The sequence below is a fragment of the Pyrus communis genome, chromosome 11, assembly GCF_963583255.1.
Source record: "Pyrus communis chromosome 11, drPyrComm1.1, whole genome shotgun sequence".
Taxonomy (NCBI): Eukaryota; Viridiplantae; Streptophyta; class Magnoliopsida; order Rosales; family Rosaceae; genus Pyrus; species Pyrus communis.
Genome location: NC_084813.1, coordinates 69255 through 128991, shown reverse-complemented (window position 1 = coordinate 128991; position 59737 = coordinate 69255). Strand labels below are relative to the sequence as shown.

The 59737-nt window shown below is 38.3% G+C and overlaps 6 protein-coding genes across 7 annotated transcripts; 5 read left to right on the top strand and 1 right to left on the bottom strand.

Moving 5' to 3' along the window:
• The first annotated feature begins 4044 nt into the window (after positions 1-4044).
• On the top strand, positions 4045-9647 carry LOC137708362 (uncharacterized). 2 transcript variants are annotated; one of them, XM_068447419.1, is made up of 7 exons: positions 4045-4474; positions 4550-4625; positions 4723-4853; positions 4943-5013; positions 5477-5558; positions 9086-9178; positions 9316-9647. In XM_068447419.1, the coding sequence occupies exons 1-6, from the start codon at positions 4049-4051 to the stop codon at positions 9104-9106; spliced, it is 807 nt and encodes a 268-aa protein (XP_068303520.1). In that variant the 5' UTR covers positions 4045-4048; the 3' UTR covers positions 9107-9178; positions 9316-9647. The 2 variants fall into 2 exon arrangements, with proteins under 2 accessions (XP_068303520.1, XP_068303519.1); XM_068447418.1 differs by having other exon boundaries at positions 9300-9647.
• A 1369-nt stretch (positions 9648-11016) lies between these two features.
• LOC137707845 (cathepsin B-like protease 2) lies at positions 11017-15429 on the top strand. Its single transcript, XM_068446773.1, has 11 exons — positions 11017-11244; positions 11480-11533; positions 11667-11747; positions 11886-12042; positions 12169-12173; positions 12264-12338; positions 12438-12563; positions 13298-13516; positions 14803-14916; positions 14998-15033; positions 15153-15429. The coding sequence occupies exons 1-11, from the start codon at positions 11158-11160 to the stop codon at positions 15288-15290; spliced, it is 1092 nt and encodes a 363-aa protein (XP_068302874.1). The 5' UTR covers positions 11017-11157; the 3' UTR covers positions 15291-15429.
• Positions 15430-16534: 1105 nt separating this feature from the next.
• On the top strand, positions 16535-32306 carry LOC137707843 (uncharacterized). The gene is made up of 20 exons (XM_068446770.1): positions 16535-16844; positions 17064-17393; positions 17854-17988; positions 19983-20054; positions 20483-20553; positions 20680-20779; positions 20882-20980; positions 21297-21423; positions 22510-22643; positions 22732-22791; positions 22968-23203; positions 23431-23860; positions 25492-25815; positions 25931-26533; positions 26666-26839; positions 29210-29440; positions 29533-29816; positions 30213-30497; positions 30931-31053; positions 31890-32306. The coding sequence occupies exons 2-20, from the start codon at positions 17244-17246 to the stop codon at positions 32020-32022; spliced, it is 3771 nt and encodes a 1256-aa protein (XP_068302871.1). The 5' UTR covers positions 16535-16844; positions 17064-17243; the 3' UTR covers positions 32023-32306.
• A 580-nt stretch (positions 32307-32886) lies between these two features.
• LOC137707844 (protein COP1 SUPPRESSOR 2) lies at positions 32887-35119 on the bottom strand. The gene is made up of 6 exons (XM_068446771.1): positions 34855-35119; positions 34426-34725; positions 34075-34198; positions 33890-33963; positions 33531-33688; positions 32887-33299 (listed from the first exon to the last, which is right to left on the bottom strand). Exons 1-6 carry the CDS (start codon positions 34959-34961, stop codon positions 33136-33138), a joined length of 927 nt encoding a protein of 308 aa, XP_068302872.1. The 5' UTR covers positions 34962-35119; the 3' UTR covers positions 32887-33135.
• A 4206-nt stretch (positions 35120-39325) lies between these two features.
• LOC137707648 (uncharacterized) lies at positions 39326-39910 on the top strand. The gene has a single exon (XM_068446561.1). It carries the CDS (start codon positions 39326-39328, stop codon positions 39908-39910), a length of 585 nt encoding a protein of 194 aa, XP_068302662.1.
• Positions 39911-45022: 5112 nt separating this feature from the next.
• LOC137708101 (uncharacterized) lies at positions 45023-47437 on the top strand. Its single transcript, XM_068447094.1, has 7 exons — positions 45023-45229; positions 45318-45434; positions 45602-45758; positions 45884-45972; positions 46080-46134; positions 46321-46406; positions 47035-47437. Exons 1-7 carry the CDS (start codon positions 45128-45130, stop codon positions 47188-47190), a joined length of 762 nt encoding a protein of 253 aa, XP_068303195.1. The 5' UTR covers positions 45023-45127; the 3' UTR covers positions 47191-47437.
• The last annotated feature ends 12300 nt before the right edge of the window (positions 47438-59737 follow it).

Here is a 59737-nt window from a genome sequence, read left to right as displayed (position 1 = left end):
AAAAGGAGAGACCTCAACCATCATAAGGAGATGGAGAGAAAGGCAAACGTCATATTTAGGTTGAGATTCACTTAAATATTCTAAGTGACGGATTGGATGAAAAATGTCACAACTGTAGGTTCAAGGCATGTGGTGTTGAGGGCTGGGAGCCAGATTCACGCTTCTATCATCACCAATCTGCCATTTTGAACCTTCGACAAATGTTTTTCTTTCGTGCAATGGACTTGTTTATAGCAAAGAAGGCATGTAACCTCTAGAATCTAGATGGTGTAAGTAAATTCTTGCCTTTCAACACTTTAACCCAAAAAGCACTTGGGAGTATCTAAAGTTTCTAGCATTATTTTGCTAGAAGGGCATCATAAATCTTCAAGTTCCCGGAAGCCCATACGCATTGGCACATTATTTTAAATCAAAAGAGAATTCTTAAACAAAAATTAGCACACATCTATAAAAATCATATCCCTTACACAATACCACTTGAAATGAACAACATAACTATCATCTCCATAACCTAACTCTAAAAATGTTTATTTTGATTCACACAAATTACATTTATCACAAAATAGATTAGATCGGGAGGAGAAAGCAAAAAAAAAAAAAAAAAAAAAAAAAAAATCCTAATTAAGATTCAAAGCTATAAATGTTATTTTAAGTGAGATTCAGTTTTAATTGGTCGAATTAGAAATTTCTCATTTGGTTTTGTTTTTGTCCAACTTCTCATTTGGTTTTGTAGTACTACCAACTTTCAATGAACCATTTGGTGGTTCTCACATGAACACTTGATTGGCCAAATCAGCACTTGCCAAAGAGGCATTCACAATTTTTGCCCGAACACTTATAGAAGCTTCCTAACAGTTGTTGAATGTCGTTTTGAAATCTCATACCCAATTTTCACATGTTTTTTCTTAATGTTTTAAAAGGTGACTTAGGTAGTAGCCAGCTAGTCATTACTATAATTAGTTTATAGACATTTAAAAATTTGGATAGAACTCAAATGGGCCTAGGCAGGCTACATATGACTTTTCTTTTGTTGTTTTGTTAAAAAAAAAAATTAGAATTACGACTTTCTTTTCCAGACCAAAAAAAGAAACCTAGACTCTTTATCTCTACGACTGTTTGCGTCTCTACTTGCCATAGTCTCTTTCCTTGCTTTCAATAAATTCTAGTACTTTATAATTTATATAGTCTAACATTTTGTATTTTATGTTTCCAGATTAAAGTATTAGTTTTTTTTTTTAAGTATAAGTGAACACTTACTATATTATATAATAGATTTAATTAAAATAAAAAACCGCATAGGCCTAGACCTTTACTCTATGCCCGACTAACGACTAGAGATTTGTAGAACATTGCTTTGGATTTTTGGTTGGTCAAAGCTTGTTGTAGCATTGCTTTGGATTTTTGGTTGGTCAAAGCTTGTTGTAGCATTGCTTTGGATTTTTGGTTGGTCAAAGCTTGCTGTAGCATTGGGTGAAAAAGAAGAGAGGAAGAAAGTTGGGCATGTGTGGGACCGAATAGTGAAAGAGAAGTTTGCGCGTGAAGCGACGTTATGACTTATGAGTTACATTATGTTTTCTTTCTTTTTTTTCTTGTTTTTTTTTTTTTATCATTCAATGGGTTAAGATTATGTTAAGAGTATCACCAGTGAGGGGTTTTATATAAAACTGGAAAAGTGGTGGATATAGTTTATTTTAGAGTTTCGATGAATCTTTGGGACTTTATGAAAGAATCTCTCTTAATGAGGGGCTATATCTTTCAAGTTCTATATGAGGCTATATATATATATATATATTTATTTATGTAGTAAACTGATTAAGCTATGATTTTTTTTTTTTTTTTTGTGTTAGCTTTTCTTAAGTTGATTTTTGGACGTGGTATCTTAAATTTTTTTTTATGAACTCTTCAACTTAAAAAGTTCAAATTGTGACAAAGTTAGATTTCATCACTTATAAATCCTTCGTTGGATTAGATTCTCTTATCTCAATCTCATCCGTTGAAAGAAACAAACCTCCACTTCCCCCTTTGAAATAATTTGATTTTCACGTATAACACAACAATTTACATAACATCATTTGGTAAATTAATATCATACAATTTTGAAAAAAAATTATTTGAAAATTTCATCCATCAATGCCTATGAACGTTAAATCAATTTGAAATTTTAATTCTTATGGAATTTTAAACAATTATTAATTAGCCAAATTGCAAGAAAAATAAGTAAGAAAAAAGAATTAAAAAATAATAAAAGGAAAGTATAAGTGTATTCACATGGGTTGCTACTTTTTTTTTTGTAGGATCCACTATTTTTTGGGGCTAGATGTAGCCTAATTTTATGCTACCCAAGAAAAGAAGTTGCTAGCCCTAATGGTGGATCTAGCCTCATTTTTCGGCTCATTGGGGATGAAATGTCTTGCTAAGGCTAGAAATGTGGTAGCCTCATGGAGGATAAAGCTCCTACTGGGGATGCTCTAAGAGAAACCATTTGTGGTGCATCAGATTATCGCGAACTAGACTAATTTTAGAGACTCAATTAGACATGCTTAGAATAGACTAAGTTATATGACTTAGTGAAATTGTGGGTACAATATCAGATTAAGAAGCAGAATAATTAACAAACTATAATATTATATAAAATGTTTAATCCATAAATTAATATTTTTTTTATTGATATTATATTTTCTTTTTTCTAAAGAACTCTTCCACCTTCTTTATCTCATATCGAGTAATGCTAGAGAGATTAAATTTATAGACAAAATTAGCAAACCAAATAATGTGTCACCAATAAGAAATAAACATGTTTATCAACACTTGAGTAATAATTAAATCATAAACTTTTTAATCATTTAGTTTACAAAATTTTGTCTACAAATTTAGTCTCTCTAGCATTACTCATTTCAAAAGGGTAGCAGATTGTTTATTCCTTTGTTTCTCCGTCCAACTCTCTCCATCCCATCTCCCTCTTTTTCTTCGATTTTGTGCTAGATCTTTCCTGCAAAACGCAGAATTGAGAATCCTCAATTCCGTTGATTCCAACATAATTTTGAATATTTAAATCTTGTTCTGATCATAGTGCTTTTGATGTTACGACTTCCCCTCAGCCATTGTATCACTGCAGCAGTGCTCATTCGGCGGTTCGATGGATGAAGAAATGATCTGATGTGAAATCTCCAGTGTTCTTGACCTCTAGTATTCCTTCAAGGAGAAGACATGTGAATTGGTCCTAGACGAAGCAAAGCAAAATGGAGTACCAGTTTGATGCTTTTTGAGGGGTCTTGCTAAGACGTCCTAGTGATGGATCTAGTTGAGGCAAGTTCTCCCTTATCCCATTAAACTTAGTCATGTTTGTAACAAACACTAATCTGCGCTAATATGAAATTCAATGCAATCCAATTAAAGTTAATAATAGCAAACAAATGCACCATTTGGAGGATAAATGGTGGCTGACGTCAAATCTACAACGGAGATGTGGTGAAGGCGTTTGGGGGGGGGGGGGGGTTGGTTGTGAGGTTTAGAGAAGGCCCCAAATAAATTCATCATCCTTATTTGACAATATTAGGGAGCGTCATACTTAAATTTTTAGACATTTCAACAAATAGTTAGAAATAAATTTACCCACAATTGAAGACCAATCTAGTTGAGATCTAGTTCCCGATCAGCAGGAAACGGGTGAACCTAAATATTTTGGATAAATGGTTTTAGTTGAGCGAACTTAAAAGTGAGGGGCAAAATGTAAAGTTAAAATGATAAATGTAAAGTTTAACAAAAACTAAAATGTGGGGAACTTAAAAGGGAGGGGCAAAAAGTAAAGTTAAATGATAAATGCATTTAAGGGTAAATGTAAAGTTTAACTAAAATGTGTGTGTACTTGTCCTAAAAAAAAAAAAACTAAAATGTGGGTGTAAATAAATATTCCCTTAAATTAAAAGAAAATCGAAGGCAAGGCCCAAAGGATTGAAAAGAATGCAAGGGCAAGGCCCAAGGTCGGCGCGGTGGCAATACTATAGGCAGTAGGGGTTTTGGAAACGAGGGGAGGAGAGAATTCAGAGAGATGATAATGGAAGTGGCACAGACAGGGTGGAAATTATGGTATTCATATTCATGGGGGTTAAGAGTAGTAGGGGGAGTAGGTGGTGTTTCAAGAAGAAGCAGTGGCAGAGCAGCTGCTGCTGCTGTAACACTAAGAAGAAAGGAAAGCTTCAATAACTGGGCGTGGTCCCAAAAGCATCCACCACCGCCACAATCCTTCTTCTTCGTACGGTGCTGTAAGTATGGAAGTAGCAGCGTCAGTGCTAGTAATAGTAATGGGCCTAATGGCTCCAATGTCGGAAAGGGATATCTGCAATCTACGGACCAAGAGCTGATGAGCCAGTGCCAAATGGACACTTTCAAGACGTCGGGTCCGGGGGGTCAGCACCGTAACAAGCGAGAGTCTGCCGTACGCCTTAAGCATCTCCCCACCGGTATTACTGCGCAGGTGATCCATTGCTCCTCTCTCTCTCTCTCTTCGTAGTCAATTCAATTAATTGGAATTCCATTTCTTATTTCTCAGGCTGCGGAGGACCGATCCCAGCATATGAATCGTGCCTCAGCCTTGGCTCGTCTTCGCACTCTTATAGCACTCAAAGGTGAACAACTTCACTCCATGTCAATATTCTTCTTCTTCTTCTTATTATTTTTAATTATCAAATTGTTATTTTATGGAGTTATTCTATTCTAGTCTAGTCAGGAACACCGTCGATCTCGATGCTTATTCCCCTCCTCGAGAGCTTCTTCAAATTCTTCCCCCAAAGTCTACCATCAGAGGCTCAGATTGTGGTCCCCAAATTGGTCCCAACAATCCTAAGTTCATTTTGGTATGTTAATTCTCTTATATTAAGTCATTCTTTCGACACTATCGTCTACCGCTGTGATCGATCTTATACTAGTCATTCTCCTTTTGCAGGGAATGCAAGCTCTGCTGGATCTCATTTTCACAGTTGACGGTTCTGTCTCGGAGACAGCAAAGTTCCTGGGGTATACCCTTCCCAATATTCTCTACACTTTCTCTATAATTAATAATTATGCTCATTATCCATATTCTCTTCTTACAATCCTTTTCCAGTTGGCTCCATCTTAGATTGACTAGCCTGTTTGTATGGAGACACCATGTACATGCACCAAGGCAACAGTAGTGGTTTCAAAGTACAGCCTAAATAAGTTATCATTAACAGCAAAAATTCCCACTCTTCTTTTACAATAATAATAAATAAAAAAACTACCATTTTCCAGTTCGAATTAACTTCCACTGGTGACAGGAACGACCAGCAACAATAAGGGATAAAATAGGATAGACGGGAAGATGATTCTGTCTGATGATTCACTTACTTACAAATGGAAAGTTTTTGTTTATTTTGTGCAAACATCAGGGCCCTGAAAAAAGTTCATTATGTCTAAACATAATTCTTCTGTTTGATAGCTTACTTGCTAAATAATGCAGGTTGAGCACAGGTGCTCTGTCGCGGTTAATACTCTCGAATGATTCTTTCCGACTAGCAGTCAATGAACTAAGGTTTTCCAAGGTAATACTACTAATTTTCACTACAGGAAATATCACTTCATCTTCATATTTTAGCTTTTGACTTCTGGATAACAACTTATTCCTGCTATTATTTGGTAACTAGATGCTTTCTGTAATGCCATTTGGGTTTTGAAGGGTCAGACACATGTATCCTTAACCTTGCTTTCAGCTAGGCTATGTCCTGTGGCAAACCCACAACCTTTAGGTCACAATGAATCAACCGAAGCTTGCAATGGAGCAGTGGGCTACAAGAAGTTAATGAAACTTTGATGTTACGTTCCATGCATGATATTGTTTAGGGCCAAGATTAATAGTAAAATTAATTTAACAATGAAAAGTCATAAGAAACTACAAACACCCATAACGCACCAGAAAATTCAGAGTAGGAAACTAGAGTAATACAAGCAGATTTTTGTACCCACAGTATGTCCCTTCGCGAATTTTAGAAACTAGGTAGTTTTAAATTGCTTCGACTCCTGTAGTTTAGGGTTGGTTCAACTCCAATGCGAGTAATAATTCCTGTAGAGTGTTGTGCAAATGGTTGGTACGAGATGAGAGGGGTAAGGAAATATAGAACCTGTTTTTAGAAGAAGAAATGAACTGGATTCACTCCAGGGGCTTAACACCCAAGCTTGGCTTCACACCAAATTCCTTTCGCAGGAAAGAGATCAGAGTATTTCTGAAACTGAATTTTATTTATAAACTTAATTGCTTTGCCTAAAGGCACTTACATATATTTATAGTCCAGATAACTCTTAATGGCAAAAGGATTTTCGACTCCTATAAAACTCTAGATGCATTAACTTATTAATTTCTAGAAAGCTGCCTAACAAAGGCTTGGAGAGTAACTCCAAGGTCCATTGAAACTGAAATGAATGCACCCTCTATTTTTCTGGAACATTTAGAACCATAAAAGACAATAGTTTGACTCCTGGAATATTCCAAAAGAAACAACTGTAGGAAACATTGATCCAGCCACAAAGCGAAGGCAGAGCTTTGTGGCCTCTTCCTCCATCTCTCTCGGTGAAAAACCTTAAATGATTTAGCACTGATGTCCTCATTAATTTTATTTCGGTGCCGTTTCTGTTGACCAAAATCTTTTCCATATCAGGTTAGTGGGCTATTTTTCCTACTTCTAACTTTCTAAGCAATCTAAAAGGTAAGATAACAATATGAAACCATTTGGCCCGTTTCTCCTTCTCCTTTGCGGGGACCAAGATTCTTCAGGGACTAAGAGTAGTCAGTTGCATAGCATCCTTGTATAACTTTCTAGCCAAAAGTCAGATGTTATGATCATTGGCTTTCTCAGTTGAGGGGCACCATTTTGTTTTCCTGTACACCAGGCAACCATTGTTCCAGGATTTTCTTTCCGGCTTTGTTCCTTTCCTTGCTTGTACTTGCATCAGCCATAACGCATGGTACTTGCACCAACAAATTATGTTTGCTTCTACAGTTGAAATCAGTATGGTTTGGATTCTAGGAAAGTGAAATAACAGAAATGAAATTTATACATTAAGAGATGAAAAAACAAAAGTTTTGAAGGGTAAAAATTGTGGAAGATATAAAATTATGCTTGCCAGAGATTCAGATTGGTAGTAATAGTAGGAATTTTAGGGCTGTTTGAAGGGCTAAAGGTTCTAGAGAAGACCTGGGTTCTAGTTGCTTTATTGTTGTAAGAAAGAAGTGTATTTTCAGGCTTTGCCACTCCAAAGAGATAAGAGAAGTAGGGGCTCTTTTAGTCTAGAATAGAGTGGCGTGGTAATAATTACCCCCACAAACACCTTCCTCACCCCAAACACACACATGCATGCACGCACACACACACGCACGCGCGCGCGCACACACACACAGACCATACAGAGGTATCCTAACCACACGTTCCTTTGGTAAACAAATGCTCATATTTTTCTTGTCTGAGCCTGCATTCTTTATGTAATGTATCTTATGTGTACTTTATAGAACATTTGCTTTCCTGTTAGGACAAGAACACTGAATATGGTGGCCACCTAGTAAACGCAGAAGTTAAAAACTAAGTACTCAGTTTATAGTTTAGGCGACTAATATAACCATGGATTCCATATGAAAATCATATTTGTGTGATCTTGCGTGTGGGCCAAAGATGAAAGTTGCATAAACTATACTTTATGTTGCATGTGACATAAAATTCATTTCTTTTATCCTAAGATTCGCTTTCCTGACTCAAGTTTGTAATAGTACAAATGAGTGCTGACACCCAAAATAGTCGAACATGTTCATAAAAGCAGAACTTGGGGATTCAAATAGGCCTTTGTGAATAAAATTGCTCTGGAAATTCTGATAAGAGGTGAAAGCCAATTTTCAGTTGACAAGGTGCGTCTTACAAGATGCGTCTGCCTGAAACCTTATTTTTTATATACAAAATAGGAAAACCCAGGAACACAATATATTTAAAATAACAGATGAGTACAAACTGAAACTACAAAAAAGGAAATGCAGAAGAATAGGAATTCACTTACAATTGAAGCTAATTTAACCATAAACATTAAAAGATATTTTGTATTCAAACAACCTAGCCCACCCCTAAATGATGGATGAAAGTCTTAGAGCTGCAAAGCCGTGAAAAAGGTTGAGGGAAAACTTGAAATCTGGGATTAACTATGAACAAGGAGGTGGCACCACGCAGGAAGAGCTGGGGGAGTGATAATTGTAAACGAAGTTAGTTAGCTGAATTTTAAGAGGGTCGGGTAGTAGAATGAAAAGACTATATTATTTGGTTTGAGGTCGGAGCTGATCTAATTGTTTTGAAATAGACAGAAAACTGTAGATTCATAGGAAGTTAATAAGCAGTATTTGGGGTAGAAGATACAAAGATTGGGTGTCAATACAGCATGTGGGAGTACCATTGAACACCTGAACTACCAATGTTTAGGAATCAATTGGAGGAGTTATTTTTCTCTTTTTACAAATCGAGGGGAGAAATAAGTCTGATTGGTGGCTGTCTGGAATCTATGCCTCTTACAAAGCTAGGGAGAGGGTACAATTAAAATATTATTGACTAACTAATTAAAAATTAACTGGATGGTTAGTTATATCCATTCAATTAGATAGGGCTATTAATTAAATGTTAAACTAGTAGTACTTTAATTGATAGATTGCCCCTTTCGTTTTTTCAGTTTTGATTCAGAGGTTGCCTACCGTAAGCGCATATCATAATAATGAAATATGAATAAAAGCTTATATTTTGTAATATTGAGTTGAGCACATGTTAAACTGGGTTCATGCGTAGGAATACCCAATGATTAGTTAGAGCATGTGATGGTAATGGCTTTTTTTTATTTTTTATTGTTTTGGAAGAGACAGTAGTGGCTTAATAGACCCATGATTTTATCATTTGCGAAGTAAGGGTTAGAATACCCTTCTCACTTCTCAGCAACTTTTTCTTGAAATAATTTAAGGAGGTCTCTTTTAAATGCATCTAGCAAATTATCTGGATTTTAAAAAATTTGGTGCCAGTAATACAGATGTTGAAATTTTCTCTGACGTGTGCAGGGTATGAAGCCTCTCAAGTAGAATTTGTCTGCTGGGAATTACTTGTTTCAACTTTCAAGTGCTAATGTTTGCTTTCTCTTTTCCTTTTTTGAGGTAATTGTTCAAGTACTAATGACTTTGGATGTCACTTTTCTTTTAAAACCTACTCTCCTCTTGACTTTTATCAACCTGCCTTCCAATAGCTTACTTTTGCATGACAATTCTTATTTGTCAGATACTGGTATATGCAGTTTATGCACAGACATTGTTTCGAGGCTAAAAGGATGAATGCGCTCTCAGCTTGTATTCTTCGACACAGCAAAGCTAGAAGAAAAGGCTTAGATTCTTCGACACAGCAAAACTAGAAGAAAAGGCTTGTCGGTTCATTTGGTTGGACGGTTGGACCATTGCGTCTAATTGCCATCGTTCAATGTGTCTTTCAAAAGAATAAACTAATCATAGGGTTGGGCTTACTGTTGCTCTTCAAATTAAGTTTTGGAGTTCTTAATATTTTCGATGAACTTTGTGTGTTTGAGATTGTACACTCACTTTAGGCTATGTTTGGACGAGAGATTTTTTCAAATCTTAAGGGATTGAGGCCAAGTTAGTAAAGAATGGACTACAAAACGTTAGACGTAAGGGATTGAAAATGCTCTGCAGATGTTTGTACTAGGACTTGGAATTATGTTTCGTTTATCAAAGTCTATTAGGAATTCTCTACCCATTTTCGTTAGAATCGAAACACATCATGCGTCGTGCACGTGGGCCTTGTAGAATATAGTCGATTACAACTTGTGGGATAGGGCTTTATGGAACTAAAAGATATGCTTTTGGCATTAAATGTCTGTTCGGTTTATAGTTTATCTCTTTCGGAATCAATGCACACAGTTTTAGTGGCGTCATTGATCTGTTAATGTCACATGTTTAAAACTACCACAACTATCTAATTGACGTTTTCCATATGTCGTCATTGGTTCCATGAGGTATCGTTTCGTATGTAGACGGGACGAGACGAGACGGAATGAAACGGAACGGGACGGGACGGGATGGAACGGAACGGAGCGGGAGCAAAGATGCCCTCGGATGGAAACAAGGAGGAAGAAGAAGGAGACGGAGACGGAGAGGTTATAATTTTGTGTTCCACGGATGTGGAACGAGTTGTTCCAGGAGGGTGAGGTGGAACGAAAATTCACCCAAAACTCGTCCCGTGGAATAGCTCGTTCCACCCGTTTTAGGCGCACCAAACGTGGGACGGAACGCCTTGTCTCACTCTGTTCCGTCCCGTCCCACGTACCAAACGGTACCTACGTCTCTTTAAATGTGACATTTCATTAATATCATCTAAATATCATATTTAGAAAATTCATTCGATTTGAAAACTGTTTTACATCCATGTCTATTGAACAAACCAATGATTATAGTAATTCATACAGATGACTAAATAATCTTGAGATCGAATGAATTTTTCTAAGATGATAGTTAGATGATGATAAAGGGAATGAATAACTATGATTATAATATTTCCAAACCTTTAAGGAAAGGGAACTTCATTTATTTTTTCAAAACAGTGGGATTAGTTGTGGATTTACCCCACATCGAACTTTATAATTATCTTTGTAAAAACTTAATTCAATTCGAAACTATTTATCCATTTAATTATCATGATAGTATTTTAATATCATAAATATTTTTAATTTAGCTGGTATTTTGTAATGATGATTTATGAGGAGGATGAGGAGGATGAGGAGAGTAATTATCCTTACAAACTGGCGGAAGAGGAAAGTGTTGGAAAGACCAATGCTGGATGGGCACTCAAAGGCAGTAGCCAGCCGGCCCATAATGTTTTACACAAATATCAAGGCTAAGTCGTTGTCGATGTGTCGTGCAACAATCTCTTTCATCCCACCATTAACATTTCCATTTTTTTTTTTCTGACAAGTGACCAACAACATAAATAAATAGATAAATAGCGAAAGGAGGAGGATACAGAGAGAAGACGGGAAGCGAGAGAAGAATTATCTTTGCTGGAGTCGAGTCCTTGTTAACAAAGAAAGACTTGATAGAAAGATAGAAAGGGGAGTGGAGGGAGGAAGATGGCTACTATAAGAATTCCGCAGCTGTATTTTGCTGCTGCGACTTGTCTGTTACTTTTAGGGGCCATCTCCAGCTTTCAACCCCAGGTGAGTTGGTCTTGTCAATTAATCTCCCTTGATCTTATCCCGTGTTTGTTTTGTTTCCTTTCTTTGACTCATAATCAATTATATGAATATGGTGGGAATTGGAGTTTCAATTCAAGTAAGAATTGACAGATGTTATTAATTTACTAGCTTAGCTATACTCTAATCAATTGTTGAAGCTAACGCCAATCGTTGGTTGCTGGCCAAAAATCAAACTAACGTTTAATACTCTCCACAGTTGATTGCGGCCAAACCACTTTCCAAGACTAAGCTTCAGTCTCCTATTCTTCAGGTTTTTCTCTTTTGCTTCCTCATCTATCAATGCTATGGATAAATACAGTACCTGTTTTTTTGGGGGTTGGGGGTGTTAGGTTAATAACTGAGACTTCCATTCCATTATTAATTTGTGATTCACCCCCAAACAGGACTCGATCATTAAACAGATAAATGAAAACCCCAAGGCTGGATGGGAAGCTGCCATGAATCCTCGATTCTCCAATTACACTGTGAGTCTTTCAACCCCAAGGATCTTCTTATGCTCACATTTTAACGAATTTCCTGCCCTCCTATTGCCTCACAGATGCATATATTGCTTATTTTTGTATTACTACTAGGTCCCAAGATTTTTCCTTTTCTTTCCACAGGTTAGCCAGTTTATGCACCTCCTGGGAGTCAAACCAACACCCCAAAAGGATTTGCAGAGTTTTCCCATTAAAACTTATCCAAAATCTCTCAAGTTGCCAAATAATTTTGATGCCAGAACCGCTTGGCCTCAGTGCAACACCATTGGAAGAATATTAGGTCAGTTGGTGATTTCGTTTTATACGTTGTTATCCCGCGTTTTCTTTGATATAAAAATTAAAAGACAAAAGGTGCTGATGAATTCCCCTTTTTATGTCAAATGCTGGATCAATTTCTTTAATGAAGATCAGGTAATAATTTGTCCTACATCTCATGATATATTGTCCAATAAATTGATGCCGAAAATTCAAAGGGAAAATTTACTTTTCCTGGAAATATAGGGTCACTGTGGCTCTTGTTGGGCTTTTGCTGCTGTTGAAGCACTATCAGATCGTTTTTGCGTCCGTTATGGCATGGTAAAAGCTGCCCCTCTTTCTTTTTTCCATTTCTAATGTACATTGATTTCTTTTGTATATTTTGTTCTCTTTTTTAATTTGCTTTATGCTTTATTGCAGAATATCTCTCTGTCTGTTAATGATCTCCTAGCATGTTGTGGTTTCATGTGTGGAGCTGGTTGTAATGGGGGATATCCAATTTATGCTTGGCGGTACTTTATCCACCATGGTGTTGTCACTGAAGAGGTAGCAAATTCATGTACCAATCCTACCTCTCCAGTGGAATCTCAAAACGATAGTAGATAAACCTTACATAATGTTTTCAAGATCATAATCAGTACAAACCCTAACCCTCACATCATTGCAAGTCTACCTTTGATATTGAAATGATATCTTAGTGCTCTCTTACCTTAGAACTCGAAGCCTTCTTGCAACATAAGAACCATTCCCAAACCTTGCTCCCAAGCTCAGTCTTCCTCCACTGTTAGAATGACTGTCACTGCTTACTTTAGAATCACAAGTTTTTCTTGTGATGTAGGTATAATTCTTAGCTCATCCTAATTCCTAAACAAGGAGGTCAGCGTAACTGCAGAAAATAAGGGAGGTCATTGTGTTACCTAAAGACAATGGGTTCCTTTGTATTTCCAACCAATTCTCACCCAAAAGGGAAGTCCAACTCTTGCAACATAGGGACCATTCCTAACCCTTGCATTAAAAGCATACTCTTCTTCCATTGTTAGAATGATTGTCAGTGCACCCGAATTGCAAGTCTTTCTTCTAACTTGGGAATAATTCCGTAGTTCATCCTAAACAGGGAAGTCAATATAACAAAAAAAAAAAAAAGAGGTCCCTGTGTTAATCTCTCCATTTAATCTGCGCCAGTATTGTCTGATATAAAATTTAAGGGTTCTTTCTTTCATTAGGTTCATAAACATCTTTTAAATACTGCATGAAGTCCTGATTAGTGTTCCATCTGGCAGTGTGACCCATACTTTGATTCAACTGGCTGCTCGCACCCTGGTTGTGATCCTGCGTATCCGACTCCAAAGTGCGTTAAAAAATGTGTAGATGGGAACCAGATCTGGAAGAATTCAAAGCATTATAGTATCAGTGCGTATAGAATCAACTCTGATCCTCACAGTATCATGGCAGAGGTTTATAGGAATGGACCAGTTGAGGTTGCATTCACCGTTTATGAGGTAAGTTCTTGTTCCATAATTGAAAACAGCAATTTAGGTGTACAATGTTCTTAACACTTTCTGTCCCTTTCTCTTTTCTTTTTCCTCCCCATTTGTGATATTGGAAAAGAACTAAATATGATTATTTGCCTCCTTCATATGATTATCGGTCTTCACTGAGATTTCAACTCCTAATGCATTGATGGCCTGGCACTCCAAACTTGATATCATCTTATAACATTTTCAAGAACATTTTACGTCTCTTCACAATTATCATTCACATTAAAAGTGAAGGGGTTTTGGGGAGAAACTAAGGGGGGGGAGAGGGTGGCGCAGGGGGCGATAATACCTACAGAGTTGCAGCTTTTTTTCATTGAACCTCAAATTCCTCTCCTTTTACTAGTAGTATGCATGAGCTGAGTGTGACACTGTAATGAACACAACTGAACTCATAGTCAGCTTAAAGTCAAGAAGATTAGAGAAAAAAAAAAAAAAAATGGCATCATCACTTTTCACATTTGAGCAGTCTTATCTTTGCTGTCAATTTGGTCATCAGACTCTATCCTAAACTTAATTCAGGATTAACCCTCATATACTATCTTGGATATGTGATCCTTGATTCTCTGGTGTCCTCGGTATTGTGGTTGCAGTTGGTTAAGGAAATGGGATTGTGTTGGATAATTCCAAAGGATTCTTTCTCTTTTCAGTGAATCTTTTGCTATCTCTTGGAAGGGTAAGAAATCAAAGGTGATGTGGAGTTGTATGATTGCTCTGGTTTCATTATTTGGATGGAAAGAACAGAAAGATTTTTGAAGATTATGTTGGCACTATGGAGTATAGTTAAGTTTTGTTGGCTCTTTGAGCTTCAGTTTCCCCCAATTCAAAAGGAATCGCATCTCCTTAATCTGCCTATTGGAAAGCTGCCATGTCCTAGTTCTGATTAGGCCTTTTGTTCTTTTCAGAGTTGGATGTTTTTGTCTCAATTCTGCACTTCTGCTTCATCTTTTTAGGGGTGGTCTGGCCACCACCTTTTGTTCTTTTCGAAGAAAACAACAAGTGCGTGTTGGTTTTTCTGTTAAATGTCATGACATGTGAAATGCCAAGTATATATACTAGGAACTATGATGACCAGTTGCAAGAAATTGACATTTAAAGAATAAACAATGGGAATTGTTATTGGCACTCCAAACTTTGTATATTTAGAAAGAAAAATACTCTTATGCGGAGTGCACATTTCGATTTTTGGAATGCCAATAATAGTTCTCTAAACTCAACGCAATTTTTGTTTTGTTTCAACTGTTTTACAGGACTTTGCACACTATAAATCAGGAGTTTACAAACATGTTAAAGGTGATGTATTGGGAGGTCATGCTGTTAAGCTAATTGGATGGGGGACAACCAATGATGGAGAGGACTATTGGGTATGTCTATGCACCGGTATTTTCTGCAACCAGAATTTTTCTTCTAACACTAGTTGTTGACCGTGCACTCTTGTGTTTCAGCTTCTGGCGAATCAGTGGAATATAAGCTGGGGTGATGTATGTCTCAATTAAATTGTTTATTTGTTTTGAAACAACTATGGATAACAGTTATACGTGGCCTCTCAGATCCTCAAGCACAAACTAATTGTGTAAGCGTAATTGCATATGGTGTGCAGGATGGCTACTTCATGATCAGAAGAGGAACAAACGAGTGTGGAATTGAAGAAGACGTGGTTGCCGGTTTGCCTTCATCCAAAAATTTTATAAGCCAAGTTGCCAGTGTGGATGCTGTTGCGGCGGGTGTTTCAGTATGACGGACATCATTCGGTATCTGGTGTAAACCAATTACAAATTGGTTTGCCACTTCAACTGTGTTATGCCACCGCTTTTCACGTTATAAATAAATAAAGTAAAAACATAAAGCAAGGGAGCGATAACACTTCTTAAGGGCTAGTTTGGTATTGCAGTGCTTTGAAAAAAAATTGCTTCTGCTGTGCTGTGAGAATAAGCAGTTGTGAAATAAAGTAGCAGAGTGTTTGGTAATTTTTTTTGTAAAAGTACTTTTGAAAAAAAAAAGCAGTATTATAGTGTTTGATAAACTTTTATGTAAAACAGATGTGAAAAAAAAGCTGGTTTTTCAAAGTTGGGTTTTGTAGCTTTGTGTTTTTAGCTTTTTTTTCACCTAAAATTGTGAAAAAAAACTGAAACTGAATGTTTACCAAACATAGAAAAATTCACAACTTTTTTTAATAGTCATTTTTTTTCTTCAGAATCATACCAAACTAGGGCTCAATCTCACTCCCATGCTTACCTTTACATGATTTGTTGCATTCAAAATATTTGTACACTTGTGCTCCCTATTAGAAAGGGCGAATAAAAACTGAATGTAATTTACTCCCTCTGTTTTCTGGAGTAACCAATTGGTACTTGGTCTTAATTAACTTATTTCTAAGCAAATATTAGTTAACAAATTAGGTTATTTCTAAGCAAAGATAAATCTTTAAGTTCCTAAAACCAGTTCAATACAAATCATAAAACCAAATTAAATTGGAAAATTTAGTGCTGAAATTTCGAAGAGGTGGGTTTTTGGAGCCGATATCAACCTGCCACCATCAACTGAAAATTTGGATCGGTTGCGCCGCGGTCACCGCTGTTGTGGCCACCACCTACAACTACTACAACCACCCTTACACTATTGCCAACATCACCACCGTCATCGCTGTCACCGTCAAGTATGCACCACTCCCGGCCAGCATTAATGCCCCTACACCGCCAATTACCCCATCAATGTAGATGCCACAGCCGCCAGTGCTGCCATCACCGTGGTTGTTGTTGCCACTCTCACTATCATGTTCGTATTCGTCATTGCATTTTTATATTACTTTTTATACTTGCGACACTTTGAAAACTACTATTTTTTATTTAATACCGAACTATTTTATTTTACAATTAATTATTCTTAAAACGAGCAATTTAAAAAAAAACACAGCAATCAGCCTTGATACATTTAAATGTTTGCCGTGGCAAATGGCAAAAGAAATAAACCAAGAATCCAAAGAAATAAACCAAGAATCCGAAGAAAAAAACACGCTTTTCACGTTTAGTAGTGTGAGGAGTGATTGAGGTAGAGTAGGAGGAGGAGGGGCCTCGAGGACTCTCTTCTGCCCCACTTCGCTTTCGCACTCGCACATCAACTCAGCAACTCAGCAACTCAGTCTCAACAAAACAACATCTCGTCATCGACATCCATCCCTCGCTCACACTTTCTCTCTCTCTCTCTCTCTCTCTCTCTCGCGTTTTAGGAGAGAGACATTTGTTTCCAGTTACCGTGGATAAGATGAGATGAGAAACTGAGGATTGGATTGGAGGTAATTATAAAATCCTGCTCTTTTCCTATTTCTAAATTCAATTCAGTTCAATTGTACCCATCTCTCTCTCTCTCTCTCTCTCTCTCTCTCTCTCTCTCTCTCTCAATTGAGGATAGATTCCTTTGGTTTTTTTGTTGTTGTTGGATTACTTTCCTATTTCTTCTACTTTGTAGTCTGTGAATCTCATCCTTTCATCATCGTATGTTTGTATGTGGTCAGTCATTGGTCTGCGGTGTGCTTGCTTAGGGCAATTTTTGACCTACGACGACTAACTAGACTACTGAAATAGCAATAGCAATAGCAGTAGCACTACTAGAAGAAAGAAGGAAATTGTTGCGGTTGCGGTTGCCTGGTTTGTTTTTGATTTGATACCCAAGAAAGAAACTAGATAAATGAGCCATGTCGATACCAAAGGAGCCGGAGCAGGTAATGAAACTAAGAGGAGGATCAGTGCTGGGCAAGAAGACCATTCTCAAGAGCGACCACTTCCCAGGCTGCCAGAACAAACGCTTGTATCCCCACATCGATGGTGCTCCCAATTACCGTCAGGTTTCTTACTTCTCTTAAAATCAGCCAACCATTTTTCTTTTGATATGCTATACATCCTTTTGGGTTAATGGATTCAATTTAGTAAGCACTTGTTTGTTAGATTGACCACTGAATCTATTGGTTGCTTTTAATGCTTCAATTCTACAACTTCACGTTGCATATGTAGACAATCACATACTTACCACTTACAATTTCACTTGAGTTGTCACCAAAATGTACATTGTCAAGTAGTTGCCTCTTCAACCACGTACGAGCGTCGTGGTCTCAGGTATATAAATCTGTCCGTAATCAGGTTCAACATATTTTCATTGTTGCATCCTAATGCTTACGGTTTAAAGAAACTTGAATTTTACATGGAAACTTCTCTAAATCACTGGCACATGTTTCACGTCATTTCCCTTCTCATCACCTTGCGTTGTTTGATCTGTTTTCCTTCCATATTTATCCTCTTGGTTTATAGGCCGATTTGCTACATGTTCATGGTGTTGCCATTCCAACAATCGATGGAATCCAGAATGTTCTTAACCATATTGGAGCTCAAGAAATTGATGGCAAGCGAGCACAAGTTCTTTGGATTAACCTTCGCGAGGAGCCGGTAAGGTTAATATGTTCCATGCTATTTCTACCTGTTAGAGTTTGATTTCTTTCTTTCCTATATTGTAAGTTTGCACAACACAATTGGTGCAAACGACTAGCATCATATTTCAGTTATAAAATGTGCATCGTCTTTTTGATTGTTAATAACCAAAATAATAAATTATTGTAGGAAATCTTGTTTTCAGAATATAGTAATGATCAAGTTTCAACATTTTAATCTTGAGTATGCTGTCACCCAATCCGGAACTAAATGCAGTTTTGGGAAGTTAATATTGAAAATTATTGTATAAACAAGAAACCTAAACTATAAATTTAATGAATAGCTATTGACAGTCAAAAGCTAATGAGCTCAACTGTTTATGATGATATTGTGCCTATACATCAAGTAATAGCTCTTGGTTTCATCCTCTCACTGAATCCCGTAGTAATTGTAGTATTCAATGTTGCCCATTCTGCCAACTCGTATGTTGAGCCACGGATGAATTTTCCAGACACTTGTTTTTTTAATGAAATGAAATATTATTGCATATGACAATAAACTTACACAAGTGGACAATATGTCTGTAAAGAAAAGCAGAAAGCAATCAACAAGACGACAAACAAAGTCCCCATAAAATTGTAAGAGCTAAGAAAATTCCATAAAGCTAACTAATGGCAGCTTTCCAATGAAGCCAAATAAAGGAAAAGATTCTTTAAATTCTGTAGAAACTGAATACCATAATAAAGACCATAAACGAACTTTATCCCACAACATTTGTCTTCTGGTACGAAATATCTGAATAAAGGATCTGAAATTGACTTGTAAAGATCTGAACGAAGACCGTATCTGTCTACGGATTCTTATATGGTGGGCAGACCTTAATAAAGGATCTGAATCTGACTTGTAAAGGATGGTAGAAAACTGTAAGGTTAATGGTGATCTGGCTTAAATTATTTAGGTTGTTTAGAGGATGGTTTGGTATGGAAAAATGTTTAGGGTTTTCAAATCAGGAATTTCCCGTTAGAATGTGTACATTCCACTTACCTAAACCCATTATACTTTCTGGAATCCTACCCTCAAGTCCTAGCTTCTTTGACCTCACTCATCCAGTAAGGTCAAATTACTTCTTTTGAGTGTCCCGGGTAAAGTTGATGTCATTAGATGTTTCCAAACAACTTTGAGTGGAGTCGTTAAAAAAGAAGTTTCTACGTCACCCTTGATTGTTTAACATTGCATCCGGGGCGTCGATGGAGATACAGCGACCCTTGCTTAATTATCACTGTGCCTGGCCACATAGGGCGTCACTTCCAGGTGATGACCTAGCTTTAGTGCAATTTCGTTTAAGATTCTCCCCCTCCCTCTTTATCCGAGCTTGGGACCAGTAGCGTGAGATAAACTTACACAGGCAAAGTTCTATTTACCCCACCAAAGAGGGACAAAAAGAATAAGAGAAAGCTAGGCTTGAAAGGAATGGATTGTAGAGAGATACTTCAGAATGAATGAGTTGAATTCTTGTACCATAAGGTGGGTCTGTTGGTTGTATCAATTAGTAGAGTTCCCTTAAGCCCCAGTTTCCATGTAAATCCACCTCTCCCCTCTGGTCAACCAATTATTCCTTTTGTTTTTTAAGGGTGCGTTTTTGGGCTTCTTTGTGTGCATATACTTCAGAATTTAGAGAGTTATCCTTTTCTTTTATTTGGTCAAATTGGAAAGCCTCTGTATATTGGTTGTATTTTTTTATGCTACAGACCACTTATTCACCATTGTTGTATTAGTTTTTCATTAATAAAAGTTTGTTTCATATAAATACAAAAGGGGATTAGATTTGCCATCTATTCCAAGATGTTTCCAAACATAGGACTAATCTAAAATAGTCTAGTCCTACTCCTTAATTGGTATATAAAGGTACTCTTAGACTTGCAACATCTCTTATTCTAATTTTTCAATTTTTTGAAAAAAAAAAAAAATCCTTGAGTATGCATTTTCTGATGATACTTCATATCTTCAAACAGGTGGTCTATATTAATGGTCGCCCTTTTGTTTTGCGTGATGTGGAGAGGCCCTTTTCCAACCTTGAGTATACGGTATGCTTTTTGTAAATGTAATTTTACCACCAAATTTGGCATATTCGATGATTTGGTTATTAAATACTTGCCTTCATTACTTAAGAAGTAGAGAACGAATAACCGCATGGTCTAACATTATCTATTATAAAATATAGTTCTTCTTACATTAATTTGAATTTCGAGTGCGCTGATTATAGTACTTGCTTTAACGGGGGATTTCTGGTTTGGGGGGGGGGGGAAATATGGTGGTTTTTTTTCTTTTTGTTCTTTTGTTTTTACCTTTCTGTTTTTGTTTTGTATTGGGGTTGGGACTTAGAGAATATAGAGGATTGATAGTTATAATACATGCATAATGCTATTTGCATTGCAATGCACATTTCAACATGTTAATTAGCCACATTTTCTGTTTCCTTCTAAATTGATTGTGGCTTTACAAAAACCATCAGGGAATTAACAGGGCTAGGGTTGAACAAATGGAAGCCCGGTTAAAGGAAGATATTTTAACTGAAGCTGCAAGGTATCTCCTTTGGTTGTACGCTGAATTTACCTCTGGATGTTAGGAAATTGTGTACCATAAACTTAAACATTTTCTCACGCCTGCTTTCTATGATATTGGACATTATTTCCACATCTGAAATAGCAGATATGGAAATAAGATCCTTGTCACTGATGAACTGCCAGATGGTCAGATGGTGGATCAATGGGAACCAGTGTCACGTGAATCTGTGAAGACACCACTAGAGGTATCTCATTGGAACAACTATCATAGATGGGAATGAGAGAACAGGTGAAAACCCACCTGCATACTTAATATTAAGTAATTTATTTATTTTATTATTCTGTAGGTTTACGAGGAATTGCAAGAACAAGGATACCTTGTTGACTATGAACGTGTTCCTATAACTGATGAAAAGTCACCTAAGGAGCTGGATTTCGATATTTTGGTTAGTTCATTTTCTAGTCGAATAGTACATGTAGCACAATTCTTTTCAGGCCAGGTAAAACCTGGGACCAAACCTCAACCAATTGGGTCCAAGAAATGGGAACCAAGATCAACCCAACCTAAATTGGTTGGAGTGCATTAGTTCTTGACATGACCATGAATTGAGCTGCACTCTTAGAGTTAATGTCTGTTTGTGGTCTTGTGGTCATAGTCTTCATCGATCGGGTGGTCAGATGCAATCTAATAATATTATCACCTTCCTGAATTACATTTGCTGATGTGTGCGCTTTATTTACTCTTTCATTCTTTGTATTCAGGTTCATAAAATTTCTCAAGCTGACATAAATGCAGAAATAATTTTTAACTGTCAAATGGGACGTGGGCGAACTACAACAGGAATGGTGATTGCAACTTTGATATACCTCAACCGTATAGGAGCTTCCGGTAATCCTCTTACTCTATTCACTCAAATACTAATTCTATTGAATCGACTCATTTCAGTCATCCGAAGGAGTTTTGTTGTTCTAGAACTTGTTAACTTGGTTAATCTATATTTCTTTTCTGAAGGAGTTTGTTTGTGCTATTCTAATGAAAGTAGGATTTCCTCATATGCTCCTTCTTCTCTCCACCCCTTCCATTTCAAGTTTAAACAGTATATTATGTGATTTCTGATATTAGAAGACACTAATCACAAAGACAACATAGTTATAATCATCCAACTCATATCAGGGACTCACATCAGCCTCCCTGAACAGCCTCAACCACAAGGACAACACATTTGGACAGCAAATAAGCAAGTGGTCTAATTTTAAGTCTCACTTTTACTCAAAAGTCAAAACACATCAATGTGGACAACATTGACAAGAAGAAGGTCGTCTCCTTGTTGAAGCCATATACAAGTAATCAACCTCCTGTGACTAATTGATTATCTATTTTCCTCTTCGCTACCCCCTCCCACGAAACATTCCTCATCTCTCTTTAGCCTCTTGGTCACATTACTGGAAATCTTAAAAAGAAAGGTGATTACCAGTACGTGTTTAAAACCGAATGGATTACAGCCTACCACCTTGAGACAAAAATTCTTTGCTCCAACCATCTAGCCTCTTCTCCACATTTTCTACAACAGGATACCAAACGCTATTGCCTCTGTGTTGCCTTGTCATTTGAAGATAATCCCAAATGTGTCATAGGCCATCTCCTCACCTCACATAACAAAACCGGGACTGACTCCATCTTTTGAGTGTTTATCCCTGCCACTCAACACTCAAGCTATTAATATTACTTTTGACTTTTGAGAAATACCAAAAGCTTTTCTTACCATTAGCAGATTCCTCCATTGAAAAATAAACCATGTTCTGCATTTTCTGCTGGTTTCTTGTGAGAGTCCTGGGCATGTTTACAATAATTTCAGTTATCTCTTATTTTGGGTGTCTTTAGTTTAGAGAATTTCAAGTCCTTTATTGGTTTACTTTGTGGTTGGTTATGCTTTTAAAGGATTTCATAATTGTATATTATTTTCAAATAAAATAGGTATTCCAAGAACCAATTCAATTGGAAAAATTTCTGAATCCAGTGAAATTGTTGGTGACAATTTTCCAAGCTCAGAAGATGCGATTCGTAGAGGTGAATATGCTGTCATAAGGAGCTTGATTCGGGTATTAGAGGTATTTGATATCTTCTTTTGTGGCCTATGGTTATATTAAATGGTTAATATATTCTCAAGTATTTTATTAATTAACAACACGCCTTTAGGGTGGTGTTGAAGGCAAGAGACAAGTGGATAAAGTCATTGACAAGTGTGCCTCTATGCAGGTGTAGTTTCAATCCTTTTTTTATTAACTTTATGGTATGGCATCTCAGCACATGTTTTACCTTTGCATGAATATTTTTTCCTTTTTGAATAGATGATTTTATTGCTTCATGTTATCTAAGGTTTTGATAGTTTATCTTAATAGTTTGATGTTTCTATCTATTGAATCTAAGTACAGAACTTACGTGAAGCAATTGCTACTTATCGCAATAGTATTATGCGCCAGCCAGATGAGATGAAAAGGGAGGCATCACTTTCATTTTTCATGGAGTATTTGGAACGATACTACTTCCTTATATGCTTTACCGTGTACATTCATTCAGAGGGAGCAGCCCTCCGTTCTAGTTCCTGTGATTATAGTAGTTTTGCTGATTGGATGAAAGCTAGGCCTGAACTATATAGTATTATTCGCAGGTAAAAATAACAGTTTTAGCATTTGAGTTTTCATTTCTTTTTTTTTTATACCATCTTCTTGGTAATTTTTCTTTTCTTGTCTACTAAGGTACAAATGAGATGAAACTTAGTTAATGATTACTTTATGTTCATGGCTTTTTGCAAATTCATAAATGAAATATAGCACAGCTTAGTTATTGGGACACCATCTGGTTAAGTTCTTTTGCTTCAATTCCTCTTGGTTGTAGGCTTCTGAGAAGAGATCCAATGGGTGCACTTGGATATGCAAGTTCGAAGCCATCTTTAAAGAAGATTGCTGAATCTGCTGATGGTCGGCCTTGTGAGATGGGTGCAGTTGCTGCCTTGAGAAAGGGCGAGGTTCTTGGTAGTCAAACAGTTCTGAAAAGTGACCACTGTCCTGGTTGTCAAAACCAAAATTTACCAGAAAGAGTGGATGGTGCCCCTAATTTCCGAGAGGTCCCTGGATTTTCAGTTTATGGAGTTGCAAATCCAACAATTGATGGTATATGGTCTGTCATCCACAGGATTGGTAGCTCCAAAGATGGCCGCCCAGTTTTTTGGCATAATATGAGAGAAGAACCTGTTATTTATATCAACGGAAAACCATTTGTACTTCGCGAGGTTGAAAGGCCTTACAAAAATATGCTCGAGTACACGGTAATTTTTTGTCTTAGTTTTACCTTTCATGTCACATCTATATGATATTTATTGGAAATAAATAATGAAGCACTACTTGTTGCTTGGAGTTAACTTTAACCATCAGACACTTTGCATGGTAGTTTATACTCAAAAGTTGTTTGATCATACCATAAATGACATGGAAGAGTACAATTTTCTCCTTGCAGTATAAAGCTATATTAAATTAATAACTTGCTATATGCTACAAGGAGCACAATGGACTCTTCTACGGCATAGGTAGTACACTTTGCATGGTACTTTAATCATCTTCATACTGTCAAAATATATGTCTAGCTGTATACAAATGTGTTACCTTGCCAGATAATTGGGCATCATGAGATGCTTCTGTTGCTTGAAGATTGGTGCAATTCATAGTTTGAGAACATAAGCATGTTATGGTGATAAAAGAAAATATTATCCTTTATATACGTTGGACTGTCAAAAAGCAACATGTCCAGAAAATGAGTGTAGGAGAGATGAGAATACTTCGTTGGGTGTATGGGCACATGAGAAAGGATAGGATTAAGAGTGAGGATATCTGAGGTAAAGTAGGAGTGGCCACAATTGAAAATAAGATAAGAGAAAATCTGTTAAGATGGTTTGAACATGTGAATCGAAGACCTATGGATGCCTCGGTTAGAAGATGCAACTAGGAGATGGAGGCTCAGGGCAAAGGGGGTATAGGAAGACCTAGGAAGATTGGGAAAGAGACTATAAGAAAAGATATGGAGTACATGGAGCTAACGGAATACTTGGCGCAAAACCGAGCGCAGTGGTGTTCTAAGATTCATACAGAAGAGTCTTCCTTTCAGGGGAATGATAAACATAACCACCAGCTGGCATCTAGACAATATTTACTCCTGAGGACAGCATGTTAAATGGATTTGCTCCAAGATCACATCCATAATGTTTGTATTATACCACCTAACGATACCACATTGACTCTAACTTCCCACCCCCAGTCTGGTCCTATTCCAATAGGTTTAAAACCAATTCCCACTTCACCATGTGCTATTTACCCCTTCTCCTCTGCCCTTCCCTAAAAGATCTCTAATTTACTTTTGCACGCGATTTGGAATTTTGAAGAAAGACATGGTATGCCAGTGAATTTTCCAGAACCTCTTTCGTTAATAAACAGGAAAAAGAAAGTTGCACAAAACTAAGCCTTCCACCCCTATATAACAAGCGTTTCCTTGATCTTTCATCTAGTCATACTTATATTAGACATAGAAATAATTATTAACAGAACTGTCACGCAGTGTCCAGCTTTTATAGCACCAGTCCATAATTTAAAATTTTTTTTAATCATATCAAGACAGATGTCTTTACAGTTATGGATGAGAGTTTGTACTGCAAAAGGGAGAGAGTAAATGGCTCTCTTCTCAGAACTTTAATTCCATTGAGCTTTAACAAGAGTAAACAGAATACGGACCTCAACCTAGGCACATTTGGGGTTTCAAGCACAAAGGTGTTGTAGCATGAACATGGCATCTAAGACCCATATAAGGGTAAAATCTTGAGGCGTAATTACAACTGTCATCATTAGTACAACTGGCTTTGTTTTTGTTCCTTTTTGAGGTAGATATTGAAACTATGATCTATTTTTCCAGGGTATTGATCGTGAGAGGGTGGAGAGGATGGAAGCTCGGTTAAAAGAAGATATCTTGCGAGAAGCCGATCATTATGGGGGTGCCATAATGGTTATTCATGAAACAGATGATGGGCAAATATTTGATGCTTGGGAGCATGTAAATTCTGAGGCTATTCAGACCCCGCTAGAGGTTTTTAAAGGTTTGGAGGAAGATGGTTTTCCTATCAAGTATGCTCGTGTACCCATAACGGATGGTAAAGCTCCCAAAAGTTCTGACTTTGACACATTGGCTATTAATATTGCTTCTGCTTCCAAGGACACTGCTTTTGTTTTCAATTGCCAGGTTCACATTTAATTCTTTCCCTTTTCCTTCTTTTCTATATATGTACGTGCAAGGAGACAATAAATTTTTTCCAAACCAATCTGTAGTATTTTTCTTTTTCCTTTAATATTCACAGATGGGTAGAGGAAGGACAACCACAGGTACGGTAATTGCTTGCCTTTTGAAACTCCGAATTGACTATGGGAGACCTATCAAAATCCTGGTTGACAATATTACCCTTGAAGAGGCGGATGGTGGTAGCTCAAGTGGTGACGAAACTGGAGGTAGTAGTGTTGCAGCAACCTCCAGTGTTACAAATTTTAGAAATGAAAAGGAGCAAAGCCGTGTATTCGGCATGAATGACATCCTCTTGTTGTGGAAAATAACAAGATTATTTGATAATGGGGTGGAATGCCGGGAGGCCTTAGATGCTATTATAGATAGATGTTCTGCTCTACAGAACATACGTCAAGCTGTTCTGCATTACAGAAAGGTATTCAATCAACAACATGTGGAGCCAAGGGTAAGGAGGGTGGCACTAAATCGTGGTGCTGAGTACTTGGAGCGCTACTTCCGTTTAATTGCTTTTGCAGCATACTTAGGAAGTGAAGCATTTGATGGATTTTGTGGGCAAGGAGAATCTAGGATGACGTTTAAGAATTGGTTGCATCAGAGACCAGAGGTTCAAGCAATGAAATGGAGCATAAGACTAAGACCTGGACGCTTTTTTACTGTCCCTGTAAATCGCTTCTACTTTTGGCTTAGAGACTTTTTTTTTTTTTTGGTTGGCAAGCTTACTCTAAGGTTAGTTAATATTTCTTTATTTTGGGATGGATATATAATTTTTGAACATTTTGGTTTTGGAATTCAGGAGGAGTTGAGAGCACCACATGAGTCCCAACATGGAGATGCTGTCATGGAGGCCATTGTCAAGGCCCGTAATGGTTCTGTTTTGGGGAAAGGTTCTATACTTAAAATGTATTTCTTTCCAGGTCAAAGGACGTCTAGTCACATTCAAATCCATGGTGCACCACATGTTTATAAGGTATGATTATAGTTCTTTCTGTGTGATAGATAAGTAGGGATCTCTAGTTTCTATTCAATTGGATAAGGCTACAGATGGAATGTGTGTAACAGCATTACTTCATGTAGTTGCATTTATACAAACTTATATATTTAAATTTACATATTTGAGGTGAAGCGAGTCTGCAGGTGGTCTTCTGGTTTTAGGTGTCCTTCATGATCAATGATCTATTAAAATAAGTTAACAGGGTTGGAAAATGGTTTATGCTATGACCTTGCAGAGGGGTCGGAATTTGGAAGAATAGTGCCAAAATTAGAGCACCTAACCATTACTAATGAGCGGAGAGGTCCAGGATTTTATATATTGTGGTGCAAAGACTGTTATATTGGATCCATATATATATTTTTTCAACATGAGACCGCACATGTGTTGGAGTCAGAGACAAATATTTGGACGCATTATGTTTGGATGATGTGGAATATTTGTAGCCATTGTGCCTGACACGTGAAAATTTTCTCTGGTTACATAACCAACCCAAAACCACCTGACGTTGGTGTAGAGGCCCAAGATATTTATGTATTGGGGTGCAAGGCTTGACATACTTGATGTGGAACACTAATCTCACCAAATAGAACGTTGATAGGTCAATAGGAGCAGGTAGGGAAAACGAGGTGCTGGGATTCTTCACCAGCAACAATACTCTCACATTTTGGGGAAAATTTTAAGCCTCTTTTGGGGATAATAATTGTGGAAAGTAGTGAAAGATGTGGTAGGAAGGTGAAGGAAAGCCTGTGGCACACATGTCTTCAGTAAGCCTCATTGAATGTTGGCTATTTAATCTAATGATGGACAAGTAATGTATTTTCTTATTGCCAAGGTTAAAAGGATTCATAGTGTTAGATTTGAGCTTGTTGCTAAAGTTGTTTAAGAAGTCCATGTGGGTTGTATTCTCATTAGGCCAGCTATGGTTTATGTACCAGGAAAGACAAAACAACACATCCATGTATAGGAAATGAAATGGATTATAAGACGACTACAGAAAGAAAAAAATAATCAATGCCTGGGATATTGGGAGTGGTGAGCTATGTTGTATGTATATTTAAAACTCGTTGGCAATCCATACATGTACGGCTCTAACTTTTTGGTATGTCACACAGATACAACAGGGGTACAATTGCAATTTCCCTTCAAATCGGGTTCTTGGTTTTTAAAGCAAGCATGAGGGCTTACTTTGTAATATTCAAAATATTTCTGAGCCAGCCACAGAAGACCATCCTTTCTCTGCTCCTTTTTGTTTAAAATCATGAGACAGAGGCTAGGGTTGTTTTATGATTACCACCATGTAGGAGGAAAAGAGTAAAAGAAAGAGAAGGAAAAAGAAAAGAACTCACCTTTTCATATACCCAGCTCTATTGTAGGAGTAACGAACCTTACAAAGCTGCCTAATGTTTTTTCACCCAGAGAACTAATTGGATTGCCTTCTTTTCTCTGCTCCTTTCTGGTTCGACAAGATAAAAGGGGCAAGTTTTTTAAAGTATTTTTCAAGCATTCACTAATTATTACACTTGTGTTTCTCTTTTTTAAAAAAGTTTGGATATTTGTCTAGTCTAGTTTATAACTTAACTACTACTTCCCTATATTAGAGAAAATGCCTCAAGAGTCATCCTCAGCTACCAAATTGACAACACAGCATCTATCTTAAGTAATTAAGTTAATTGTCGTTTAAGGTCATACAATTGAGAGATTCTAAACATTCTAGGCATTTGACTTTTTCCTTAAATGGTAATGATGGAAATTACAACTAATTGGGAAGCCGTATTGGCCATGCATCAAGTACATCGAAAGCTACAACATTCAAATTGATGCCAACCAATGATTATGGAACATAGATTTGTTTACTTACACTTGCTTGCATCTTTGAACAAAAATCCTCACAAGAATCATAATAGTTTTCAAGTTAATTCTATGGAGTGTTTTTGTAAAAAGTGGGTTTACTCAATAGTGTTATTTGTCGTGGTTTTTTAATTTTCAACATGTAGAATTTTTATATTAAGAGCCCAATTACTTGTAAGTTGTAACTTATTCATTTAGAAGCATTTCCTTAGGTGTGCTGCCAAAAGAACTCCCAAGCAAGCCATAAACAGTGCACAGTGGTTTTGTGTAAAGGCTACACTCCCTACTTAATGATATGTTGAAGGGCTAACTCCGGCACTCTGAGTTATTGATTGCATGAATCAAGATATTTTTTTTATCATATTGGAGCCATATTTTTACATTGGCATGTATAACTGTTTTTATATAAGCTTTAGTGGATTACATAGAAAGGTAAGTTGGCCAGAACGAAGAGACTTTCTAATTTTTTTGGCTAATTTTGTTTTTTCCTTCAATCAGGTGGATGGATATCCTGTGTATAGCATGGCTACACCAACAATTCCTGGTGCCAAAGAGATGTTGGCATATTTAGGTGCCAAACCCAAAGCAGAAGGATCAGGTGCTCGGAAAGTGGTTTTAACTGATCTGAGAGAAGAAGCAGTTGTCTACATTAATGGCACACCATTTGTCCTACGGGAGCTAAACAAACCTGTTGATACACTCAAGCATGTGGGAATCACAGGCCCAGTGGTGTGCACCGATGTTTTTTCTTTCATATTTCAAGTACAATTCTTTAAGCTAACTATAAACTCCAATTTTAAATTCAACGGAACCATTTGCAGGTGGAACACATGGAAGCACGACTAAAAGAAGATATACTATCTGAGGTCAGGCAGTCTGGTGGCCGTATGCTTTTACACCGTGAAGAATATAGCCCGGCATTGAACCAGTCCAGTGTCATAGGATACTTAGAAAACATCTTTGCAGATGATGTTAAGACACCGGCTGAAGTATATGCCGCTCTGAAAGATGAGGGCTATAATATTGCATACAGGAGAATACCATTAACTAGAGAAAGAGAGGCTTTAGCGTCTGATGTGGATGCAATTCAATACTGCATAGATGAGTAAGTATCCACGCTTCGTATGATTCCCATCTGTAACTGGCGATACCACTAAAGATATCAAAACTAACAAAATTATACCAAACAATGAAAATTGTGAAACAAAATTTATAGATGTGAATTACAAGTACTCTCAACGCCATTATTTCTTTTGGGAATTTTATCTTTGCCCTCTGTTACGATAACAAAGTTGTATGCTGCAGGGATTTTTCCTAATCATGATACCACAAACAAGTTACGGGAGTTTATTTTATATTTTTCTAAATGAAAAACACTCGGAGGTTTTACAGTAATACACTTCTGGCATCTGGATACTGCAAACATGTTATGGGTGTTCAATTTGTGAATTTATTTATGAATTTAATTATAAAATTCAGTAAAATTGACTTTTACCTATAGCTCTGCAGGGTGTTACCTTTTTGTATCACACACAGGGTTTGGAGGAGTTGCATATGCAATGGCTATTATTTGTATCAGAACTGGTGCAGAAACAAATTCCCTACCAAAGGATCCACAACCATTGGTTGGAACAAACCTCATGTGTACACCTGAAGAGGATTTGCCTTCTCGAGCTTCTGATGAAGAAGTTCTGAGGATGGGTGACTACCGAGACATACTAAGCCTTACAAGAGTTCTTGTGTACGGCCCTAAGAGCAAAGCAGACGTTGACATTGTTATTGAAAGGTATTTTATATATGAAAAAGTCCATGTGGAACTTCTCTCCTTATGGTACTTCCTACTTGTCTAAGCATCAGGTAATGTCTTCAAATGTAAAAGCAGGTTTAGCAATTAGTAGTGTAGAAAAAATAAATTGGGGTGTTGGCTGTGTCATTATTAACCAGGAATTTCATACAATAGCTGGAACGACCCTCACAAATTGCAAATACTAATTTGTAGGGGTATTGGCTGTGCCATATAACCCATGTCTTCAGTCGACATAGAAAAGAAAATAATGCTTCTATGCTTGTGAGATTGTGTTTCATTTGTGTAATTATGCACTTGCTCCATTTTTGCTTATTTTACATTTGTGGGGAGTAAATGATCCTTAACATACCTTCAGCTGCTAGTAATTGGCACTTCTTGTTGATGTTTCTTACCTTGTTTCTTCAATTAAAAGGTGCGCAGGCGCGGGACATCTGCGAGATGACATTCTTTATTATAGTAAGGAACTCAAAAAGTTCCCTGATGCTGATGACGAGCAACGAGCATGTCTCATGGACATGGGGATCAAAGCATTAAAGTAGGTTGAAGTAGCATTGTCCTGCTTTTCTTTAATTTATTATGAATGTTTGCATCATGTCTTCCACCTTTAGATAAGAAGGTTTAGCCTATGTCAAACCTTTTGAATTGCATTTCATTTACCTTTTAAAGTATTGGATAAATATAGTCACTCCAGGTGGTATATGAAAACCAATTCCAACAGTAGGAGGTTGCATATTAGTAGAGGATAAGAACTCTTCTTTCATCTCCGAATTTTATGTTAGGAATGACAATGTCGATCCTGTGTAGTGTGTGAGCTGGTGTCATGTTGCCTTATCGCAATAGCGAAGTTAGCTTATTTGCTTTGGTTTAAGTTTGGGCCTAAAGATTTGGTCTTAGCTACAATATTATACCCCTTAAGTATTCTCTTTACATTTCTCTTTGGGCTTCAGGTTTGTCATAGTTTAGGGATTTATTTACTTTTTGACTATCTTGCTAGACGGGGCGGCAGCAGAAGATGTTAATATCATAGATTTGTTATGTGGCTGCTGTAGATTTCTGCTAGTTCCCTTTGTATCTGGCTTCTGTTTGTTCACTGGTTACTTCTAAATAAATTTGTTCCTTTTCATAAAAGAAAAGAAAGAAAGAAAGAAAAAAATCATTGATTATGAGTTATTTCTTGTGTTGTATTGAGTCTTGACAATAGGTTCTCCATTTCTCATCTTACTGTTGAAACCCACAGAACCTGAATTTGTACCGCATTGATCCCGGATATGAATTCTTCACATGGATATGTTCAGCAAGCAACAACGTTTTCGTTGAGTTCATGATTCATTTTTTTGTTATATTAATTTAACCCACTCTTTCCATCTGCAGGCGTTACTTTTTCCTTATCACATTTAGGTCCTACCTTTACTGCACTTGTGCGGCTGATATAAAGTTCACATCATGGATGGACGCGAGGCCTGAACTAGGACATCTATGTAATAACCTTAGGATTGATAAATGAGTGTAAAATAAATTTATGTGCAGTTGGCAATACATTGCCAGTCATGGTTTTCATCTCTCCCTTGTTTTGTCTCTGATCATATCACCCTGCAGTGGCATCACTGGTATGCATACAAGTGGTCGATAGCCCTGTGGTGGTTTGGGCCTTCGAATTTGTCCCACTGCACCTGTTTCAAAACTTTCCCCCTTAAAACTAGTGTGCAGTCCTGAATGATACGATATAAAACGATCTGGCATTCAATTTCCGCCTTAAGCTCTGAATGCTGGGGCAAATTTAAGAGGTTATTTCAGTTGTGCACATGCATAGGGATGACGAAAGTCCCTGATCCAAGGGAGAAGGGAGTGTTCAGAACTCGGGAACGGCTTCTGTGCTAGTTTTTGAAGAATACATCAGGATGTATATTGAGGCTGATGCATGCATCATGTATGTGACATTATTATCTCATGAAATTCCAATGCATAATGCCTTTGATATGTGGACTCTCGAATGAAGTATGAGCTTATTTGTGATAAAAAAATATTACAATTCGTTGCAGTTTTTTTTAATAATCTTTTCCATTCACTTTGTCCCACGAGTTTGTAAGGTATTTCTGAAGGGTCGTGGTTTTTGGAAGAAGAGCAGCCACCTACAAAGCCAAATAGCCCTCGCTATGAACTGAACTTTAGCTCAGTTTGTACCACTTCCGGTGGTACGGAGACATTGACATATCCAAAAGAACCTCCAATGCCCGATTTACTATAAATATGGTCCTCTATCGAAACCAACACACAGTGAGCACCTCGATACCCCAAACAAAAACACAAGTGAAAAAAGTCGAGGAGACGTGAGGACCGATAGTCGAGAACCAGAGCCAAAATTCCCAAATCAAATCGAAGGATAAGAACCTTGATTAATGGATAGACATGCAGCTATGTGCTGGAGATCTGGCTCCATCAAATTCAGTACCACCGTTGCTTATGAGCACGCAAAGTCATGCTATATATTACATAAAAAAAAGGCAATGCTTTAGCGAAAATATGAGTTTTCGGCACATACACTGCAATGGACACCGTATTTTAAATAGTACACGCTACTCGACTCCTTTTTATTAGCTAGATTTTCCATCTTGGCATTTTATCTCCTCATGACGCGGTGACGCTCTCGTTTGCGGAAGCGCTCGAGCATGAACTGATCTGTTGCAGCTTGCCTCTGCCCTGCTGCTTCTGTGCCAGTATCATTTTGTCTGGAAACACCACCATCATCCTGTGAACTTCTGTCTTTGTAGAGTTCAGGATGTTCTGTGAGTTTCATGTTTGTTGTTAGTAATTGGTAGCATGCCATACACATAATATAATTATAAAGAATTCAACAAAAAGAAATATTTTGTGAAGTTAAAACAAAGATTAACATAAAAGGAACCTAGATCTCTTTTGTGACTATGATCGCCCTTGTCTTGCCAGTTGGTCGGAAGTCAATCTAGGTAATCTACTTATATTGTTCAATGGAATGAAGAAGCAAAGCTAACCAACCTCGTCTAAGTTTTTCAGCATAATCCCTGCCACGCTGGAAATAGTCAGCACTGTAACTTGAAGGGATGCTAAATTCTGATTTTGTCCGCCCAATGAGCCGCTTCTCCTGCAAAAACTTCTTGGCAGCCTCAGTTTCCTCAATATTTCTCAGCTTATATCTGCAACCATTAGAAGGAAAAATGTATAGCATAAATTAAGTATCATGAGAATACATGCAAGGATTGTGCCCTCATTCTATCAATGCAGATCTAAACAACCAAGGCATAACCTTGCGGGGATCAATGCTCTATCATTAATGTCAAACGAGAATTTTCAATAACATATACAGTGTAACAAATCTAAATTTAGAAGAGCTTTACTCAATGGGAAGCTGAACCTCGGCAATCCCAGTAGTCCATTGAGTGGAGCTTTCTTCTGAGTTCCGCCTTTTCACCTGGCAGGGAATGAACCAAGTTAAAAGAAGCCATAGGTCTAGATAGGTTCGATGTTACTAACGTAGCGTAGAGCATTTTACAAAAGAAAACTAGAGGACTGAGTGACTCACTTTAAGATGGTCAGGTATTTTGTACAACTCATCTTCAGCACGCTTTAAATCATTTTCAACTTGATCTGAAGTATCAATTTTTTTGCCCCTCTTCTTTGCTAGTTCGTGTTCAACATATTTTAACCTGTCAAATGAATGATCAATATATAAGTCTATCTTAATCATGCTGAGCGATAACAGCAGTCTATCATAGTCCCATTCAACTACACCTAATGTGAATATTGTTTGTATGGATTATGTGGGTGGCCGATGCAGTGGAGGTTTTAGAATACAACATGTGATTTGAAATACCAATGCAACTCCGGAGAACTCAAAAGCAATAGCAACAGCAAAATAGCAAGAGGACATTACATATTGGGATCTTCAGCCATGACGGCAGTTTCCTGAGCAAAAGTATCTTGGAGAACCAGATCGTCCTTGTCGCCATCGCCTCCGCCTTCACCGTTGTTGTTATTACTCGGAGAATGAGTGTCGTCACTACCTCTTTTGTTCTTGTTCTTATTAAAGCTAGCATTATTATTGCTGTTACTATTGTTGTTATTAGTGGAACCGGGAAGAGTCTGCACGGCGGCGTTATTATTAATTAAGGCGGGGATCCCAGACTTCCTCTCCCTCTGCTTCTGAAGGAATTTCACCTCCTCCAGCGCCAATCTAAGCATTCAGTTCAGTTCCATTATTTGCAGAAACATTACATATTCTTTCTTTTCAAAACAAAATTACAGTAGAATCTGTATTTCTACTTTTCAGACAGATTTATAAATCGAGAAACGAAAACAATACCTCCTTTCTTTTTCTTCTTCATCTTCTTGGGCACTGGTTTTATCACAATCTTGGTCGTTATCCTCCGCCGGAAAGCTTCTTTTTCTGAAATTCTTCGTCATCTTCATCTTCTGCTGCTGCTGCGATTGCAATCTATCCAATCTTTCCCCCAAATTCAAATTCAAATTCAATTTCAGTTTCAATCTCAATTTAAGCACTCGTTATTAGATTCTAATTTTCTTAACCCTAGGCGTAGGCTACCTCCATCACAGTACGTGCCACGCGCACGACACCCTTCTTATCTGCCCGTTTTGGTGTTTTTTTCTTTTGTTTTTTATTTATTTTTTTCTTCTCTATTTTTTTAAGTGTATAATCATCTCACATTTTGTTGAACACGACCGTACATACTAACCCCACACCCATTTTTAAAATAAAAAATTATATGTAATATACCTCATTTACCTATCCAAACTACTCTCACTTTCCACAATCTTCACATAAAATTTTAGCACGTATTTGCCAAAACTACATAAAATTTCGGTAGGCCGTCGGTGTTAAATGGTACACCTTTCTCAAGCCCTGCCATCGCAATTCTGCTCTCCTAAAGTCTTCATTTTCAGAATGTATGGCGATCACATGCATATTAGGTACAAGATTATATTAGTTTAGAAGCTTAAAATATTTGATAATTTAATAAAGCAAAATCAATTTAAATTCCATGAATCATTAAAATACTCATTTTCTTGTTTTACTTTATTAAGTTGTTAAATATTAGATCTACATATTATTACTAATATGCATTTGGTCCTCACAAACACATGTCCACAAAATGAAACCTTAGGAGAGCAAGACTTCTGCTATCGATAGCTCAAAAAGTGAAGCTTTTGTTGGACATGGTTAAAGCTTCCAAGATTATTTGACTTTGGGGATTGTTTGTGCAACTAAGAGTGTCAATGCAATTAGTGTTGTTGTGATCAACTACATTAAAAGAGTGATTTTGTTTACACTCCAAAATAGTTTCTGGACACTCAATTTCTCTGACTGTTGACTTGTATAATATTTCCCATTAATTCTGGGATTCCTATAATATTGGGTTTCCTAGTTTAGGTTGTAGATTGATTGTAATTATTCTTTCCTTATTGTAGTAGGATTGTACATAACTATATATACCTCAAAATGAGAAGAATACAATTAACACATTCAAAGCATTCTCTTATTGGCACCAGAGCCAGGTCGTAAAAAAAGGAAAGAAAGTTTCGAACGCTAACAGGGTTTATTACTGTGCCGTGCCCAACACCACCGTGGTGCCTCCAACGAACAGCAAGCAACGTGAAGTTGTTGCTGTGTCCCGATCTTTTACCCCAAATTTTGGTGAGCAACATGTGTTGTTGCTGCCTCGAGTACCTTTGCCACTGCACAGGTTTCCTATTCTTCGTGAAAGATGTTTGTCGAGAACAACCAAATCGTTTCTGCTACCACTCTGATCATGGTTCAGCCGGATAATTCAAGCTTCAACATTGAGATGGTTTTGGATGAGAAGAACTATGATTTATAGGCTCCTCTTATTCAAATTCATATTGTTGAAGGAAGAAGATGGGATATCTTCATGGGTCCATTAAGGCCCCTGCAAAGGATGATCCCAAATATGATGATTGGTTCTCTGAAGATTAGAGAATTAAGAGTGGCTCTTGTCGACAATGAAGTTGAAGATCATGAAACGTTATATTCGATTGTCAACTTCTAAAGAGATATGGGATGCTCTTAAGAGCGCTTATTTTGATAAGAATGATGAGTTTATAATTTATTCATTAAATCAGAAAGCTTCACGTGTAACGACCTGTCCTTAAAAATTTTAGTCTTTGTAAATTTTAAATGTGAATTTACAGAAATGACCTTCGAGGCAAAGATGTTGACTTTTGTTGGCCGTCTTGTCATGTCACATAAGGTTCATTTTCTTGGCATATCCTCGTAGTACTCGTTGCTACGAATGCGTGGGCGTAAACGGAACACAATTTGGAGTTATAACGAAGAAGTTATTAACGAACGAAATCAAAGATAAAATGGTCAATTTATTATTTTCTGGAATGCTCCAGATTTTTGGAGCAAAATCTGGAAAGCCATGTGTGTGGCCTAGATGAAAAGGAAACAAAAAGGGGTGGTTGAGATGAAAGACAAAGGAGGGGCGGGACCCCCAATCAGAAAGAAGAGAAAGAGAGAGTGACCAATAGGGAAAGTAGGAAAGGATGGGAAAGGAGAGAGTGGAGGAGCACCGGATCACCCTGACCCAGTTCCTCCCTACGCGACCGACCCGATTCTCTTCAAATTTTCCCGTGGTTTTCTTCGATTTTCCTTCAATTTTCCAAAAAATTGTAGCCAACCAACATCACCAATTAACTTGGTGTCATACGAGCTTCCATTCCCACCCAAGTTTGATGGCTATTGATCGTGATTTCACGACGAACACTCACGTCTGCTCCGAAGATACCCACGGCGGTGAATTCCGCCATTCCTACAACAATTTTCTTTGATTGCCACCACTAATATACTTCCTTTAAGCTCAAGAACAATGCCCATTCACTGGTTGGAGTGTCGGAGTTGATTTGAGGACAAATAAAAAACACCCAAATTCTAGGGTCTCGGTGAGTTCATGGCGATTTAAGGCTTTTCCCGATCAAATTGGACTTGGCCACAGGTATAAAACTTATTCTACTTACTGAGATCTTTATTTCTGTGAAGTTTAAGAATTTTTAGAAATAGTTGATTTTTCCGACAAGCCGGGATGGCCGACTGCCTTGTATGACGGTGCGTGGGCCAAGGCATCCTCTGATCTTCCTAGGCTAAATTTGATTCTCCAATTCCGTACGTGAAGTTTGATTGACGAATTTCTGTCGTTTAAACCTAGTTCCATTAAAGTCCGTCGCTTGATTATTATAACAATCGACGCCAAACTTTGATACGTTATAGTACGTAATATTTGAGGATATTAGAAACTTACAGATTGAGAATCCAACGTACGGATCTTCCTGAATAGGATACATAAGTTATATGTTCTATTGATAAGAATTCTGAGACGTGATTTGATAATTGTTTTAGGTACCAATCGTTTGTGACACCTCGATATTCGTGCTAGGGAGTTGTACCACGGACCTTAGGTGAGTGGGCATTTTTTCTTTTATAGTATATATATACCTTATGATTTTCCATAAATGTTTTAAATTGATTATGCATAGCATGCCATGATTTAAATGTGTATATCGCATTGTGATGAGATTTGTGGTTATGCCAAATGATCCTACGGAGGCGCAGGTAAGTTCAGGTGAGTTATTATGTGATTGAAATGGTTGAATTATATGAGCATGCATATATTCATTTAGAGCTCATCAATGCTGCACCCCGGTGTTAGTGCTCCTGCCATAGGTCAGGGCACATGCTTTACGTGATTGTTCACCTCTCGCACCGCACGCTTGCCTTGGATCCAAGTTAGGTGCTCACATGTTGTACAAGTTTGCATTAGGCGACTCCGACTCATAGGTGACCTGCGCATAGCGCTAGCTTTCACGTGATCGTAGCATTACAGCGTACATATTTACACCCATCCTGTCATACAGGTCACACTAAGTGACTCCGACTCATGTGCTAGCATGGACTGATGAGCAATTAGTCCAGTCGTACAGGTCGCATTTGGTGACTCCGACTGTCATGTTATTTTAAACTGATCTCACAACTGACTTACATTTATAATTGCTGAGATATTGTGGTATGGCATATTTATGTTTTTACTGCACTTGTGCATTCATTTTTCATACCTACATAGTATTATTTTGTGGAAACTATACGTATTTTACGATGAGGGGTTATAACGCTTTCAAAAGGTTTTTATTAAAACTTTATTTTCAGACCCACTTACCCTTATTTTTTGCCCCTCCAGGTTCTAGTAGCAGAGTTTTCGTACCGACGAGGATTATCGGCAAATCTTGGGGTAGACGGTTACCATCGATGGTATAATTGTCACCCTATTTTACTGTATTGTACTTATGCTCTCTCATCATGTGTGAAATGAGTTCATACCCGCTCACCGCACACTCTTGTACTTAGGCACTTTTAGGTTTAAATTTATTCACATCTTCCACATCAATACACTTTATGGCTTCGTCACATTCCAAGTGTCGGCCAACATAGCTTATTCGAAGTCCAAGTGGACATCTCTGGTCAGTGTGTATCATCACGTCTCAAGTAGAATGAGCGGTCTTTAGCTAGTTACTTTGGAGAATTGAAAGATATTTTTCAGGAATTAGACCACTTTAACAAAGTGGCCATGACATGTGAAAAAGATGTTCTGATTTTCCAGAAGAGAACCGAGCGATAAAGGTTGCATTTGTTTCTTGGTGGACTTAATGTTCATGGAGAAATACTGCGCAAAGACCCACCACTTGGACTTATGGCTGCTTATGCGTTTGTCCGTCGGAAAGCAGATCACAAGTAAGCTATGAAGATGGAGGGCCAAAGCTCAGAACCGGCTGTAATGGCAACCAAGGCTCGCGACCCCTCAAATCGCACCAACCGAGGTGGGTCCAAGAATAAAAGTGGGCAGCCAATAATCGGCCAACCCAGTCGTGATTGTCCTCAGGGTAAATGTCTCTATTGTGGTATGATGAGACATTCCAAAAGTCCATGCTTCGAGCTAATTGGGTATCCCAAGAATTGGGATAAGACATGTGACCCTTGCTTCAACAAACCTCAAGCTTCCATTGCCGAAACCAATGATGATTTAGAGGATGTAGCAAGCAAAACATCAGCTCTAATTGTAGCGGCAAGTATAGATGGTAAGGCACTTAATTTCTCTAATTATGTTATGAATAATATGTGGATAATTGATTCTGGAGCTATTGAACATATAACTTGTGATTCTAGACATGTTTCATCACTAAAAAACTCTACCGACATTGAGGTTAATGTGGCTAATGGTGATGCCGCCCCAGGCCTTGGGGAAGGCACAATTTCCCTTTATGATACCATGAAACTTGATACTGTTCTTGTGATTCCCTCCTTGAATTATAATTTATTATTGGTTGCCTAAATAACCTTTGCCTTACATTGTTTGGTGGTGTGTTGGCCTTATTTTTGTGTATTTAATGACATCCGGACGCGAAAGGACGATTGGTTATGGTATTAGACGAGGGAAGCTATACTACCTTGAGTTAAATTCCAGTAGCTCGGGACTGCTCACTTAAGCATTGTCAATGAATGAAACTCTGGTCGAGAATAATAAAGGGTCCGATGTGTAGATGTGGCACCGTCGTCTTCGCCATACTTCATTTGGTTATTTGCATAAGTTATTTTCTAGTTTGTTTGTGAAAAATGATGTTTCTCACTTTAAGTGTGATGTGTGTGAAATGGCTAAGAGCCATCAAACTTCTTTTCCTCTAAGTTTAAATAAGAGTTTCGTTCCTCTGATGATTGTGCACTGGGATGTTTGGGGCCCTTCCAAAATTGCCTTTCTTGGTGAAGCTCATTGGTTTGTCACATTTATTGATGATTGTACGAGAATGACTTGGGTTACCTTGCTATGAAAAGTGATGTGAATATGGCCTTTCAAAAATTTCACAAAATGGTTTCGATACAATACAATATGAAAATTCAGGTGGTTCAAAGTGATGATGGAGGCGAGTATGTTAATACTGAACTCCGCACTTTCTTTGATACACACGGTATTGTTCATCAGACCACATGTTTGTATACTTCTCAGCAGAATGGGGTGGCTGAATGGAAGAATTGACACTTGTTAGAAATGGTTCGTGCTTCTCTTATTGAAGCACGTTTTCCCTTGTATTATTGGGGTGAGGCCATCACGTCGGCTACCTACCTTATTAATTGGCTTCCTTATCGTACCTTAGAGTTTTAGACACCATTTCAGACTTTTATGTCTCTGCTCAACTGCTTTCCAATCCCTAACCTTTCCCCTCAAGTTCTCGTCTGCATGGCTTTTGTCCACGTGCATCCTTCACAACGGTAAAACAAACTTGAACCTCGAGCTCTTCGATGTATGTTTATGGGGTATGCTACTACTCAGAAGGGATATTGGTGCTGTCACCCTCCCACGAAGAAAATGTTTATCACTGATGATGCCATTTTTCATGAAACTGAGATATATTTTGGTTCCTCTGAGTCCTCACTTCAGATGGAGTTTCAAGGCAATGAAGTTCGTATGTTTGATTATGGAACTGAACAACAAGCTATGGTGTAGCCACCCACCATTGAACGGCAGACCACTTCACAACAGCCTGCCGCCAAGTAGCAAGCTATGTTGTAGCAGCAAGTTACCGAGCAGTAGGCTACTGCGCAGCAACCTACTACTAAACTCTTGTCGACTGCATAGCAGGCAAGTTCCGAGCAGGTTGTTGTTGCACAATAGCTTCCTGCCAAGTCCTAGATAGTAGGAGACATGGCCCCCTTGTAGGTGGAACCTGTGGTTCTAGAAGAAACAGTACATGCCGACTCGTCTCTCAGTGATTCTCATAACCAATCGTTTTCTACGCCAGATGGACCACCGCTTCGTAGTCTCCTAGAAAGAATTAATCGAGATATTCCTAAAGCCACTTATAAGGCAGACCCTAAGTGTAAAACTAAGTATTTAGTGAGCGAACCAACCCATAACTCAAGAGTGAGGTACCCATTAAACAACTATGTGTCCACCTGTCACTTGTCTGAATCAAATAAGTCGTTTGTGAATCAATTGTCTACTGTATATATTCCTAACAGTGTGTAAGAAGCCTTATCTTATCTTAGATGGAAAACAACAATGAATAAGGAACTAAGGTCGCTGAAGAAGAATGCTACCTGGGAACTATCGGACTTACCAGTAGGCAAGAAACTTGGGGGATGAAAATGGGTCTATAGAGTGAAATACAAAGCAGATGGAATGATTGATAGGTTTAAAGCAAGACTAGTAGCAAAGGGGTACACTCAGAAGTATGGCATAGATTACACGGACACCCTTGCGCCAATAGCCAAGATCAATAGTGTCCAAGTTCTCTTGTCCATGACAGTGAACCTAGACTGGCCACTTCAATAGTTCGATGTCAAAAATGCATTCCTACATGGAGATTTAACTGAAGAAATTTATATGGAGCTTTCACTAGGATGTACCGGAACAGACATGAACAAGGGTAAGGTATGTAAGCTAAATAAGTCATTATATGGATTAAAGCAGTCATCAAGGGCATGGTTCGGCAGGTTCACTAAATCAATGAAGGCTTTTGGGTATAGCCACATCAATTAGGATCACACCTTATTCTTGAAACAAAAGAATAAAAAGATTACAGCACTTATTGTATATGTGGATGACATGGTGGTTACCGGGAATGACCCGATGGAACAATCAGCTCTAAAGAAGTATTTGTCTACGGAGTTCAAAATGAAAGATCTTGAACCTTTAAAATACTTTTTTAGGATTGAGGTATCAAAAGGCAAGTCTGGGATATTCTTGTCCCAAAGAAAGTATATCATTGATTTGTTAAAGGAGACCGAGATGTTAGCCTGTAAACTTGTAGCAACTCTGTTGGCTGAAGAAATGAAGTTGAGCCTCGACAAGAATCAAGTACTGGTAGACAAAGGAAGATTTAAAGGTTAGTTGGAAGATTGATGTATTTGGCACATACAAGACCTGATCTTGCTTATGCCTTGAGCGTAGTCAGTCAGTGTATGCATGATTCGGAAGAACAATATATGAGTGCGGTGATGAGAAATTTGTGTTACTTGAAGGGACGTCCAGGTAAAGGAATTATATTTAAGAAAAATGAGCATTTCAGAATCGAAGGGTATACTGTTGCGACTGGGCGGGTTCGGTAGATGATCGACACTCAACATCAAGATATTTCACTTTTGTTAGTGGTAATCTGGTAACATGGAGAAGTAAAAAGCAGAATGTAATAGCTCGTTCAAGTGCAGAAGCATAATATAGAGATATGGCTCTTGGTATTTTTGAACTCTTGTGGCTTAAGTTTCTATTACAACATTTGGGGGTCAACCATAGTTCGCCGATGAAGTTATTTTGTGACAACAAAGCTACTAGGCATATCACTCATAATCCGGTACAACATGATATGACAAAGCATGTGGAGGTTGATAAGTTCCTCATTAAAGAGAAATTGGAGGAAAAAATAATTGAATTGCCCTCGATTAGGACCCAGGATCAAGTGGCTAATATACTCACAAAGGATGGTTCGAGTGACAAGTTCTCAAGCTTCTTGGACAAGTTGGGCATGTGTGACATATATGCACCTACTTGAGGGGGAGTGTTGACTTGTATAATATTTCTTGTTAATGCTGGGATTCCTATAATATTGGGTTTTCTAGTTTAGGATGTAGATTGATTGTAATTAGTCTTTTCTTATTGTAGTAGGACTGTACATGATTATATATACCTCATAATCAAAAGAATACAATTAACACATTCAAAGCATTCCCTTCTCTAACCACCCATCATTCGAGTTTAGGTTGTTTTGAAAAACAAACTAAAATTGAATAGGAAAATTAAGAAATTAAGAAATAAAGAACCCGAATCTATTATTTCTCTTACAATTTGATTCTGATCCTCCTCATTTCAACTTCTTTTAGGAGTAGAGAGTCTTAGAGCAAGTCCAGCCCAGCACATTTGACTGGCACCCAGTGAAGAAAATAGCCCGGCATGGTATTTTTGAGCTCCAGCCCGCACAATTGACTGGCACCCAGCCCGTGCCACTCAACAGCCCAGCCCAAAATGGACAGACCCAGGAGCCGGTCAATTGCTTGGCGCGTGCAACACACGCGGGTGCCCAGGCGAGTAGCCGACAGGCTTTGCAGGTGCTGGGGCCCGCGGGCAGGTCCACTTGCAGTCATCCGGGTGAGGCCTACGTGGCCCTTCTCAGAGCCGTTGGATTTCCAACGGTAAAAAAATTTTAAATTTAAATTTTAAATTGGACCGTTCGATCATAGATCAACGGTCCACGTTTATTTCACCAAAAATTAAAAAAAAAAAAAAAAGGCCCAACGGTCAGAAATTTGACCGTTGGCCACGTGGCATCGTGTTGGCTGTTGGATTTGATTATTTTTCAAATCCAACGGTCCAGATTAATTACAACATTAAAATTTATTAAAAATTAATTAAAAAATGTCAAATGTTTTTTAAAAAATACAGAAAAATTTTAAAAAATTAATTTTTTTTTTCTATAAATACCTAACCCTCATCTTCCACCTTACACCACATTTCAATATTTTCTACACTTTCTACACTTTCTACATTTGAATATTTTGTACACTTTGAGAGAAAAAAATGACTTCGTGGAAGCTCAGTGAAGATGTTACGTTGTGTGAATGTTGGGTTCGCACTACTCATGACCCGATTACGGGTAATGAGATGGATAAGCGAGAAATGTGGAGTAAAATTACGAAATCGTTCAACGATGTACATGGAAGAGATGTACATGGAAAAGATTTGAAAACTCAAAGAAGAAGACATTGTAACAACTCAAGATTTGAAAACGATAAAGAAGAATTCTGAGCTAAAAAAAAGGATTGAGTTTAGTGTGAGGATGGATGTAGGGATGTAGGGTTTATATGGACAAAAAAAAAGAAGATGAGGTTCTGGACAATGCCACGTGGCACTACGTGATTGGTTGAAAATCTTAGCGGAAATCTATTCAAAAAATAGTATGTTCGGATAATGACACGTGGCGTGACGAGATTGGTTAAAAATCTTATCGAAATCTTGCCTAAATTATTGTAAACAGGAAGTGACACGTGGGTTGTCGGGATTGGTTGAAAATCTTAGCGGAAATCTATTAAAAAAATAGTACGTTCGGATAATGACACGTGGCGTGACGAGATTGGTTAAAAATCCTATCCGAAATTAAAACTATTTTTTTTATTTATTATTTTATAAAAAAATTATTTAATATTTTAAATGGACTGGGTGCCAGCGTATTTTGTAGGGGCGGAGATCGTTTGTGCCAACGCATTTTTAGACTAGGTGCCAGCACATTTTTTTTGGGGTGGAGATGCTTTGGCCTATTACTGTTCATTGGGTCTATTACTGTTCAATTAAGTGGATAAATGGGTTGGGTGCTGGCGCAAAGTGGATATGGGTGGAGTTGCTGTTAGAGTGTAGTGGGAAAGTCCGGCCATATACGCCAAGCCCATTTACAAAATTGGCTGTTTATACGCAACGCTAACCGTAGGCGGAGGATTTGAAAGAAGGAAGACCCGGTTGAGCTGAGTTATCCACACACACAACACCAATACACAGGAGCGGAGCAGTATGACCATGGCCTCACAGTCACAGTCACTCCAATTCTTTCACAGCCACATAATCATAAGAAAAAGCACTCTTCCTCCTCCTTCCGTTCCTTTTCATTTCCAGGTCCCCAAATCCCTATTTCTTGATTAATTTGCACTTTTTTACTCTTTCTTCTTCTTTCAATTTAATTAGGGCTTTTCCATACTTGCAGTTGCAGTTGCAGGGTGGTTATACTTATACGCCATATGCTACAGTTGGCGTTGTGCGCAGGAGGCCTCCCTCCAGATTCTCTCTCAAGTATCAAACAATGGCTATGGCCAATGCCAATGTGAGTGCTTCGCCTTCGCCCACTCCCACTCCCACTCCCACTCCCACTCCGGAGGCACCACTTTCATTTGGTTACACTTAGAGCTCTGCACAATCACTACTCAGTCAATAGAATGAATAGGTTTCACAACAATTGGTACGGTAGGTAATTTGGTTGTCTGATTTTAGGATGTAGAGCAGCAGCAGCCGCAGCTGCAAGCCACAGTCACAACCAAGTGCTTCTTTGACATAGATATTGGCGGCGAAGCTGTTGGTCGCCTTGTATTGGGCCTCTTCGGTCAAGTTGTTCCCAAAACCGTTGAAAACTTTCGCGCCTTGTGCACAGGCAAACCCCCCAAACAACCTTTCTTTCTTTTTCCCTTTCCTTTCTAATTGGCCTCGCTGCTCTTTTTCTTCTACTACTTCTTTTGCTTTATAGTTTATACTAATATTGATTTATCGTTCTTGTAGGAGAGAAAGGATATGGTTATAAAGGATGCTCTTTCCACCGCATCATCAAAGATTTTATGATCCAAGGAGGGGACTTCACTCAAGGAGATGTGATCTCTCTCTATCTCCCACTCTCTCCCTCTCTAATAAATGCAGTAGGATCGGATCTCATTGGTTTCTAAACTAATCCAAATTTAATTGTTTTTACTCGCCGCAGGGAACTGGGGGAGTTAGTATCTATGGTTCCAAATTTGCAGATGAGAGTTTTGCATGTATGTTCTTGTTACATGGCATACAAAATAAGGAAAATGGAATACATTTCTAAATTGTTGTTATTTCAATTTGTATGGGAAACAAGAACTTTTAACTGGAGTTGAGAATTGAGATCCTATCATTTGAGAGGCATTTGATTGTGAGCTGAAAGCCCTTACCATACTGACTTGAAGAAACACTTGCAGTGAAGCATGTTGGTCCTGGTGTGCTGAGCATGGCTAATGCAGGCCCTGGTACTAATGGGAGCCAGTTTTTTATTTGCACGGTGAAGGTGAGATGGCTGCTGCAACTATGCAATCCTCTCTCTCTGTATCACACATTTAACTAAATACTTTTCTCTTACTTGGGTTTGAATTCTCGTCATGCTTTCCTTCAAATTCCAAGTCTATTCTTTATTTCCATCCGTTATGGTCAGCAGTGAATTTTTTGCAACTTAATAGCTGAGTATGTGCTACTGCTTTGTTTGGTTGCAGTCTGGTGGAGAAGATTTTATTATATTGTCATCGAAACAACCATACAAAACTTTGAGATAAAATCTTTAAACAAGCCCATAAAACATATATGAGATTCATCAGCAGTTGAAAGAAGCACTGGGATGCTTATATATGCATGCACAAATGGTTTTTTTAAGGTTTTACTTCTATCTATGGATCAATTTGTGCTTTTTGCATCATCACATATCCTGTCAAAGTAGTAGACATTGGAATGATTGGAAAACACTCATTAGTTTGTAGTTAGTATTTTTATCACTGTGTTAATTTCAGAGTGTCAGAAATGAAACCCTGTCCTTCTTGTCTGTAATTAATTAAAAACAAAAAGAAAGAGAAGATATACATGCGGTATTCTGTTCAGCCAATTTAGCTCTTTGTCGATTAATGCTTTTGGTATGCCTCATGTAGACTCCATGGTTGGACAACCGCCATGTGGTTTTTGGACACGTGATTGAGGGAATGGATGTTCTGAGGAAACTCGAGTCCCAAGAGACAAGCAGGCTAGATGTCCCTCGTTTGCCATGCAGAATAGTTAACTGTGGAGAGTTGCTGTTGGATGACTGATCTGTCTGCCTTACTCGGCATAAAGTACAACTGTGGGATGAAGTTTTCCGGTTTGTCAATTCCAGAGTTGTTCTTAATTATGTATGTTATTCTTGCGATGTTTTTGGCTGTGAAATGAAATATACAAGACATACAAGACATAAACATTGTTCATTTCCGCCAAGTTCAAATGCGATTTATCTATATAAACACTAGAGATGAAGGTACATGTATTCTGTTGGACTGAATACAGGGACACACTTATCCCTTTGTTTTTAGAACAGAAACTCACGGAGCCAGTTACGTGAATTAATGCGGCATCCATTAACTCTATTGTTTTACAAGTGTATAACAACTCATAATTCGTAGGGATCCTTAACTCACTTTAATATGCCAAATTACCGCCAGCCCTTGTTAACTGAAATTTGGATTACAAGGTGACTGAAATCGTGACACAGTAGAAGACAAATATGCAACGCAAGGGCAACTGTTTCAAGACGAGCTTTTGCCTCTCTCTTGTTACATCGACTCAATCTTCCAAGAATTATAAATACAAACCAAAAGGGATTTCTAAATCATAGAATCGATCTTCTACTGCATTTTTCAAGTTTCAAAACCAAAGAGATTAGCACCACAAGGCACAAACTTGTTTGGGAGCAACTGACTTTCAGTTCCGCATTCATTTGCCAACCTCCCCACATCATATTACATAAAGAAAGAAACGATGATTTTGCAGCTGGTGCCCGTATTCGGATAAAGAAAACTAGCAAGGAGGGGCTTTTGCAGAAGATATATGTATAACGATGTCGATGAGGGCATTAAGTTTCAATGGAATAGAAGCATAAAGCAAAGATTAACAATACAAACTGCAAAAGTACTACTTCAAAGTCAAGACTTAAGTCAAAGACAGATTGATACAATATATTAGCCTTAATCTGCCATTTCTAATTTATTAACTGTGAATCTGGCTGCATACCTCACATGTAACAATAAATTCCATGCCCTGTCCAAAGCAACTATTCTACTGGAGGAGTTTGGCTCATTTCACTAAATACTCAACCGGGGATCCATCCGAGATGTGGTCTTCTAATTCATCAACAAGGGCATCATAACGTAAACGATATTGCTCTGGTTTCTGAACGATTCCATCTCGCTGAAATCTGAATGTGGTTATTGTTTTTACTAAATCTAAACCAGGCATGTTCCCAGAAAGAATTCTCTGCAATGTATCATGAATGGTGCAGTACGTTCCAGTTCTCCCAACACCTGTATTGCAGTGCACCACAATTGGGCTGCAGTCGGGTATGGCGGGTGCTACCTGATACATTACTCTTTTCTCAATTTCACGAACAGAAAATGTATCTTCGGGAACTCCATGGTTAGGCCATTGAGAATACCGAATATGCAAAACAGACATTAGTGGTGAAGGTTCCTCTGAGTGAAGAAGAATGAGCAGCCAGCGCCATTCGCGGTATACAGCAGGAATACCCAGGTGACGTTATCAGGCAAGGTCTTTGAAGTAGAGCCGAACCTCTAATCTGCACAAAGAAAGATGGACGTTCAACTACTTAAAGTCAAGAGCAGCTCAGTAAAAATTCCAAGCAGACCATGAATGAGGCAGTTCACTTACCATCAATAAACTCAGTCGAGACGCGTAGCCCAGGCAAGAAGTCGGATTCCCACTCTCAGCTGATCCCCAGAGTGTCCCTGGACCACTTATGGTCACATTTGCTTGACAAATCGAAAAGCCCATGGCGAGACCTCAGTTGCCCTCCTTCTTCCTAGTGGTCGATCTCAAAGAAATACTAGAACTCATTGACGGTCAGGCTCAAATCAAAGAACTTGCTCAGGTTCGAGAACCATGCTATCATTCAAACTGTATTCAGGGAACATTGAGCATGAGTGCATTTCATGATGCAGATCACCTGCGCGGCATGAGAAAGGAGAATCCCAACATAAAATAGTACGAATGGGACTTGATGGCTCTCTGCCCAGCTTTGGCAGCCTCACTGCATGATTCATGGCTACTTCCTTCTTCACTTGTTTCATGCGAACTCCGGGCAAGATTGCATGCTTATACATCTTAAGGAAATCCCGAAATAGCTCATCTTACTGGAAGACGTGCCTTGCGGCCCAGCACCCCTCGGCCCATGTCAGCAGAGGCCCCAACCCCACTCCACCGTATGTCCTGAACTGTAAAGCCCATAGCTAGGCCCCACGACCCAGCCTCCTCCTCAAGGCGCACTGGCCTCTCCCACTCGTCTTTAACGAAGCGGCCTCAGACCCGCATCTCCCATAACAACGCAACAACCAATAGGTCTTGCACTTCCTTTGTTGGACCTGCCAGGTAGGCTTGTGACCTACATTTCCCTATCTCTACTCACAAGCTTGCACCCACGGGAGGCCCAGCCCGCGCTGGCCTTCTTCATTGTCTCTTAGCGCTCCAGCACTAGCATGTGGACTACGCCAGCCCAAGCCGCGGCCCCCTGCCACCCTACTCTTAACCCCAGCCAACTATCTCAGCGTACCACCACCAGCGGTAACCTTGCTGCCTTCCATGACGGCTGCCTCGCGACAGCACCCTTCGAGTAAAAAAAAAAAGAAAAAAAAAAGAAGGAAATTTTCTTTTCTTAACTTGGTGGGGGGCGGAGAAGAAAACAACGATGACAATCAACTCTTCGCAAGGGCAAGCAAAGAAGAAAACTAGGGGATATGGTACAATTTCCTCTAGCATTTTCTCTTTTTATTGTTGGGATAAAATTTTGCTCTCTAAATTTATTTAACTTCCTACTTAAGATAAGTTTAAATAAGTTCTAGAGGTAATTGGTTTCTTATTCCTAGAAGACTTAAACTCCAAGTCAACGTGGAGATTTTACATCAAATCAGGAAACAACTATTTGCTCGCCTACTCAGCTTGGGATTTTCTACATACTGCCATTTCTACATACAACCCAATAGGTGTAGGAGCATTTGTAAAGCTAAAAAATAATCCCAAAATCTAGAAGACGACATGTGGACTTTTTTTTTCCCCCAAGAATAGAAGATTGCCCTTATTAAATGGGCGGTGCCTAAAATATTCTCATGCACACTTCAACATCCCCAGAGGTTTGAGCAGTTGGCTACAACATCTCCAAGCTCTCCTGCTCGTGGCATGAAAAAGTCAAAGACATAAAAGATACGATTAATCACCAAATACTATCTTTAATACTTTCCTGATTGAAGATCAATCAATTAAGAAATCCTCATCACAATCAATCAATGATACCTTAACTGATAATCCCAAGATATGATCTTCTAATTAATATCTTCAAAATAATTCTTTCCTCATCCATTTTATAGATGACTCACCTTGGCCAATTGGAAGCCGCCACTTGTAGGGCAGAACCTTACCATGGCTGGCCACCTCTTTATAAATACTCCATCTACACCATTTTCTGGTAAGCTTTTGCTACTCACTTAAGCCTAAACTCTCTCTTGTTAGGGAAACTGACTTAAGCATCAGAGATCTATTGGTCAGACCACCCCCACCTTGTTGGCGTGAATGATCAAATGTGTTTATTGTTTTGTTGGTACAAATTTGTCAAGCTGAAGACGACGATTTTTTGTTACCATAAATAGTGAATGGATGGTGGGGGGGGGGGGGAGGGGGGTTGGTGTTAATTTGGATGGGAAAAAGGTTTGGTGAGTTTTTGTAGTAGTTAGATTCCTACTACACGTCTGAATTTGGGGTCAATTAGTGGTTAGATCAAGAGAAATTTGGCAAAGTCTTGGATGAGTTAGGGTGGTTGAGCTACAGGTAGGGAAGTGAGGGACAGCGTGACTATGGGCAAGGGTGGATGGTGGGGGAATGGGCAGTGCAAAGGTTAGGAGTGGTTGTTATTAATTTGTTTTCTTTTATTACTATAATATTTATAATTTTATTAATTTTTAAATTAGATTTAAGAAACGTGGGAAGCACAAGGCCAAATTCATGGGGTCCACGTTTGTAATGGGGCCCCAAGTGTTCATCATCTTCTTTTTGTGGACGATAGTTTTATATTTGCCAGGAGTTCTCTCCAAAAGTGTATGCAATGGAAGGAGTTGCTAAGAGCTTATGAACAGGCTTCTAGGCAAGCTGTTAATCTTTCAAAAAGTAGGGTGGTTTTTAGTAGAAATTTAATGGATACGGATGCACAACTTCTGGTTGATTGTCTTGGGATGGAACAAGTGGAGTATCATGACTGGTATCTCGGTTTACTAGTGTTTGTTGGCCGATCCAAGAAAGATACATTTGCATTTATTAAAGACAGTCTATGGAAGAAGTTGAATGGATGGTGTGGTTCCTTGTTAAGTAGTGCAGGGAAAGAAATTTTGATAAAAACGGTGGCTCAAGCAATTTCATTGTATATGATGTAGACGTTCTTGTTGCCTAAGTCCTTTTGCGAGGAGTTGAACCAAATGGTGGCGCAATTTTGGTGGGGAAAAGAAGCAGGTAGGAGTCGCATATATTGGGTGAAATGGCAAAAGTTGTGTAAACCAAAAAGTGAGGGTGGCCTGGGATTTAAGGACCTATATGCATTCAACCTTGCATTGCTTGCCAAGCAAGGGTGGAGACTAATTCAACAACCTCATTCTCTTATTGCTCAAGTTTTCAAAGCTTGGTATTATCCTACAACATATTTTCTGCAGGCTCCAGTTAAACTAAACTCATCTTATTGTTGGAGAAATGTTGCGGCATTAAGGGAAATTATTCAGAGAGGTGTTAGGTGGAGGGTTGGAGATGGCCAATGAATACACATTTTGGGGTGGGGGGGGGGTTAATTGGTTGCCAAGGGAGAACTTTTACAAAGTTCTTAGCCCCAGACCGATGGGGGTGCATCCCTCTCTTACTGTGAGATCGTTGATGGTGGATGGACAATGATGGTGTTTGGTGGTATACGTCCGTAGTTGGTTTTTAGAGGATGAAGCAAGCTTGATTTTGAGCATTTTGTTGAGTTTATTCAATCCGTCTGATTCTATGATTTGGACTAAAGAACCTAAAGGTTTGTTTACAACTAAGAGTGCTTACTTTGTGGCAAGAACGTGTCATGGTATTGGTGGGGACGAGCCTATGGGATATGTGATAAATGAGGAAAACAAGTTCTTTATGGAAAGCATTGTGGTGAGCCAAGGTCCTAGGAAAAGTTAAAATTTGTGCATGGCTTGGGTGTATAAGTGCTTTGCCATCTAAGGTGAATTTGAAAAATAGACGAGTTCTTACAGATGATGTTTGTGGGTACTATGATAAAGAAGCGGAAGCAATTGAACATGCTCTATTATATTGCCCTCGATCTGCTGCTACTTGGTTTGGTAGTCCACTAGGACTTCGTTCGTTTCATAGAAGTGAAGAGGGCCTCGGTGGTTGGATGGCAAATATGGCGAAAGCGTTATTGAACGACAATTTCGAGTTGTTACTTGTTTTAGTATGGAACATATGGAAGGTGAGTAATAAGTTTCTATGAAAGGGTGCCGATGTTTCCCCTTTGGACACCCAACTTAAAGCTCAAACGTGGCTGTCATAATACAAAAAATGGAATAAAGTACAACCACACACCACCACATCACAAGTTCAGAAATGGCAGCACCCATATTCTGGTTGCATAAAGTGTAATTTTGATGCTGCTTGGGATGAGAATGGTTTATATGGAGGTATAGGGATTGTGGTAAGAAACTCAGCGGCAAATTTCATGACAGCAATGGGGGTCTGGGAGAATGGGATTCACTATGCGCTGCATACTGAAGCTGTTGTTGCACGAGCAGCAGCTATGTTTTCACGGCGTTGGAGAACTAAACAGGTGCAGGTGGAGGGTGATGCTCTTATGGTGATATTTGCAACCCATAATGAAAGATCATCACATCATGGTCGTTATGGCCATTTGTTTGCTGATACACGACAGATTCTTCAAAGTTTCAAGCAATGAAAGGTTTCTTTTGGTCGACGAGACACAAACAAAGTGGCCCATCACCTTACAAGGTTTAGTTTAACTCTCGATCACTCAGTTTCTTGGTTCGGGGAACCTCCTGATGTAATTTCTGATTTATTATTGGAGGATAGTACCAGTAGTCAATTTGGTGCGGGACATTTTTTTCCCTTCAATCAAGTAAAAAGCTCCGGCAAGGTTTTTATTGAGGCCCACTGTTAGTACCCTATCCTTGATTTTGTACGTATTTCACTATTCAATGAATATCATACTTCATATCGCCAAAAAAAAAAAAAAAAAAACAGTTAACAAAAAATTATAAAAAATAAAGTAAGGGCTGGTTTGACATTGTTGAAATTATTTTTAAAAAAAGCTTTTTAAAATGGTTGGGGCTAAATTGTGTTTGGTAAATGAAAAAGAAAGGTGTTTTTTGTCAAAATCATAGGTCCAAAACAGAAGCAACTCTATCCCTGCTTCTGAAAACATTGTTTTTTTTTTTTTTCACAACACAGCAACCCAAACTAGCCCTAAGATTCCCTCCCTTCAAATATGATTGCTATGGGTGATTGGCCAATTTTGAAAAGTTTAGAGCCTGTTTGGTATCCAATTAAAAAAAAATTCATTATTTTGCAAAATATTTCTTAAGAACAAGTTATTTATTTATTTATTTATATTTTTTAAATTTAAGAACTTGTTTGATGTAGTATCCCACATCGCCCGTGAGGGCGTGGTATTTGGGCCTTATATGTCCATGCCTGGTGCTTCAACTTTGAAGAGGCCTTTTGTGGTGGGAGATGTGGTCTGCGGACTAACACTCGGCCACAAGAACAAAACCGTGCGGTAGCTCTGCTGCGACATAGTCCAGAGGGAATGCCAAAGCGGACAATATCTTCAAGGTGGGAGGTTGGGATGTGACAATAATGGTATCAGAGCCAGACTCACGGTCATGGTGTGCCGACGAGGACGTCGGGCTCCCTAAGGGGGGTGGATTGTAGTATCCCACATCGCCCGTGAGGGCGTGGTCTTTGGGCCTTATATGTCCATGCCTGGTGCTTCAACTTTGAAGAGGCCTTTTGTGGTGGGAGATGTGGTCTGCGGACTAACACTCAGCCACAAGAACAAAACCGTGCGGTAGCTCTGCTGCGACATAGTCCAGAGGGAATGCCAAAGCGGACAATATCTTCAAGGTGGGAGGCTGGGATGTGACATTTGATATGAAATTCACAATTATTTTTAAAGAAAAAAAAGGTTCATCCTATAGTGGGAACTTCTAAATTCAACAAAGAGGAAGAGGAGAGAGATATGGAGAGAAACAGAGGAGAAAGAAATAGGAGAGGGGATTGGAGGAGAGAGAGAGAAGAGAGGGTAGAAAAGAGAAACGGGAGAGGAGTAAGAGAAATGATAGAGATATAAAATAATAATAATAATAATAAAAAGGGATTAGGTGTGAGACGAAAGGGAAGAGTTTTTAAAAACTCTTAAGTTAGTTTTGAGTTCAGTTTTTAACATTTAAATCTTGAAAAGTATTTTAAGGAGGGTGTAGTCAAATTAGGATTTGATTGGACTTATGGTATTTTAATAGACTTTAAAATCCGGATGTAGTCAATTAGATTTTAAAAGATTTTAAAATCATGGTGTAGTCAAATTAAGATTTTAAAGGATTTTAAATAATACATTTAAATGTAGTTGATTAGGATTTTAAAAAGTCCACAAAAGTCTAGGTAGAATGAAAATATCAAAGAATTGTTAGGATTTTAATAAATGATGAATTTTGATGGATATGAGAGTGAATGGTATAAATACCAAACACCTTAAACAATCTAACATCCACCTCTACAATTTCATTTCTCCTCTTTAGAGAGGAAGACGTACACAAATTCAAAAACCGACCACAAATTCAACCCCACAAAATCCCCATTCCCAATTTTGCTATTTGAGCACCTCATTCTCGTTGTGAAGAAACCAAATTGTTGACGGGACTCTGAATTTAGAATCAAGCTATTACTTTCATCTTACGGTGTTCGTCTCGAATGATAGTGATGAATAGGAAATGGAATTGCTTTATCCTAAACTTGTCAATATCGTCTCTCCCTTCTTTGTTAGTTTTGATTTGGCAAGGAATGCAATACTGGCAGTCGCTTGGAAAATTTGTTTCAAAATACTCTTGGCAACCCTCTGGGATAATTTGAGAAAAGTTTGGGCTCTTTGTCAATATATATGTCATTTTGGATTGTGTACAGAGAAGAAATTCATTTTATGCAGTAGAAGTCAAATAAAAATCTTAAGAAATCCATGAAAGAAGAACATACAAATTCATAGAAATTTGTAATATAAATTCACATAAATATGTCAAAATTCATATAGAATTATAAAATCCGTTAAAATCTTTTGAAATATGTCACTTAAAACAGCTTATTAAAATCCTATGAAATTCAAATTGATTACACCCCGCTAAAGTTAAAAAAATTAAATTAAATTAAAATACCAAACAAACCCTAACATTATGTTTGGATGAAGAAATTTATGATTATTAAGAAATTTTAAAATGACAGAAATTAAAATGCTGGGATTTTATTTTCTAAAATTTGTGAATTTTCTTATTTGGTTAACCTAAAAGAACAATGAAATTGAATACAAAATTTATTATTTTTAAACTCTCAATCATAGAAATTGAGAAATGTCACATATTTACGTGGAATTTAAACTTGGGAATTGAAGGTCCCAATTTCAAGTTTTTTTTTAATCACGCAAAAATTCTAAATTTTTATGTTTTGAATCCAAACAAAAAAATTAATACATGTCGATTTATAAATTTTGATTTTTATTAAAATTTCAAGTTTATTTCCCTTGTTCAAAGATACTGTAAGTTCTTGTTTTTGGTCTTGCCCAAAAATAAAGTTCTTATGTTTGGTCAGAAAATGCAGAATTGGTGGTTGAATAATATATATAGATTATTTTGTGTGCAAAATCAAATTGAATTGGAAACAATCAATAAAAAAAAGAAGGAAGAAGAAGACATCAATGGTATTATGGGGAAAAGGGGGAAGGATGTGGTGAGTGATATAACCCAAACCAATACCTAGCTACAATGACACACCCCGACCGAGATCAGGGCGTGCTGGCCGTCACACGAAGGTGACGTAACCATGTGCGCGTGCGGAAGCTAATTAAGAAGGTAATATAAAAGTACGAAATTAAAAACCTAATAACATACAAAGTACTAGTGTATGTGAGACACAATTCAGAGCAAGTCTACAACAGTCCAAAAGGAAAAGATACGACATATGTACACCCGAAGGTGACCCTACAATGGTGAGTGTCTGTCAGAAATTGCCGGGACGCCCTCTGGGGAAAACCACCGAACCTTCTAGACCACTAGAACCTGGAGGGGCGCAAAAACAAAAGCGTGAGTGGGCAAAAACAAAGTTCTTTATACCAAAATGAAGCCTAGGACTAGTAGAACAACGTTAGACTAGTTTTAAGGCCTAAAAATTGCTAGATCATACCTGTCTTCAACTTCAAGAATCGGCCAACTTCGTACAGGACGATCCCGACGTCCAAATTCACCCAACGAACCACTCCGAGGCTCCTTGGGACCTCACAAACACATCTACAAGCTTAGAATCTCCTAAAACAAGCTAGATTAGGTTTGCATGAACAGTGCAATAATTGGACCTCGTTGAAACGACGTGAAAACAACGATATCCTTACCTGAAAATGGCACATTTGAACTCCTCTCAGCTCCACGAACACGATGGTGGTCTTGGTTTCTTGTTTGGTGAAGATTTGATTAGGTTTGTATGTGTGTCCGTGTGTAGAGGAAGAAGAAGAAGGTGAACTCGGGGAGGAAGAGAGAGAGAGAGAGAGAGAGACAGAGAGACAAAGAGTGAGGGAATGAGGGAGAGAATCCCGGGAGAAAAGAGAGTGTATGAGTGTGTGTGGTCCCACCACATCACACAACACAAAACTAATCGTACACGAACGAACTAGGGGTAATAACGTAAATTTAAATGTACGTTTCTTTAGTTTCGGGATGGGATGTTACATACAACCTTGACTGTGTGGTAATGGTGGGTACTGAGGAAAGGAATTGCACAACAAGAAGAAGGGAAACTCTAATTGTTTTTCATATATGCTTTCAAATCCACTAGCTGAGGCTTTTAAACCACAAGCCAACCATTACATTCGCGTGAATGCCATCTGGCATAACAGACAACTCAATTAAAACTAAGACCCACAATTAACAAGACTATTAGAATCTAGTCCTTACTCTATTACAATCCGACCCCAATATTTAACTACTATTTCATAATGATCCAAGGATTCACTAATAAGCCAAATGCAAGATCATAACATCATTCCCTTCTTCGAGAAAACCTTGTCCACAAGGTTAAAGAGAGAAAGCAGGGAATCGAGCTTGGAAGTCTTGAAAGTCTTCCCATGCTGCAGAACTGGCATCTTGATCTTGCCACCGAACAAGCAATTGAACTTCGGCAGAATTACCCTTCTTATACATGCGCCTGGCAAGAATAGAGGTAGGAACCAACTGCTGAAGACCATCTTCTGTAACTTGGGGCAACAGGTTGTTGGCTACCACATTCGGACCATATCACCAACTTCAAAACTCCGTTCCAATCTCTTTTGATCAGCTTGTGACTTCATCCTTGTCTTAGCTAATTCAAGGTTCATTTTCAAAATCTCCAAAACCTTGTCTCTCTCAACCAAACATTGTTCCACATAAGCTAACTTTGTAGAACCAGGTTCATACGGTGTGATATGAGGTGAGAAATAGCCATACACTAATTTGAAGGGTGTGAACTTAGAAGAAGTGTGGTAGGCGGTATTGAAACATCATTCGACCCATGACAACCATTGCACCCATTTTTTAGGTTGGCCCCAACAAAGCAGCGTAGGTAGGTTTCTAACCATCGATTCATAACCTCAGTTTAACCGTCAGTTTGAGGATGGTAGCCCGAACTCATACACAACTTAGCATTTTGCAGTTTGAATAATTCCTTCCAGAAGACACTTAAGAAGATGGGATCACGGTCACTTACTATAGAGTTGGGCATGCTATGAAGTTTGAAAATATGCTCAAGAAAGAGCTGTGCTACACCAGCCGCTGTATATGGATGTGTCATAGGAACAAAATGGCTGCATTTGGATAGCCGATCAACCACCTCCATGATAACAGTCTTAACCTTGCAATTAGGATGTCCGACGATGAAGTCCATGCTTATATCAGCCCAAATTCGCTCAGGAATTGGAAATGGCCTCGGTTTTTCAGGAGGTGCCACTGTTTCATACTTATATTGTTGGCAGATGTGACACTCAGTGATAAAGAGTTTGACATCATTTTTCATACCTGGCTAATAAAAGTCCTTAAGTTTGTGGTAAGTTTTAATCACACCTTGATGACCTGCAGCAGGTATGGAATGATAAGTTTTTACAAGCTTAGTACGCCAAGGAGAGGAATGGCTTAACAATATCCATGCCTTATACTGTAAAAACCCATTCTTGAAAGAGTAATTAGAAAAGGTAGAGGTGGTGGCATTAGTCTCCTGTGCTTGGAGATACTCCTTAGCTTTACTTTGAATCCAAGAATCCTGCTCATTATATTGTCGAAGTTCATTAAACCAACCAAAATGAGGATATGATATTGCTGCACATTCAGGACGGAGAAGAGAACCATATACGCGATAAAGAGCATCAGCAACATGGTTGTCACTGCCACTATGAAACTGGATCTCATAATCATAGCCAAGAAGCTTAGAAACCCATTTTTGTTGGAAATGAGTATTGGCTTTTTAACTCAAGAAGTATTTGAGGATGCAATGATCAGTTTTAATGGTGAAGTGCTTGCCTTGTAAGTAGGTATGCCATTTCTTCACGACATAAACTATGGAAATAAGCTCCCGTTCATAGGTTGAGAGAGATTAATTTTTTGGACTAAGTGCTTGACTGGTCAAGGCAAAAGGTATTTCCCTTTGTTGTAACACGGCTCCAATGCCATTACTTAAGGCATCACACTCCAGTTCGAAGGGTTTGGAGAAGTTAGGTAAGGCTAAAACTGGTGGGGATGTCATAATGTCTTTGAGCTGATTGAAAGTTGTTGTAGCTTCTTGAGTCCAATGGAAATTGTCCTTCTTGGTCAATTGATATAACGGCCGGCAAATCTGACCATATCTAGCAATGAACTTGCGATAATATCCCGTGAGACCCAAAAACCCCCTCAATTCTTAGGAACCGGCCAATCATGGATGGCTTGTAATTTGGAAGGATCTGCAACTACCCCTTCCCAAGACATGATATGGCCTAAGTACTCAACACACTGTTGACCAAAATAGCACTTGGATTTCTTAAGGAACAAGCTATGTTGCTGTAAGATTTGGAAAACAGCCAACAAGTGAGACATGTGATCCTCCCAATAGTGGTTGTAGATGAGGATATCATCAAAAAATTTGAGTACACATTTCCTTAAGAAAGGTCAGAAAATGTCGTTCATGAGTTGTTGAAATGTTGCCGGGGTATTAGTAAGCCCAAAAGGCATTACCAAGAACTCGTAATGGCCTGCATGAGTTTTGAACGCTGTTTTTTCAACATCTTCAGGTTTCATCAAGATTTGGTGA

What these genes read in the sequence shown, in the direction of transcription:
- LOC137707845 (XM_068446773.1), top strand. Translation starts at nt 11,158, where the DNA reads ATGGCTACTATAAGAATTCCGCAGCTGTATTTTGCTGCTGCGACTTGT. An exon ending in CTCGATTCTCCAATTACACT is followed by an intron (nt 11,748 to 11,885) that starts GTGAGTCTTTCA and finishes TTCTTTCCACAG; the next exon opens with GTTAGCCAGTTTATGCACCT. An exon ending in ATGGTGTTGTCACTGAAGAG is followed by an intron (nt 12,564 to 13,297) that starts GTAGCAAATTCA and finishes TCCATCTGGCAG; the next exon opens with TGTGACCCATACTTTGATTC.
- LOC137707844 (XM_068446771.1), bottom strand. Translation starts at nt 34,961, where the DNA reads ATGAAGATGACGAAGAATTTCAGAAAAAGAAGCTTTCCGGCGGAGGAT. An exon ending in GAAGAAGAAAAAGAAAGGAG is followed by an intron (nt 34,726 to 34,854) that starts GTATTGTTTTCG and finishes CTGAATGCTTAG; the next exon opens with ATTGGCGCTGGAGGAGGTGA. An exon ending in ATGGCTGAAGATCCCAATAT is followed by an intron (nt 34,199 to 34,425) that starts GTAATGTCCTCT and finishes TTCATTTGACAG; the next exon opens with GTTAAAATATGTTGAACACG.
- LOC137708101 (XM_068447094.1), top strand. Translation starts at nt 45,128, where the DNA reads ATGACCATGGCCTCACAGTCACAGTCACTCCAATTCTTTCACAGCCAC. An exon ending in GGGACTTCACTCAAGGAGAT is followed by an intron (nt 45,973 to 46,079) that starts GTGATCTCTCTC and finishes TACTCGCCGCAG; the next exon opens with GGAACTGGGGGAGTTAGTAT. An exon ending in TTTTTATTTGCACGGTGAAG is followed by an intron (nt 46,407 to 47,034) that starts GTGAGATGGCTG and finishes TGCCTCATGTAG; the next exon opens with ACTCCATGGTTGGACAACCG.
- LOC137707843 (XM_068446770.1), top strand. Translation starts at nt 17,244, where the DNA reads ATGTCGATACCAAAGGAGCCGGAGCAGGTAATGAAACTAAGAGGAGGA. An exon ending in ATTCAATACTGCATAGATGA is followed by an intron (nt 29,817 to 30,212) that starts GTAAGTATCCAC and finishes TTTTACCTATAG; the next exon opens with CTCTGCAGGGTGTTACCTTT. An exon ending in ATGGGGATCAAAGCATTAAA is followed by an intron (nt 31,054 to 31,889) that starts GTAGGTTGAAGT and finishes TTCCATCTGCAG; the next exon opens with GCGTTACTTTTTCCTTATCA.
- LOC137708362 (XM_068447419.1), top strand. Translation starts at nt 4,049, where the DNA reads ATGATAATGGAAGTGGCACAGACAGGGTGGAAATTATGGTATTCATAT. An exon ending in CACTCTTATAGCACTCAAAG is followed by an intron (nt 4,626 to 4,722) that starts GTGAACAACTTC and finishes ATTCTAGTCTAG; the next exon opens with TCAGGAACACCGTCGATCTC. An exon ending in ATGAACTAAGGTTTTCCAAG is followed by an intron (nt 5,559 to 9,085) that starts GTAATACTACTA and finishes TGACGTGTGCAG; the next exon opens with GGTATGAAGCCTCTCAAGTA.
- LOC137707648 (XM_068446561.1), top strand. Translation starts at nt 39,326, where the DNA reads ATGGAGGGCCAAAGCTCAGAACCGGCTGTAATGGCAACCAAGGCTCGC.